Genomic DNA, 72,089 nt, shown 5'->3' with positions numbered 1-72,089 from the left:
TAACTGTTTACGGCCCCATCCATAATCATAACCTTATCCTGTGCGCTCTCTGAGTACCTACCAACCAGGTCTCAGATGGTTACAGAGCGTGGTTACGAGTATGATATTGCCATTATAGTAACTGTTCGTTTGAGTGATGCTGTGTATTCTCTTCTTATATACATTTCAAACACGATGCGCATCTTTGTCAAAACCATCTATTTGTGTTACAGGTTTCTTGCAATTTCGTTGATTTTCAGGCGAAGCGAAAACAAAGATTCCTGAGGTTCCTACTGCTTCGACACTTTTGTTTACTATTCTTTACACAGCTCGCCTCCCGACACGTGCTTTTGCGGCTCGTTCTTGATTCTTCAAAATGTCAAAAACAGAAGTATCACTTTCAGATTCACATTTGAAGAAGTTATAAATGCGGGACATAAATCACCTCGAGTGCTTGTGAAGCATCTATGTCTACATGATTACTCGGCAATTCACAATTAAGTGCCTGGAAGAACGTCCCCCTCTCGAACAGAGCTCAAGAAACTCGAACGCTTTGATCTTTACGTGCGAGCTCCAATTTTTCTTATTTTATTACGATGATACCTGCCTATGCAAGTGGGTGCTAACGAGGTACTTTCATACTTTAAGGAGAAAGCTGGAAATTGAAATTTCATGAGATAATCCTGCCGCAACGGAAAACGCCTTTGTTTTGATGATTACCACCCCAATCCGTTTATCATATTCGTGGCACTCTCTCCCCTATTTCATGAAAATACAAAATGAGCTGTCAATCTTTGATCTTTTTAGATCAATCATATCTGCTGTGGATACCACACCTGACAGCAATAATCCAGAAGAGGACGGAAGAAGATGGTGTAAGTAGTCTGGTAGACCTTTTGCATTTTCTGAGTGTTCTACCAATAAATCGCAGTCTTTGCTTTGCTTTCAGCACAACGTTATCCATGTGACAGTTGCACTTTACATTATTCATAATTGTAATCCCTAAGTATATAGCTGCATTTACTGCCTTTAGAATCCTATGTTTTGTCCTGTATACTAAATTCTGCAGATTGCTTTTAGTACTCATGTGGATAAGTTCAGAAATTTTATTATTTAGAATCAATTGCCTCTTTTCTCACCATACAGATATCTTGTCTAAGTCGTTTTATAATTTGTTTTCGTCTCTGATGACTTCATAAGACGGTAAATCACAGCTTCATCTGCAAACAGTCTAACGAGGCTGCTGCGATTGTCTCCTAAATCGTTTATTAGATAAGGAACAGAGGAGCGCCTATAACACTTCCTTGCAGAAACCAGATATCAATTCTGTTTTCCTCGATGATTTTCCGTCGACTACTACAAAAAGATGGTTCAAATGGCTCTGAGCACTATGCGACTTAACTTCTGAGGTCATCAGTTGCCTAGAACTTAGAACTAATTAAACCTAACTAACCTAAGGACATCACACACATCCATGCCCGAGGCAGGATTCGAACCTGCAACCGTAGCGTTCACGCGGTTCCAGACTGAAGCGCCTAGAACCGCACGGCCACACCGGCTGGCCGAATACTACATACAGTGTTCTTTCTGACAGGAAATCACGAACGCAGTCGCACAACTAAGACGGGATACTCGATAGGCACGCAATTTAATTAAAGTTGCTTGTGAGGAATTTCACGTTTATTGCCGTCACATGACATTTTCATTAGGAAATCACGCTAATGCGTTTACACAATCACAGCGGTACTGCTACAAGGAAGTAACATCGACATCTAAGCGAATAATTCGATCGCTCTGTGAAGGAAACTGCACTGTCGAAAACATGGCAACAGCGCAGCATGTGGGAGAGAGATTCTCGCACTCTAGTTTGTAACCTGTGGCTATTCGTTCGGAAAGAGAATGAATCTTATTGGTAAATAGCATTTAATAGTGGAGGATGTGCAGAACGCCTGAAAACAGATCAGACTTCCAATATGACGCGAACCATAGCCAGGCTGGATGCGCAGAACGGCTGAAAACAGACCCGATTTCCAACACGACGCGAACCATAGCCAGGATGGGACCAGACGGCCCACGCACTCGCAAAGTCACAGCTCCCAGCAGACACAGCCCCGCTGCGGCATGGTCAACAGGCATATCACAACGTGCGAATGAAATGGCATGTCCATTGGAAAAATACTTCAAAACTGAATCAAGAGGGACACCACGATTCTTGTGGGCAAAACGCCTAAATTTCAGACAGATTCACCGTAAGATTCTTTCGGTACATAGACCAAATGCAGCGTCATGTCAAGATGTTGTGAAATTATGCCAACAGCTTGTCCAAGACCACAGAGTCGTGGTGATGCTGCCTGGGAAAGGAGAACTTCGATATCGACTACAGACAACAAGGGGCAAGCAATCGGGGAACTGATTCACAGCAATCGCAAATTTTCCAGCCATGAGGATGTTCACACATCATTTCTCGAATGTCTCTGTGCCCGAGGAGTCAATTTCTATCGTCGAGGAATTGAACGGTTGGTAGAGCATGCCATGTATACCTGTCACTTTGAAGTGTAGTGCAGCATTCAATGCAAGTCAATTGAACGGTTGGTAGAGCATGCCATGTATACCTGTCACTTTGAAGTGTAGCGCAGCATTCAATGGAAGTCACTTGTCCTGCCATAAAAATACGTAACTTACTTTTCGAAGTTAGCTAGTATATGGTTTCATACATGGGTTCTATGATACTATTGTTAATTTGTGCTATTTTCTACCCCAAGAGGTAATTACACATATTTTCATACTACTGTAGCTCTCAAACCTACTTTCAAACTTATTCTCATAAATTATTTTTCTCTTCTAGAGGCGAGAAACACAGTGTCGTCAGCATATTGAAGGTGCTATACATATGTCCCCTTAAACACGCATTCCTTCTTCATTATCCCAGTTGCATTATCTGGAAATGTCTTCCAGAACTGCGGAAAATGACGTCAGGTTTCTACGTCTAATATGAACGTCCAATACCCTATGGCAATTGTTTTTAAAGTATGCTGGTTATTAAGAAAGGAACATAATGCACAGTCTTTGGTTTCACAAGCCGCTGATGCCGATGTCATTACAGACCTACCACTAACCAAAGAACACAAACTCAGTGCTATTAACTCGCTGGGGTTTATCAAAAATGATTTAAGCACAATACACACATTTTGTTGTATTCTGACGGTGATTAAGATAGGATGTCATGCTCCATATGAGTACAATAGTACTGTAGCATGGTGTATGAAATCACTTAATCGAGGCATCATCGATACCTGTTGAGTGCAATATCGACTGTAGTCAATTAATAAATTGAGCTTTTAGGTGTGGGAACAGCAAACAAACTGAATTAGTTATACGTATGGAATAGTAATCCATATTCATCAACACAAGTTTCTACGCCCTAATGCTAATTAGGTCATTTAATGAATTACGTAGTTACATACCAGTTTACTTACGGCTCTGAAGATCGACCGACCTTTTAAGAACGTTAAAACAAAACTGAAACTGTATTCTTTAAAAAACCTTACAGCTGTTTATACACTCCTGGATATTGAAATAAGAACACCGTGAATTCATTGTCCCAGGAAGGGGAAACTTTATTGACATATTCCTGGGGTCAGATACATCACATGATCACACTGACAGAACCACAGGCACATAGACACAGGCAACAGAGCATGCACAATGTCGGCACTAGTACAGTGTATATCCACCTTTCGCAGCAATGCAGGCTGCTATTCTCCCATGGAGACGATCGTAGAGATGCTGGATGTAGTCCTGTGGCACGGCTTGCCATGCCATTTCCACCTGGCGCCTCAGTTGGACCAGCGTTCGTGCTGGACGTGCAGACCGCGTGAGACGACGCTTCATCCAGTCCCAAACATGCTCAATGGGGGACAGATCCGGAGATCTTGCTGGCCAGGGTAGTTGACTTACACCTTCTAGAGCACGTTGGGTGGCACGGGATACATGCGGTCGTGCATTGTCCTGTTGGAACAGCAAGTTCCCTTGCCGGTCTAGGAATGGTAGAACGATGGGTTCGATGACGGTTTGGATGTACCGTGCACTATTCAGTGTCCCCTCGACGATCACCAGTGGTGTACGGCCAGTGTAGGAGATCGCTCCCCACACCATGATGCCGGGTGTTGGCCCTGTGTGCCTCGGTCGTATGCAGTCCTGATTGTGGCGCTCATCTGCACGGCGCCAAACACGCATACGACCATCATTGGCACCAAGGCAGAAGCGACTCTCATCGCTGAAGACGACACGTCTCCATTCGTCCCTCCATTCACGCCTGTCGCGACACCACTGGAGGCGGGCTGCACGATGTTGGGGCGTGAGCGGAAGACGGCCTAACGGTGTGCGGGACCGTAGCCCAGCTTCATGGAGACGGTTGCGAATGGTCCTCGCCGATACCCCAGGAGCAACAGTGTCCCTAATTTGCTGGGAAGTGGCGGTGCGGTCCCCTACGGCACTGCGTAGGATCCTACGGTCTTGGCGTGCATCCGTGCGTCGCTGCGGTCCGGTCCCAGGTCGACGGGCACGTGCACCTTCCGCCGACCACTGGCGACAACATCGATGTACTGTGGAGACCTCACGCCCCACGTGTTGAGCAATTCGGCGGTACGTCCATCCGGCCTCCCGCATGCCCACTATACGCCCTCGCTCAAAGTCCGTCAACTGCACATACGGTTCACGTCCACGCTGTCGCGGCATGCTACCAGTGTTAAAGACTGCGATGGAGCTCCGTATGCCACGGCAAACTGGCTGACACTGACGGCGGCGGTGCACAAATGCTGCGCAGCTAGCGCCATTCGACGGCCAACACCGCGGTTCCTGGTGTGTCCGCTGTGCCGTGCGTGTGATCATTGCTTGTACAGCCCTCTCGCAGTGTCCGGAGCAAGTATGGTGGGTGTGACACACCGGTGTCAATGTGTTCTTTTTTCCATTTCCAGGAGTGTAGTTCGATGATGATTCTTACGATTTACTTTAAGTACCTTTCAACGATCTACTATCTGCAATATTTTCGTATCTGAACTTGTCTTTTCAATTCCATCGTTCCACCAGAGTTTCAGCTACATTTTTCAGCAACTACTTATGTGTTAATATGTATCCACCTATCCACCCATTCCCTCTCCCATTCATTATATCCCATATTAATAAATTTTTCTGGTGGCCTCATTGTGGCACTTCTTTATTCATTACTCGATCACTCCATCTGATATTCGGAAGTCCTGTAATGTCACGTTTCAATGTTTTCTAAGATTTTCATCCCTTCTCCCCACTTTCCAAATTTCGCGCTCTGCACTCATAGAGAGCTTTTGGCGAAACATAAATTTTCATCGACTTTTCCCTAATACGATTCTCTCACTGCATCTATTACGGAGCCAAAGACATTCAGCCATTTCTTTTAGAATCTGTTGTAAAATTTAGCATTCAGCCAACCAGCATGACTATTTTCTGTATATGCTTTCGACTTAAGTTTTCGTTCCCTTATGTTTATGCTATTGCCGTCATATAGCAAACGTTCATTGACACTAAACTCCCGAGCACAGTCCTGATGACTTTCAACGAATACTGCTATATCATCAGTGACCTGTATAATGAGAAACAACTCTCAGACGTAATAAAAGTTTATTTCCTTTTCTGCCTCTTCCTACCTTATTGCCTCCAAAATATCAGGAGAGGCAATGAGCTAAGATGCTTCACACTTTTCTGATTTTGGCCTCTTACACTACTGTCCGTCTGCTTCGCATTAAGGGTTTGGTTTACCCGTTTATTCCTGGGGTAGACATGACATTGCTTAAGAATAGAAAATATGCTATTTTCACACCACCATATCAAAAGCTTTTTTCCAAATTTATTGTTACGATATCAGTTTTTCTTGTCTTACTAAAATTCGTTCTCTATTTGCAGCCACAATTCTGTAATTGTTGCTTGGGCGCCCCTGACTCCTAAAAAAACTAGTCTTCACCTAATCCTTGTTCAGTTTTCGCCTTTGTTTCTTCCGTAAAGCACTCTCGATAATGTTTGTGAGGTTAGAATAACTTTCCGTAAAATCACATCCGCATGCTTTTTCTTTCTGCAGAAGAAAATTAAGGTCTATTCAAAATCAGATACTTCCCCAGTACTATAAAATTTATTTACACTCTTGTATGATTGCATTCTGCCTTTCCTCCAGATACCTGTTAGAGTTACACTCGTTTTGCACCAATACCTTGCATGTAATTTTGAGATATTATCTAATCTTGAAAGGGTCACTTTGTATGGGTTTGTATATTCTGTTTGCCTTTAGACAAACTTCTGATACGCGGCATTGCAACTACACTAATATTAAGCAACCTTATCAAATCTGAAGCGACGGCAGCAGTGGCTGTTTCATGTGGAATCGATATAATGTATATACGCCCTACACATAGCTTCTTAGACACTGGCGGTGCCCATATTCCGTGTATTGTCCTACTGATACGATTGACATCAAAATATTTATCGTGTTGCAAACATATGAATGTTTCTGTTACGTAAGTCCTTACAAATTTAGTTCTTCAGAATCTCTAGTACAAAGTAAGTGCCATAACAGAAGCGATTTTGATACTGCCAAGGACTCCTCTCGTTTCTGTCAGCATTCAGAAATGTGAAAATGCCACATCCTCCCTCCACCTCATAACACACTATTAACTTTACGAGCGTAATTTAAATCGTTTTCCCACTCAGGTCACGACCAACCATATTACAGTTCGTCTACCCTTACGATCAACAGTAATTCAACGACATTTTCGCCTTGAATGAAGACTTCACCCATTTCTTCCCTGCCTATTTCCAGTCCTACCTGACACCCTACAACTAACCCCTACTCACTAATTCTTGCCCAGAAAGAATACGCCATTCATGTAACATCCTTTCTAATACTATAATCACACTTAGTCTCTCTTCTTAATATTACAAGAGGCCCCCATGTCTTCACGCTACAGATAGAGATCCCCAACATCTTAACATGTATTTCATCATCATTTATTTCATCATCATCATTTATGAATAGTGTGAATAATGTTCATCCTTAAATTACTTTTAAGGAACGCTGAGGAGCAATGACACGGCAGCTGTCAACTGATTCCCATCATGGGAAATAATAATGACGAATAACTAAGAAAAGAAAGGAGTACAGCAAACCTGTGTACTCTCTCTCGTTTTGTAAAGTCAGGCACATTGTTTATACAGAGCAGCAATAAATAAACCAGAAAAGTTACTGAAATCAATGCCTTCTGGAGGCTGTCTGCTGAAGGCACCGAACCGGCGACCACTTTGGAGCAGGTTTCGCCTGGAGAAGCACCGATTCTGTAGTTACTGCTTTATATTATTGATAAAGTTACGTAAAAATACTTGGTTTGTTATGAGGAGAAAATAGCACGAAATTGTTGAATATTACGTTCGCACAGCTTCAAACGGATATGTAATAGCCGTCAAATTCTTTTCAGTTAAATTCTAAGACATGGAAACAATTTGGTAATGAATAGACAACAACAAAATTTCATTAGCTGTGAATGGATACGAATATGCAAAATTCTTGACGTCATTCACTATAGATCTTACTGTCGATAGTTTTGTGCAAAAGCCAAATTCTGTCATTTCAACTGAACAGCGTAGTATTGGTTAGAGACATATTCAGTGACCATTTTCATGTAATTCACACTCATTTCATTTTGAAAGCTAAGTTTCTATTGCAAATCGTGTCAAAATTGGAGAAATGATTGTACTGTCTTGTTGATGTCAAATAACTTCAACTTACACTATTATTCATCAACAGTTACTGAAAATCGCTCTGTACACCATCATTTGGTCAAGACTTTACCAACAATTCTGACTAATTGCCCTTCCGTAATATGGAACCATTTATCATTGAAAAAATACACAAGAAAGTATTTGTTACTGAATTTTACTTTGGTAAGCACTGCTTTTATATTACTGTTCAAATTAATTGTCGTAAACACTTTCGTTAATTACCGTCTTGCAAATATTCCAAGGTTTGATACGTGTTAAGTCATTCAGCACAGCAAAAAGCTACTCAATGCTTTGTTATTGTATTTGATTTTATTCTTTTATAGAAAACATTGCAACTGCTTCTCATTCATTAGGATTTTCTCGGGTTAGTAATTGTCTTAGGTAGAAGTACTGATCAACACTTTAAAGTATCTTGCTATAATTCAGCCACAAGATTAAACCGAGTGTATCCGAGTGTAATCATATAATTGGTTAGACTTCGCTTACTGCTGAGACGTTGTCGGTGCACTTAAGACATTGTTCGTTGACAGTGTGTGGCACAGACTGTTCTTGCAACTCCACAATAAATAAATTTGGACCCACAGTAATGATCATGTTAATTGGTATCCTCTTGGAGCGGTTACATTGTGCCTGGCAACACCAAACTTCCGCAGAATCATCGCGTATTTTAGCAACGCTATCTTACGATCATGTCTCAACATACACGCCGCGTCGCTACTACCTCCTCCATTCTCTGTATGCTACACGACTCAACTGCCCTCATCTCAGCAACGTACTAAACTGAAGTGCCGGCACGTTGGCACGCCCAGCGATACTACAACAGCAGCTTCAATATTCTCTTTGACGACAACATATAACACTGACTAGGCCAGCGTGTCTACAGACAAATAGCTTACATTTCATATTCATTCAATTCTACGATAGAAAAATAGCATAACATTTCATAACAAAAATATTAGTACAATTATTTACAACATAAAAAACACATCGTAACAACAAAATTGAAAGGAAACAATCAGTAAGGCCGGTATTACACTATCGTATTTCTTTGACAAAGAAATATGATCAAATTTTTATCAAATTTCTTTGACAAAGATCTTTGATTTGGTGCTAAAAAGAGATATTACAATTGAGGTAAAAACAGAAAGGAGGTGGCATTATGTCACAAACTTGAAGCCGATGTCCGGCACCTTAACTAGCCCAAAACATTAGGTTCAACCGCATTCGTACCCCATAGTTCACCGCAGTGACACTTCCTCTTGACGTCACTCTCACTGTGTCGTATTACTAGAGCAAATACGCATTCAAAAACAGAAAAACGTTCGAAATTGCCTTTCCGACACTACGTTACTCATGTAATCTCTATAATTTTTAGTATTTAAACCAGTTATTGCGCGCTCTCGACATAAATAATGAATAAAAAGCACGTGTAAACAGAAGTCGGCTAATGTTTTGAGCTACTTAAAACTTCGCTCACTCTGGCTTCAAAACAACGTATTGCGTTAAGTCAGTACTGCCACCTCCCTTCTTCTTTTTTACCTCCATCATATTTTTCGTCAAAGTTCAAGATGGCGAACAACAACTTCGGACTGCGCGCAACTGTTGCATGTACAACAACTGCATTGTGTGTGCATTCGGAAGAGAAGCGGCGGGAAAATAATAAAGAAAACATGCTTGGATGAAGCTGTGGTTTTTACGTCAAGATAGTGAAAGCATTCAGCAAAATATTTTACGAGAACTGCAAGTGGAGGACGTCAAGTCTTATATAAATTACTTACGAATGGATGAGAGTGAGTTCCAGTATTTGCTCAGTAAAGTGGCTCCTCATATTACAAAACAGAATACAGCACTCCAATACCACAGAGTAAATTAACCAAAATAATTCAAGAAACGTGTAAACCGATTTATAAAGCAACGTAAGAGGATTATTTGAAGGTAAATAAATGTTTGGTACACACATCGTGGTCAATATGAGCCATTTTATTTTTGAATAATTTAATCAATTGAATTAGTGTTCGAACAACTACAAACTTAATAAAAAGTACGAAATGGGTGAAGCACTTTTTAACTTGTGCCATCCAGAGTTCAATAATAGACCAAGTAGAATGAAGAGCAAAGGCTCTTTTTTTTTTTTTTTTTTTTATTTTAAGAGTGTTCCTGTAGCTGGAAAGCTGCCTGGATGTTTGTGGATCTAGAGATGGATGTCTTAGATGTGATTGTGGATCTGACGCCGCTCCATCAGCATACGGTTAATAGCGTGCGTTGTGCCCCTTGCTCACCCTGCATCCGAGACAAAGCAAGGTTATTAAAAAGACTCGAAGCAACACACCAATTAAGTTCTGCAATTATCTTTACAAATGGTTCAAAAGGCTCTGAGCACTATGGGACTCAACATCTTAGGTCATAAGTCCTCTAGAACTTAGAACTACTTAAACCTAACTATCCTAAGGACATCACACACACCCATGCCCGAGGCAGGATTCGAACCTGCGACCGTAGCAGTCCCGCGGTTCCGGACTGCAGCGCCAGAACCGCTAGACCACCGCGGACGGCAATTATCTTTACAAACGCAGTACTCAAGTGAAATAACTGTAGCGATGCAAGTTGTCCAAGTGGTTACATTTCACATTACAGTGAACAGAGGACGAACGACTTTTATGACCATATCATATTTCTTTGACGAAAGGCGAGATTTAACAATGTTCCCTATTACGCTATCAAATTTCCTTAACAAAAATATTTGACATATCAACGTCGACACAGAAATACACTACTGGCCATCAAAATTTCTATAACACGAAGATGACGTGCTACAAACGAGAAATTTAACCGACAGGAAGAAGATGATATGCAAATGATTAGCTTTTCGGAGCATTCACACAAGGTTGCCGTCGGTGGAGACACCTACAACGTGCTAACATGAGGAAAGTTTCCAACCGATTTCTCATACACAAACAGCAGTTGACCGGCGTTGCCTGGTGAAACGTTGTTGTGATGCCTCGTGTAAGGAGGAGAAATGCGTACCATCACGTTTCCGACTTGGATAAAGGTCGGATTGTAGCCTGTCGTGATTGCGGTTTATCGTATCGCGACATTGTTGCTCGCGTTGGTCGAGATCTAATGACTGGTTGCAGAATATGGAATCGGTGGGTTCAGGAGGGTAGTACGGAACGCCGTGCTGGATCCCAACGGCCTGGTATCACTAGCATTGGAGAAGACAGGCATCTTATACGCATGGCTGTAACGGATCGTGCAACCACGTCTCGATTCCTTTGTCAGCAGATGGGGACGTTTGCAAGACAACAACCATCTGCACGAACAGTTTGACGACGTTTGTAGCAGCATGGACTGTTAGGTCGGAGACCTTGGTTGCCGTTACCTTTGACGCTGCATCACAGACAGGAGCGCCTGCGATGGTGTACTCAACGACGAACCTGGGTGCACGAATGACAAAACGTCATTTTTCCGGATGAATCCAGGTTCTGTTTACAGCAGGATGATTGTCGCATCCGTGTTCGGCGACATCGCGGTGAACGCACATTGGAAGCGTGTATTCGTCATCGCCATAATGGCGTATCATCTGGCATGGTGTTATCGGGTGCCACTGGTTACACGTCTCGGTCACCTCTTGTTCGCATCGACGGCACTTTGAACCGTGGACGTTACACTTCAGATGTGTTACGACCTGAGGCTCTACCCTTCATTCGATCTCTGCGAAACCCTACATTACATCAGGATAATGCACGACCGCATGTTGCAGGTCCTGTACGGGGTTTTCTGGATACAGAAAATGTTCGACTGCTGCCCTGGCCAGCACATTCTCCAGATCTCTCACCAATTGAAAACGTCTGGTCAATGGTGACCGAGCAACTGGCTCGTCACAATACGCCAGTCACTACTCTAGTTGAACTGTGGTATCGTGTTGAAGCTGCGTTGGCAGCTGTACCTGCACACGCCGTCCAAGCTCTGAGTGATACAATGCCCAGGCGTTTCAAAGCCGTTTATTCTTGGTGTTTCTTCTTGGTGTAGAAATTTTAATGGCCAGTAGTGTATGATCGTGTAATACTGGCCTAATCCAAAGAGGTGTTGTGTTACAAATGGTGATCCACAATCGTCCTTTCTTAGTTATTTATATCAAAAAGTAGAAGGCACTTCTGAAAGGTGGTAACGGGATACACTGATACAACCTACAAAGCTGGTTGGGGCGTCCGTTTCGGCCGGTTCGCTGCTGGGTACACCCCACACCTGGCAGACGTGACCTGTGGGGCAGTAGGAGCCACACATTCGCTGAAGCGTAATTCGGTTAGCTGACTCTGCGAGACGCGGGCACGTCGGCCGGCGAAACGCGAGCCCAGCGCGCGTCCGAGCCGCTTAGACGGCCGTAACTGTAGCGCGTCACGTCCGGCCGAGGCTAATTGGTCAGCCCGGGGAACACGAACCTGCCCGCGTCACTTGTTACGGGCGCCATCTGCACTGACAGCCGCTCCTTCTGCAATCGTCCGCAGCTCGCTGCTCCGCCTCTCATAACACTCACACACGGCTCCAGGTGAAACGAAGAGGCTGATTACCGAAATCTCGAAGACGCTGAAATTAGATAATAATGGGAAACCGTTTTTATTCCCCATTACTTATTTCTTAAGAGTTTATAACTTCTGTCTTATCTCCACTACTCAGAATAATGACTGAGCTATTTACAGCGATGGAAAAAAAAATTGCTACACCAACAAGGATTTGTGCAACATAAACGGAAATTGGTAGGCGTGTATCTACATCTGAGGAATGATCCAGTTCAATTTTCACGCCAGTCGCATGAGAATGGCGCTAGTAGTGTCATTATAAGGAAGCTAATCTGGTTTGTTTAAAATAATCGCTGTAACGGTCGTGATTCTTGGTTGCCTTTGAGACTCGAGGTGGTGGATTGATGTTAGTCAAGAATGCTTCGAAGGCGACATTGTCACCATTTTGAACACCTAGCTGAGTCTGAAGGAGGTCGCGTAATCGAAAAGCGAGAAACTGGATGTTCCTTCTGTGATATTGCAGAAAGACTTGCAGGAATGTTGTCACAGTACTAGAGATGGGCAAAACTGTTCTTTTCAGAGATCGGATCAGAACTGTTCACTCCCTGAAATGAATTAGCTCTTTTTCATGACTCACTACTCATTTACAATAGAAAATAAATGGAAGGCACATTGCCCTTTAAACTTGGTTTATTCCAGTAATATACCTGTATTTTGATCTTATTTGATCCTATTTTGAAGTAACACAGATAATGAGTAAGAATTTTGTATTGTTTATTGAAATTTCCACAATATGACAAAGTTTTTGATTATTGATTTATTTTGCACTATCGTGGTTTTTTGGGTGATCAGGAAATGTTGTAAGTTGAGATTTACATTAACAATATATTTGGCTATAATGTATTAAAATTTCATTAACCTCATACAAATACATTGCAAGCCATATATTTTTAAAATGAACGTTTCCTTCCGAAGACGCCTAAAATCGCCAAATCCGTACCAGAATAAGAAAAAAAATATAAATTTGACTGTAAAACGTAAGCCTTACGCAGAATAAAACAAGGAAAATATTGGTGTATCACATTTTGCGATACGTTTATCGGTTCGCTCGTAATTAAAGTGTAAATTCGAGTGTCCATAATAAAAATCCTATAGTAAGAGGAGTCGTCAGGAACCTAATCTGATCAGTTTAAACAAATAAAAATAAAATAAAAACAAATGATGTATACATAACATAATAATGTAATATACATAGCGGTATTACTACGAAGAACAATATCCAGTAGAGACGAACTCTGATGCAGAAGCACTGAGTCGAGCAGGTCGACCCACGAGCTGTATTACTGCGCGAGCTAAGACCACAGAGACCAGAGTGACACCTGAGTTGCTTTGCTCAACGCTCTGGCTAGAGTCGAGAACGGTGGGGTGAGCATTGAGCGGGCGAGTTCCAAGGGTGGGGGGAGCGGTGAACGGCCACCACTCACCCGCTCCGAGACAAATCGTCCGTTCCCTTGTGAGCAGGTTGTTGCAAGTATTTCCTATGTTATCCGCTAGGTGGCTCTCTGTCCTGTTGCTCGCATCAACTGCCCAGAGGGCAGGACATGTGACTGAAATGATCGCCGACAGAGTGCGATGCGAAGTTAAGCTGCGCCAGACACTGCACGCGGCAGACGACGCACAGAGACAGCACGGCATATGTGAAACACAAAATCCAATGGGGCACTGCACAATGCAGGCAGCCAAGGTAGGTAGAAGCAGGGCAGAGACCGGCGCTGGCTGTGTTGTGTGGCGTGCACTGTGCTGTGACCAGCAGAGGCGCTGCTTATATGCTCCGTCTCTCTCTCTCTCTCTCTCTCTCTCTCTCTCTCTCTGCCGTGGGAAACGTTTGGAGCTACTGTTCTTTTTTTCTGAATCACTGATTGTTCACTCCTTTGAAAGATTCAACTCTATGAATCAGTTCAAGAGCGGATCCCCCATCTCTACACTGTACACGATTCCTGGCGGCAGTAGTCACGAGAATGTACGGTCGCAAGAAGACCGGGCTGTGGACAGCCACGTGGTACTACTAAGAGGTGGGGCTATCGTGTTCGGCGAATGGGTCTGGCTCATTGTACTGCATCTGCAGTATGGGAAGCAATTGGCACCAGAGTGACACAACGAACTCTTACAAATCAATTACTTCAAGGACGGTGGCAGTACAGATGCCTTACAATGTGCTTTCCTCTTACCCCAAAAGACCACCAACTTCAGAAGTAATTGGAGCGGAGGGTGGCGGTCTGTTGTCTTTTCAGATGAAAGGTGGTTCTGCCTCGGTGCCAGTAATGGATGTGTTCGTCAGGAGGAGGCAAGCTGAAGGCCAGCAACCAACCCATCTGCATGCTAGACACACTGGACCTGCACCTGGAGTTGTCCTCAGGGTTGCGATTTCGTGTGACAGCAGGAGCAATGCAGTGGTTACCCCACTCACCCAAACTGCAAATTTGTACGTCAGTCTGCTGGTTTGATCTGTTGTGCTGCCATTCATGAACTGCATCCCTGGGATTGATTTCCAACAGGATAACGCTCGCTCACATATCGCTGTTGTAACCCAGCACGCTCTACAGAGTGTCAACACGTCGGTTTGGCCTGCTCGATCACCAAAACTATCTCCAATGGACCACAAATGGGGCGTCATAAGACGACAACTCCACGGTCATAGCCTTCCTTGTCCCAGTAGGGCCAAGTGCTACAGGCATGAAACTCCATGCCACAAACTGACATTCGGCATTTGAATAACACATTATATGCACGTTTATTCAACAGTCTGGGGAGTACGCCGGTTATTACTGTACCAGCATTGCACAAGTGCAGTTGCTTCTCTCACACTTACATCATCCTTTGCTCTCGCAGTGTTTATCACTTACAAATGATACCAAGACAAATGTATTTCGTAAATTTCATTACTCTATACTAATTATTTTTTGGTGTTGTAAATTTTTTACCGTCAGTGTCTTTGCAAATTTGACAATGATTATCTTTCTACTTATTGTTTATTGATTCTCTCAACCCTCCATATAAAAAAAATTGAAAATTATTGATTCTCTCAACCCTTCAAATGAAATTATATGAAAAACAAATTGTGTTAAAATATACATGAGGAGTAATTATTGTTTTTATTTATGTGATTTTGTGTGTCAATCAGACGTCATTCTCGTTGTTGGTACACTAATCTAACGGGGGAGGGTTTGGCGTGTGGGGATCCTACTTTTAATCAATGCTTAAAACGAAATTCTGTGTTGAAAATAAACACATACGTATTTTGGCTTTTTGCTAGACACTCCCCAGTTTTTGAAAACATCAAGGTCAAAGTTTATGACGGAAAATCTTATTTTCAAATTAAAGCGTAGGGAGATTGTCAAAAAACCAATATTTTATATTAATATAATATGGGGTGAAAGTAAATATTCTTCGAGTTATTAACGTTCCCGTCATTCCACGTGTCTAGCAGAGCGAGATCGGTGGGCGAGCTGTCAAGGCGAGAAAAAAAGCCAAAAACTAAAAAAACAAGGCTTCAGACCACAAAACTGCTGGTTCATCTTCGATTCATGCAATTTTTTTCATTTTATCTGATAATATTATGATAATCGCAATACTTTTCTCCTGTTTCTCTTTTTTTATCAGCATAACGTCGTGAGATGTGACTAATAATCTAATAAGAATATATACAACGCAGTGATAGTTATTTTAATTATGATACATAGTACAAAAGCATATAATGTATGTTGTTTCGCAATCCCAACAGATTGTCTATTCGTGATCATTCTCGCAATCAAAGGGATAAAACGTACCATACAAACAGGCAAAGCATTAATATATGTCGCACCATGCGCAACACAAGAAGGAAACCTCGCCACATTGACATGTTTCCCGGTACACTGTCCGTGGAATACATATCTGACTCACAATGTAAAAACAGATATGTCAGGACCAGCGTTTGAATTCCGGTAGCACGCTCCCCGTCTTGTCAGTCTCTGGTCTGTTGTGACGTCGCACGATTTTGAAGTCATGAGATGAAATTCTTTCTCTGTCGGAAGAATTAAACGTCGCATGGTTGCATGGTTGACAAAGAGAGGTAAATTTCGGTGGTATCACTTTCACGCAGCAGGTCGGTTGAGCTTCATCTACGAAAGGCTTATAGCAGCGCATCATGTATCACGATGAAACTAATTGTCAATACATTATATGAGGTGAGTCACCTAAGACATAACACCGCATTAATTCGCGTACAGCTACACAAATCGAAACGCAATTTTTGACAAATGTGAGAGTCGAGGGTCACGTATTTTTTGTTAGGTTAATGTTTGGAATCAATCGAGATACTGAAGCAAGAACGATTTTTTTAATGTAACCGTATACTTCGCATAACAGCATTATATAACTCTTTAGAAAACAATTACTGTGATATAGCATTTATTAATGTTGACATTGAAATATTCTCCTGGAAATTGAAATAAGAACACCGTGAATTCATTGTCCCAGGATGGGTAAACTTTATTGACACATTCCTGGGGTCAGATACATCACATGATCACACTGACAGAACCGCAGGCACATAGACACAGGCAACAGAGCATGCACAATGTCGGCACTAGTACAGTGTATATCCACCTTTCGCAGCAATGCAGGCTGCTATTCTCCCATGGAGACGATCGTAGAGATGCTGGATGTAGTCCTGTGTAACGGCTTGCCATGCCATTTCCACCTGGCGCCTCAGTTGGACCAGCGTTCGTGCTGGACGTGCAGACCGCGTAAGACGACGCTTCATCCAGTCCCAAACATGCTCAATAGAGGACAGATCCGGAGATCTTGCTGGCCAGGGTAGTTGACTTACACCTTCTAGAGCACGTTGGGTGGCACGGGATACATGCGGACGTGCATTGTCCTGTTGGAACAGCAAGTTCCCTTGCCGGTCTAGGAATGGTAGAACGATGGGTTCGATGACGGTTTGGATGTACCGTGCACTATTCAGTGTCCCCTCGGCGATCACCAGTGGTGTACGGCCAGTGTAGGAGATCGCTCCCCACACCATGATGCCGGGTGTTGGCCCTGTGTGCCTCGGTCGTATGCAGTCCTGATTGTGGCGCTCACCTGCACGGCGCCAAACACGCATACGACCATCATTGGCACCAAGGCAGAAGCGACTCTCATCGCTGAAGACGACACGTCTCCATTCGTCCCTCCATTCACGCCTGTCGCGACACCACTGGAGGCGGGCTGCACGATGTTGGGACGTGAGCGGAAGACGGCCTAACGGTGTGCGGGACCGTAGCCCAGCTTCATGGAGACGGTTGCGAATGGTCCTCGCCGATACCCCAGGAGCAACAATGTCCCTAATCTGCTGGGAAGTGGCGGTGCGGTCCCCTACGGCACTGCGTAGGATCCTACGGTCTTGGCGTGCATCCGTGCGTCGCTGTGGTCCGGTCCCAGGTCGACGGGCACGTGCACCTTCCGCCGACCACTGGCGACAACATCGATGTACTGTGGAGACCTCACGCCACACGTGTTGAGCAATTCGGCGGTACGTCCACCCGGCCTCCCGCATGCCCACTATACGCCCTCGCTCAAAGTCCGTCAACTGCACATACGGTTCACGTCCACGCTGTCGCGGCATGCTACCAGTGTTAAAGACTGCGATGGAGCTCCGTATGCCACGGCAAACGGGCTGACACTGACGGCGGCGGTGCACAAATGCTGCACAGCTAGCGCCATTCGACGGCCAACACCGCGGTTCCTGGTGTGTCCGCTGTGCCGTGCGTGTGATCATTGCTTGTACAGCCCTCTCGCAGTGTCCGGAGCAAGTATGGTGGGTCTGACACACCGGTGTCAATGTGTTCTTTTTTCCATTTCCAGGAGTGTATGTTGTTGTGTCTAGGAATTTTGCATAATCGGTTCCCTAGACAAACAATCAAACAACTCGTATTAACGACTTTGGTTACAACAAGACAAGTACAAATAGTTAATGTTAATCTGAGAATTCTCGTAGTTCTCTATACATGAACATCTACAAGAGCAATTGCGAAATGTTTCTTTTCGAATAATTACTAGAATATTTCCCAATCGTTTAATTAAGCTGAAAAACGTTAAGAATAAATTCTCTCTGTGTAAATAAATTTTTAATTTGCGGAGAAAATATCATCGCATTATGTGAGGAATGTATTTTTTTGCTGTTCCGATAAAGAATGTTCCAGAGAAATGATTATATATTAAAACTTTACACTCTCTAAAGCAAATTGAAGGCAGTCGTCGTAATTTGTTTTTTGGAATATGTAAAAGCAGGAGCTGTGAGCTCCCTCCGTCTCTCTCGTTTGTTTTCGATGGCTGTTTCACAAAAAGTATGTGTCGCTCTCATACCTAAGACTTTTCGTTAAATAATTACGATAATTTAATTACAATATCGATGTTTGAATTAAGAACCTACTTTCCTCTTCCATTAGTGTCAACTCTCGATTTATTACGTTGCATTTTACAACTATTTAAGGCGAAGGAGAGTTGCTGACGAATTGTTTGGTGGCCGCAGTCGAACTCTTGCTAGCGATCAATCGGTTTTTACTTTATCAAGCATTTATTTCAGCGTCCCTGTGATCGATTTTACCGATCATTTCTATCAGTATCCGGGCAAGGTAACTACACTAACTGCGTAATTTTGAGATCGGTCACTGGCCTCTAAACAATGACATCGGTCAACGTTCTCGTAGGTCTGATGGGAATCATCATTAATTGTCGACAAAAAATTTTTTGTATGCACCATTTTATCATTTCAGGAGTTTTACCACCAGCAAAAGTGATTATTAAGTTTTACAATACTATCGTATATTATTTTTAAATATCACTAACATTATAATTGTCAACTGAACTCCAGTGACTGCTGATCTCTGTGCTACATAGAGATTGCTAATGATTCGAGGCTACGATGCGTCGCCTAAAGAAGTGGCTAACGTTGAAGCTGCTAACGAAGTGGGCTGCCACCAGTCGTACCCTGCGATTACGTCGTCTTCTCCAAGGGGCTGCTGTTGGCGCGTTGTCATCCAGGAAGGAGGTCGGTCAGCGTACGATTGGCTGACCTCTTCTCACTACCTTCTATTCTCTGTCGTTCCCGACTGGCAATGCCACCGCTGATTTCACGCCGTAACACCTGTCGCAAAAGAACTCGAGGAACTACCTAGAATTTGAGATCACGGTCGCCGCAATCGGCATTGTCGGTGCAAACACCGCCAAGCAGACATCTCGTACTAAGCTGTGTCAGAATGTCAACGCATTTGGCTATTTAATTGTCTGCGCTGCAGGCCGCTTATTTCTGCTTCAACATCCGTTGCTTGCAGAAATGTACACCAATGAGGAGAAGTTGGAAGTATTACTTTCTATTTTTTTTTATCACTCTACTGACTGGTTTGATGCGGCCCGCAACGAATTCCTTTCCTGTGCTAACCTCTTCATCTCAGAGTAGCATTTGCAACCTACGTCCTCAATTATTTGCTTGACGTATTCCAATCTCTGTCTTCCTCTACAGTTTTTGCCCTCTACAGCTCCCTCTAGTACCATGGAAGTCATTCCCTCATGTCTTAGCAGATGTCATATCATCCTGACCCTTCTCCTTATCAGTGTTTTCCACATATTCCTTTCCTCTCCGATCCTGCGTAGAACCTCCTCATTCCATACCTTATCAGTCCACCTAGTTTTCAACATTCGTCTATAGCATCACATCTCAAATGCTTCGATTCTCTTCTGTTCCGGTTTTCCCACAGTCCATGTTTCACTCCAGACGTACATCCTCAGAAATTTCTTCCTCAAATTAAGGCCGGTATTTGATATTAGTAGACTTCTCTTGGCCAGAAATGCCTTTTTTGCCATAGCAAGTCTGCTTTTGATGTCCTCCTTGCTCCGTCCCTCATTGGTTATTTTACTGCCTAGGTAGCAGAATTCCTTGACTTCGTGACCATCAATCCTGACGTTAAATTTCTCGCTGTTCTCATTTCTACTACTTCTCATTACCTTCGTCTTTCTCCGATTTACTTTCAAACCATACTGTGTACTCATTAGACTGTTGTATAGTATTAGACTTAGTATAGTATTAGACTTTTGTATAGTAAATATAAAATAAATCCCGTAAAAATAGCACAGAGGCAAAAGGCTATCTATCCGGATCACCAATGGCCGACGTGCCAGGCATTTGCACGAATTATTAAGACGCCATTACGGACATCCTTTCGGACGTCAAAAAATGGAGAAGAACAAATACTCTAACTGAGAGAGAACACCAAGAAATTGTTCTGGTTACGACGCTAAAGGATCCTCACAGTCGTACGAAACACAGTTCCAAAGAATGTGGAATCAGCCAGATGAACGTCATGCGGATCCTGCATCAACAGAATTTCCATCATCTGTCACTACATCAGCATTCGACGACGTAAAGAATTTTGTCGGTTTGTCCTTCAGTAATTGAGAGACGACCCTTTGCTTTTCCAACGTGTGTTTTTTCCTATGAATCAACGTTTACTTACCACGCTAATGTAAATTTGCATAACATGCACTACTGGTCAGCCGAAAATCCACACTGGCTTCGTCAGGTACAACATCAACGGCCACGGAGAGTAAACGTATGGTGTGCCATGATAGGAAATTACAATGTGGGTCCTTACTTCATCTCAGGTTTCCTAAACGCGCACTTTCTGACGAACATTGTGTCGGTTCTTCTAGAAGAGGTACCACTGGTCATTCAATAGTTTATGGGGCTGAAAAACAATGGTTGTCCATCTCATTCGTCCCGTGTTGCAACGCAAATACTGAATGAGAACTTTCCCTGACACAGGATAGGACGAATTTCTCTTGTCAAATGGCCTGCGAGGTCTTCCGATGTGACTCCTCTTGATTTCTTTCTTTTTGGAGTACTCGAGGTTGCAGTCTATGACGAAACCATACTTATGGCAGACGATATGTGTCGTCGAATCGACAATGCATGCTGTACAGTATCATCCGAAACGAGATCTGTTCATCGTTCTTTCGAACAGCGATAGCAAATGTGCCTTTCAGTCCATGGTTAACAGTACGAACACATGCTTAAATAAAGGATAACTTATTTCTTTGCAAGACAAAATTATGTTATGTGATTTGAGTGGTTACCAATTCATTGTTAGCAAACTCTTTAATCACTTAAGTGTGTACGAAATTGCATTGAAATGTCAAATAAGTCGACACCGTGTTTCGCACGTAGCTGGTAACACTCTCATTACGCGCTTACATTCGGCCTGAAACGACATTTCGCTAGGAAGAATATTTATTTTTCGGTGTACACGTGGTCACCAAAGTATTTTTAATAAAATGTTTAGTTCATCGAATTTATCCCATACGTTATAACTGAGAGCTGCGTACGTAGAGACAGTTGTCCAGCAGAGTGTATTTTGCCTCTAAGAACTACGCAGCCACGTACAGAAAAAGATAGGTCAAATCTTCCTTCTAACATTCAGATATTTAATACGGTAGTTGCTTTTTGCAGCGTATAAGACTTTTTATGTTTGAAGAACGAACAGTTGATTTCCCTGTTTCAGGGATACACAAATGTGAAATAGTTTACCCAATCGCGTTGTGATATGCTAGATTCTTGCCTATGTCATATTTCCATGTATATCATTCGTAAGCGAACCTGCATCTAGGTCGTAAGTTGGTTCATGGAGAAATAAGGCTTTTTTCTCGTAACTCAGGCCTGTCTTACGGTATACAACTACTTAGCCTTCTCCGAGTTGCCTGCTTGGCAGTTTTTGCACCGCAAATGCCGTTTCCGGCCACCGTGCTCTAACATTCTACGACATTTCTCGAATTTTTTTTACGACAGGATGTTTCACTGTCAACATTGACAAACGCTATGTCACTGTAATCGTATTTTCAAGAGCTGTCGAATGAATTTATAAAAAGTATACAGATTCATTTAAAAAAGTACTTGCTTCAATATCTCCATTGATACCACAGCTAAAAACATTAATCAAACAAAAAAATACGTGCCCCTCGACTGTCTAATATTTGCCGAAAACCACGTTTCGGTGTGTGTAACCGTTCACTAAATAAAAGGGATGTTATGTGTTATGTGGATCACCCTGCATACACTTATTTCATTATTAATCACAAGTCCCCATATTTTATTTCAAAAAAATAAGTTAAGTTATTCCTTTCATCATAAAGTAATAAGATACACTGCGAAAACATCGAATGGAAAAAAGCCACAACTAAGAATGGAACATGCGCCAGCAGTTCGGTAATCTAATATCTTGATTTGTCATTCACCGTCGTCACTTTCTTAGCTGTGCATATTAGAATGGTAAAAAAGGTTTGTTTTTAGATAGTGTTTCGAAGTATAGCATTGAAAAAACGATTTGCCACCATCAGCTTTGACCTGAAGCTAGGGAGTGTCCAGCAAAAAGCCGAAACAAGTGTCTCATTATTTTCCAAATGGAATGTTCTTGCAAACCTTGATCAAAATTGTTTGTACTGTTGTCGGGCGCCCAGCCGGGTGCAGACGTTTTCGTAACACGATACTTCGACAGCGTACCTTGCCGTCATCTTCAGGTGATACATGCTGAATGAGCGTCTTTCCTACATACTGCCTCCTTTATACACTTATTGCCCCTCACCCCTTCATGTACTGCCAGCCGCAAGCCGTGACGGGTTGAGTGGGTGGTGGTGGGGGGGGGGGGGGGGGGGGGAGGTACGCTGCTGGAAGTAGATGCGCGATCTCTGGTCCCTCAGTACTTCTGCGGAGTGCATTGGGCGAGGAAGTCGCTCTCGGCCGACACTGTCATTTCAGTTGGCTAAGTGGTGGGTCCCAAGCTTTGCTGAGAGTGATCTTCGTTGAACAGCCCGTCAGCTACTCGTATTTATATAGCCTCATTTTGATTTGCAGCTCCTTGTGTTGGCCGTGTTTGCAGTTAAAATTGTGGGATGTGAGGTCCGTCAGTTATGCAAAACACCGTTTTCTCTCAGTACCCAAACATGTTTCGACACCACTGTGTGATCATCAGTGGCTCTGAGCACTATGGGAATTAACATCTATGGTCATCAGTCCCCTAGAACTTAGAACTACTTAAACCTAAGGACATCACACATCACAAGGCAGAGAAAATCCCTGACCCCGCCGGGAATCGAAACCCGGGAACCCGGGCACGGGAAGCGAGAACGCTACCGCACGACCACAAGCTGCGGACCATCATCAGTGGATTTTGATTTTATTTATTCTGTAATGTGAACATTTTTGTTAAATGATTATCAAATTGTTTGCATCTCTAATCAACACTGACTGGGCTGGGACACACAACAAACCGCAATCACTCTGTGTTTTGGTGAAGTGAAAAGTGTTTTACTACGTTATTTGTGGAAAATATGTGTTATAGTTAAGTGTGAATCACAACACCTCAGAATGATGCGTAGAATGGAGGTGCTTGCCACATGAAAACGTAAGTAAAAACGAATATAGGCGCGAAAACATCTCGACAAACTTAATTACATTCTAGATGATAGGTTAACTCCCAGCAAGAAACTTTCTCATCATCATCGTTTGGTTGCAAATGACAAGCTACCTGTAGTAATTAACACACAAGTGATCAAGAAAATTCATGCACACCAAACGTAAAGGTATTTACAAAAAGAAACGATCTGTTGTTTGAACTAAAGGTGCACATAATTTTATAATCATTTAACAAAAATGTTAACATTACAGCACAAATAACAAACGAAAACCCACTGATGATGGCACAGTGGTGCCGAAACATATTTGGGTACTGAGAAAAAACGGTGTTTTGCATAACTGGCGGACCTCACATCCAACAATTATATAGCCCCCTTCACAACACTGTCCCAAAATGACGATGTCCGTCTTAGAACTTCCGTTTCTACATACTCCGTGGAGTCCCCTAGCCAAGCAGTATTTTGAAACCGCAGATTTTGTTGATAGCTTAAGTTCGGTGTGTCTTCTGTATTCCTTGCATCCTTCTTCGAGTCCCCGAACAGTCTCCCAAATATATGCCTTATCGCATTTACATGCAATACTGTAAACACTTGGTTTACGGAGCCCATGTCATTTTCCATTATGGGGCATACGTTTTCGGAGCTGGACGGAAAACGCATTTAATGTTGTATCGAGCTATGATTCTGCCGATTTTGTTCGATACCTCGCTGGCGGACGCCATTGTCCTCTCCACATCCTCGTTTCCTCACTGCTTGTGCTTTCTACCTGAAAGCACGTCGAATTTGTCCCCCGTCGTATCCGGTCTTGAAAAACGTGATTTACGTGCTTAATATCCCTTAATAGACTTGCTTCGTCTGATATAGCGCAGGCTCTGTGTACCAGTGTACGTAGCATCATCTCGCGTTGTGAAGGATAATGGCAGCTGACAGCGTAGACGTAGCCTACATAACAGTGTGTGCAGCCTTCCTGTACACATTCTGTCCTATATTTCTGTGCTTGACTAAGACGTCCAAAAACGAAAGTTCGCCATTCCCTTCCACCTCCGTGGTGAATTTATACTAGACGTTGGACGAACTCCTGATGTCTTCCACTCCCATGTCGCCACACCAAAACCTTGTCATCAACACATCGGAAAAGCATGTGGGCTTCACTGCAGGTGTTTCCAGAGCTCTTTCCATAAACAGGTTTGCCACAACAGGCGGTATAGGTCACCCCACGGCGTCACCATCCGTTTGTTCATAATAGTCGCCATTGAAGAGAAACAATGTTGACGAAAGAATAGATTAGTCACTGTTGGGTTGAATATCACCCTGATCAATTTGAGGGTATCAGCAAGAGGCACTCTAGTGAAGAGGGATACACATCAAAGCTGACTGTCAGGTACTGGTCACGGGGGCGTAGTTCTTGCACCTGTTGAGTGAAACGTACCGACTTCCTGATATGGTGCTGACATTTACCGACGTACTGGATTAATACCGCAGTTATATGTTAGGCCAGCTAGTTCACTTGGTGTGCTTATGTGGCTTACAATAGGACGTACAGGAACATCCAGTTTGTGAACCTTTGGTAAGCCATTGAGCCGTGACGGTGCAGCAGCTCGCGGCTGAAGCTTCGATTTCCTTCGAAGCTCAATAGTCAAATGGTTAAAATGGCTCTGAGCACTATGGGACTTAACATCTGAGGTCATCAGTCCCCTAGAGCTTAGAACTACTTAAACCTAACTAACCTAAGGACATCACACACATCCATGCCCGAGGCAGGATTCGAACCTGCGACCGTAGCGGTCGCGCGGTTCCAGACTGAAGCGCCTAGAACCGCTCGGCCACACCGGCCGGCTGCTCAATAGTCATCTCCTTTACTCTGTTGGTCGGGTCTCCGTTCAATGTTCGAGGAGGTCATACATTTTGCGACTGTACTCCAACAGCGCTAGTAGCACTGTAGCATTTCCTTTGCCCGCAGCTAGAATTACTATTTCAGAATTATTCCGCAATTCTCGAATGGCAGCTCTTTCAGCCTTCCTCATATTCGTCATCGGTGAAACGCCTCTAGTGACTGCGCAGCACGTTTCCCGACGTATCTCTTCCGCATCGTCGCTAATGGAAGGTGGAAATTACTTGTCCCGCATCACTGATGAAATCTGCAACAGGTACAGCAGTCAGTGTGGGTGCGGAGGTGAGTCCCTTTACCAAAACTGATTTTGTCTCGTCGCCAGTCCTTTTCCCTGTAAGTTTGATTACGATTTGTCGTTGCAGCTCTTGCAGCTGTTGCTCTTGCTGCCAGATGTGCAAACGAATAAGAGACTCTCTTTCCATACTATCTAATTACAAATAATATTTCATTAGTTGTAAAATACTTATTAACTTGATAATTTGTACACAACATCCTCATAGTTAATAATCGTGACCATCGCAGTAGTCCATTATCTCTCTAATGTATATGCTTTCTGAAATGACTGACATATATGTCATTGTCGCCTAGAATTGTGACTTACCTATTACTACAACGGCCTATCGTACTTACTTGTAGCAGGATATGCAATTAAAATCTCAAAATACATTTGCAGGTTACTGTGGCCTTAATGATACGCCAGGTAGGAAACGAACACTGACCTACACATTTCGCATTTATTTGCTTCTTGGTATTTCATTTTCGTATTTCTCATTAACTTCTGCTCAGCAATAGGTAAATTTAAATATTACGGCCTAAAATTAGAAATTACAAGCAAGACTATAAAAGGCCGAAAGTTTCGTATGGGTCACGTAGTTCTAAGATTATAAGTTAAACTTTGAACTTTAAATTCTCAGTCGGCAACAGATTTGCTGTAGTTAGAACTTCGACTTTGCTCCAGACACCAGCGTCCAACATGACTGCCACCTCTGGTTCCAGCTGTTGACAACGGACCGGCTGCCATTCCTCAGCAGACATTCAGACACATTACTGAAAGCGTCCACAGAAGAGTTAAAGCCGTCATAAAGGCTAAAGATGGGCACACCCTCTCTTAACGCTCGCTAACAGATGTCTGGATATTTTTGATCGCATTGTGTTTATGTCATTGTGTCGGTTATGTAAGATAATGGCAGACAGAGTTCATTATGAAGAAAGTGAGTAAAGCTTTAGGACCAGATTTGCGTCATCAGATTATTCGCTTCAATAGGTCGAACATACAGAACAACACACTAGTCTGTGAGTAATTTTTAAGGGAGGACACACAGGGTTATAAAATCAACAATCACATTAATTTTTCCGTATTTTTTTCCATGCTTTGCGAGACTACAAGGTTGTTGTTGTTGTTGTTGTTGTTGTGGTCTTCAGTCCAGAGACTGGTTTGATGCAGATCTCCATGCTACTCTATCCTGTGCAAGCATCTTCATCTCCCAGTACTTACTGCAACCTACATCCTTCTGAATCTGCTTTGTGTATTCATGTCTTGGTCTCTCTCTACGATTTTTACCCTCCACGCTGCCCTCCAATGTTAAATTTGTGATCCCTTGATGCCTCAGAACATGTCCTACCAACCGGTCCCTTCTTCTTGTCAAGTTGTGCCACAAACTCCTCTTCTCCCCAATTCTATTCAATACCTCCTCATTAGTTATGTAATCTACCCATCTAATCACCACATTTCGAAATCTTCTATTCTCTTCTTGTCCAAACTATTTATCGTCCATGTTTCACTTCCATACATGGCTACACTCCATACAAATACTTTCAGAAATGACTTCCTGACACTTAAATCTATACTCGATGTTAACGAATTTCTCTTCTTCAGAAACGCTTTCCTTGCCATTGCCAGTCTACATTTTATATCCTCTGTACTTCGACCATCATCAGTTTTTTGCTCCCCAAATAGCAAAACTCCTTTACTACTTTAAGTGTCTCATTTCCTAATCTAATTCCCTCAGCGTCACCCGACTTAATTAGACTACATTCCATTATCCTCGTTTCCCTTTTGTTGATCTTCATCTTATATCCTCCTTTCAAGACACTGTCGACGACAAGGTAACAGATTGTGTTATGACATTCTTGTTTAACAAAACATACATCGCGTCTAAAACCTACATCAACTAAGCTTCGGAGCATCCAGTTGGTTCCCTTGTGTTTCATTCAGTTTACATTATGTGTAAAGGTTAATAATCGGTTTAACATTTGCAAAATGAACGAGAATATTTTAAAGGCTTCTGACCCGCGTTACCGGAAGCCAAACTCCCACACGATGGGCGCCCTTCCATTTTTTTTTTTTATATTCACAGGCTATTAACTGCAGCCATAATTAAACGCGTAACTACATAAATGGTCGTTCGTGGCACAAATTATTCTGTGCAAACCATTTTTTCCCGGCCGCTCTTCATTAACAAAACGACAGTTTGTACAAGCCATCAGCGTGCGGTGCAGGGCTGCGCTTCGAAAGTTCTCCCCCCCCCCCCACCCCCTCTGGCGCCAGAGGCCTGTATATTTGTGCTCATTGACAAGCGCGCCATAATTAAGACCATTTATCACAGATCATTTCGTCGCAGCAATCTGCACACAGCGCGGCAAAATATCGGCCGCGTGTCCGTGACCAAGACAAATTGCCGAAAATATTAATATAGCGTGTCCGTAATGCGTCCATGTGTGAATAGATTTCCGTTGCCGGCGCTGGGTGGAAAAATCGCGCAACCAAACTCCACAATTCTGCTTTGATGACGGTTTAATGGAAGTGTGAAAGCTAGCATTAGCGCTGCTGGTGCACTGATTTAAATATTAACAAACTGTTCGCAGTAGTGGAGCGTACTCGATGGAACACGCACATTTGAACAACGTGACGAAGACTGAGAGAATATCAGATAGTGTGCATATCGCACAGTACAGCAGAGAATTTTGTTTTTGTTCGTAAACAAATCATTACGGACGAAAATTACATCAGCCAAACAGAATCCTTGCAGAAATGCATGGTACACACTGTGCTGTCTTATAATATATTTATCGACAACCGGTTTCGATCAGTGTTCATCGTCACAGTGAATGAATGATTGAAACCGACTGTGAATAAATATATTGTGAAACAGAGCAGTGTCCCCCATGCATTTCTCCAAGTATATAGATGCCTTTGACGGTCGCATGAAAAATAAAAGATGATTTGTTACCTTACGGAGTCATTTAAAAAATGTTTGATGTGCAGTTGTAACTGTCAGACTAATACAGTGGTATGTCTTGGGAGCATCTACTCGGTCTTCCTCTGGATCGACGTTATGCCAAGTGATATTATAAAAGCACTTGAAGAATTATATTGTCAATTTACTATTAAAATAGTTACATAGCCACTTTAATTTACAATCCAAGGTACCACGGAATTCGTCAGTAAATAGGACAAGCAACGTGAGTATTAAATTTTTTCTTTATTTTCTGCTAATATCCACCACACCTGCGAGAACAGTCATTTCCCTGTGTTGACTAAACAGCGCTGTTTCTTTACAGTCTAATGTACCAGAGAAACATCGGTGTACAGACCAGCAAAGTTCGAATTTTGTGTGTATGTAACAATTACTAGTGAGGAATAATGAATATTTCATTACATGTACATTGCTACGACTGTGTGATTACACTTACGTCTAAGGTCATGTTATGAAAAAAGACCCCATGGTCTCAAACTACTCACCACACAGAAATGAGTGCATCGCAACTGTGACGGGTACTGGGAGAAATTTTTAAAATATTAGTAAATATTGTTCCTTCTGCGAAAGGGTTGCCGTTAAAATAATCGATATCAATGTGTAGATTTGCAGCAACATCTTTATTTGAACCCACGTGTTATGTAAGTGAGGAAATACTGTCTATTTAATGGTGTAGTAATGCAGTAAATCAAGCAGGCAAAAAGGAATACAAACGTCTCAAAAACGAGATCGACAGGAAGTGCAAAATAGCTAAGCAGGGATGGCTAGAGGACAAATGTAAGGATGTAGAGGGTTATCTCACGAGGGGTAAGATAGATGCTGCCTACAGGAAAATTAGAGAGACCTGTGGAGAAAAGAGAACCACTTGTATGAATATCAAGAGCTCAGATGGAAACCCAGTTCTAAGCAAAGAAGGGAAAGCAGAAAGGTGGAGGGAGTATATAGAGGGCCTATACAATGCACTTGAGGACAATATTATGGAAATGGGAGAGGATGTAGATGAAGATGAAATTGAAGATACGATACTGCGTAAAGAGTTTGACAGTGCACTGAAAGACTTGAGTCGGAACAAGGCCACGGGAGTAGACAACACTCCATTAGAACTACTGACGGCCTTGGGAGAGCCAGTCCTGACAAAACTCTACCATCTGGTGAGCAAGATGTATGAGACAAGCGAAATACCCTCAGACTTCAAGAAGAATATAATAATTCGGATCCCAAAGAAAGCAGGTGTCGACAGATGTGAAAATTACCAAACGATCAGTTTAATACGTCACGGCTCCAAAATACTAATGGGAATTCGTTAGACGAATGGAAAAACTGATAGAGGCCTCCCTCGGGGAAGATCAGTTTGGATTACGTAGAAATATTGGAACACGTGACGCAATACAGACCCTATCACTTATCTTAGAAGCTAGATTAAGGAAAGGAAAACATACGTGTCTAGCATTTGTAGACGTAGAGAAAGCTTTTGACAATGTTGACTGGAATACTCTCTTTCAAATTCTACAGGTGGCAGGGGTAAAATACAGGGAGCGAAACGCTATTTACAATTTGTACAGAAACCAGATGGCAGTTATAAGAGTTGAGGGGTATGAAAGGGAATCAGTGGTTGGGAAGGGAGTGAGACAGGGTTGTAGCCTATCCCCGATGTTATTCAATCGGTATATTGAGCAAGCAGTGAAGGAAACAAAAGAAAAATTCGGAGTAGGTATTAAAATCAATGGAGAAGAAATAAAATCTTTGAGGTTGGCCGATGACATTGTAATTCTGTCAGAGACAGCAAAGGACTTGGAAGAGCAGTTGAATGGAATGGACAGTGTCTTGAAAGGAGGATATAAGATGAACATCAACAAAAGCAAAACGAGGATAATGGAAGTAGTCGAATTAAGTCGGGTGATGCTGAGGGAATTAGATTAGGAAATGAGACACTTAAAGTAGTAAAGGAGTTTTGCTATTTGGGGAGCAAAATAACTGATGATGGTCGAAGTAGAGAGGATATAAAATGTAGACTGGCAATGGCAAGGAAAGCGTTTCTGAAGAAGAGATATTTGTTAACATCGAGTATAGATTTAAGTGTCAGGAAGTCGTTCCTGAAAGTATTTGTATGGAGTGTAGCCATGTATGGAAGTGAAACATGGACGATAAATAGTTTGGACAAGAAGAGAATAGAAGCTTTCGAAATGAGGTGCTACAGAAGAATGCTGAAGATCAGATGGGTAGATCACATAACTAATGAGGAAGTATTGAATAGGATTGGGGAGAAGTTTGTGGCACAACTTGACCAGAAGAATGGATCGGTTGGTAGGACATGTTCTGAGGCATCAAGGGATCACCAATTTAGTATGGCTCAAATGGTTCAAATGGCTCTGAGCACTATGGGACTTAACAGCTGTGGTCATCAGTCCCCTAGAACTTAGAACTACTTAAACCCAACTAACCCAAGGACATCACACACATCCATGCCCGGGGCAGGATTCGAACCTGCGACCGTAGCTCACCAATTTAGTATTGGAGGGCAGCGTGGAGGGTAAAAATCGTAGAGGGAGACCAAGAGATGAATACACTAAGCAGATTCAGGTACTGGGAGATGAAGAAGCTTGCACAGGATAGAGTAGCATGGAGAGCTGCATCAAACCAGTCTCAGGACTGAAGACCACAACAACAACAGATGTGTCATTGACTATAACATACGACCTCGTCTCCTAATTATTGAGGGCCATCTGAGCAACAAGCTCTACATCAGAGTCTTGTTTGAGACCGAGGCAATGCCGCTCCTGCCCACTCCTCCATAGCCCCTATATCAGGAGGACAATGCTCAGGCACATATGGAGAGGAAATGCAAGCCTTCGTTGAAGAACGATACGTGCCGCTACCTCTCTGGTCTGCACATTCGCCTGACAAATCACCCGTGGATTGCGTCTGGGTGGTTGGCTGACAACTTGTTCTGTTCTGATCCTCCTGCAACCGCTTCCGATGCTTTGTGGACGGTCTACCAACTAGGTGGCATTTTTCCTCAGCAGCATATCCAAACCGCCTTTGATTTCACGCCACGGCATCTAGAAGTCTGAATTTAGCATGTGGTTTTTCCACACTGTACTGAATTCTCACAGTCAAAGTGCCTTTACAATTATTTAACCAAATCATTTGTATATTGTTACGTCCTTAATCTGTGCAGCTGTTTCTTGGTGATGATTTTTTCACAAATAGTACTACATTGCCGGTTACACGACAACAATGTCATTAGGTTTTAGTAGTGATGCAGCTAGTGAAGTTTCAGAGAAGTACATAGAGATGAAGCCGTGGATTCACCATTGTTGTTGTTGTGGTCTTCAGTCCTGAGTCTGGTTTGATGCAGCTCTCCATGCTACTCTATCCTGTGCAAGCTTTTTCATCTCCCAGTACCTACTGCAACCTACACCCTTCTGAATCTGCCTAGCGTATGCAACTCTTGGTCTCCCTCTACGATTTTTACCCTCCACGCTGACCTCCAGTACTAAATTGGTGATCTCTTGATGCCTCAGAACATGTCCTACCAACCGATCCTTTCTTATTGTCAAGTTGTGCCACAAACTTCTTTTGTTTCCTTTACTGCTTGCTCAATATACAGATTGAATAACATCGGGGAGAGGCTACAACCCTGTCTTACTCCCTTCCCAACCACTGCTTCCCTTTCATGTCCCTCGACTCTTATAACTGCCATCTGGTTTCTGTACAAATTGTAAATAGCCTTTCTCTCCCTCTCCCTGTATTTTACCCCTGCCACCTTCAGAATTTGAAAGAGAGTATTCCAGTCAACATTGTCAAAAGCTTTCTCTAAGTCTACAAATGCTAGAAACGTAGGTTTGCCTTTCCTTAATCTTTCTTCTAAGGTAAGTCGTAAGGTCAGTATTGCGTCACGTGTTCCAATATTTCTACGGAATCCAAACTGATCTTCCCCGAGGTCGGCTTCTACTAGTTTTTCCATTCGTCTGTAAAGAATTCGTGTTAGTATTTTACAGCTGTGGCTTATTAAACTGATTGTTCGGTAATTTTCACATCTGTCAGCACTTGTTTTCTTTGGGATTGGAATTATTATATTCTTCTTGACATCTAACCATCACATTTGGCTTTTTTCAGCTATGCCGCTCAAAAATGCAGTCTGCCCGATAGCTGTCACCATGGTAGTGTCTGACACAAACGCTGCCATCACTGAAGGACCGGTTGAAGCGAGACTCGTCCGAAAACACTAAATTTGGCCATTCAGCATGCCGTTGACGGCATTAACGTGCCCATAGCTGCCTGAGACGTTGTTGCTTTCTGGTCAGTGGAAGCAGATGCAATGCCATCCATGCATGCCGCCAGTCCAGACTCCAGCAGAAGGTACCTAACCGTCGACACAGACGTCACACCATTCACAGTGTTCAAACATCAGTTCAACGCTGTGAACGAGCTTGTTCTATGGGGAACGGCTACGCGGACTAGACGGCGCTCACCTCGTGCTGAGGTCCACACTATGTGGTTCCGTATCCGGTTGTCGCTATGCAGGACACACACATCACTGCCACACCAGCGTGCCCTGTAATAGCCGCAGTGTCACGGTACGACAAACTCGCTTGCCGGAGACCGTCATTCTGCCACTTTCGAACACACTGACATGCTGATTTTGCGCCCTTTGTCATCGATGAGGCAGGCCAGCACTTGCTTGCACGTTTACACTTCGTTTGACTGCTCTGCGGCGCCTGAGGGTGGTGTAACTATGACCTTTGTGGGCACACAAGAGAGGTGGCTGTTGGGCCTACGTTCACGGCATCTCTCTGCTATACTAATAACTTATTATGGTTCCACTGTTCCAACGCCCAGATATGGATTCATCCATACCGTTGCTTCTGGGCGTTGCAATTTTCACAAACACTAGAGTACATGTATAACTCATCATCATCATCATCATCATTTAAGACTGATTATGCCTTTCAGCGTTCAGTCTGGAGCATAGCCCCCCTTATACAGTTCCTCCATGATCACCTATTCAGTGCTAACATTGGTGCCTCTTCTGATGTTAAACCTACTACTTCAAAATCATTCTTCACCGAATCCAGGTACCTTCTCCTCGGTCTGCCCCGACTCCTCCTACCCTCTACTGCTGAATCCATGAGTCTCTTGGGTAACCTTGTTTCTCCCATGCGTGTAACATGACCCCACCATCTAAGCCTGTTCGCCCTGACTGCTACATCTATAGAGTTCATTCCCAGTTTTTCTTTGATTTCCTCATTGTGGACACCCTCCTGCCATTGTTCCCATCTACTAGTACCTGCAATCATCCTAGCTACTTTCATATCAGTAGCCTCAACCTTGTTGATAAGGTAACCTAAATCCACCCAGCTTTCGCTCCCATACAACAAAGTTGGTCGAAAGATTGAACGGTGCACAGATAACTTAGTCTTGGTACTGACTTCCTTCTTGCAGAAGAGATTATATCGTAGCTGAGCGCTCACTGCATTAGCTTTGCTACACCTCGCTTCCAGTTCTTTCACTATGTTGCCATCCTGTGAGAATATGCATCCTAAATACTTGAAACCTTCCACCTGTTCTAACTTTGTTCCTCCTATTTGGCATCCAATCCGTTTATATTTCTTTCCCACTGACATTACTTTCGTTTTGGAGATGCTAATCTTCATACCATAGTCCTTACATTTCTGATCTAGCTCTGAAATATTACTTTGTAAACTTTCAATCGAATCTGCCATCACAACTAAGTCATCCGCATATGCAGGACTGCTTATTTTGTGTTCACATACCTTAATCTCACCCAGCCAGTCTATTGTTTTCAACATATGATCCATAAATAATATGAACAACAGTGGAGACAGGTTGCAGCCTCGTCTTACCCCTGAAACTACTCTGAACCATGAACTCAATTTACCGTCAACTCTAACTGCTGCCTGACTATCCATGTAAAGACCTTTAATTGCTTGCAAAAGTTTGCCTCCTATTCCATAATCTTGTAGAACAGACAATAACTTCCTCCTAGGAACCCGGTCATATGCCTTTTCTAGATCTATAAAGCATAGATACAATTCCCTGTTCCACTCATAACACTTCTCCATTATTTGCCGTAAGCTAAAGATCTGGTCCTGACAACCTCTAAGAGGCCTAAACCCACACTGATTTTCATCCAGTTGGTCGTCAACTAATACTCGCACTTTCCTTTCAACAATACCTGAGAAGATTTTACCCACAACGCTGATTAAAGAGATACCTCTGTAGTTGTTACAATCTTTTCTGTTTCCATGTTTAAAGATTGGTGTGATTACTGCTTTTGTCCAGTCTGATGGAACCTCTCCCGACTCCCAGGCCATTTCAATTATCCTGTGTAGCCATTTAAGACCTGACATTCCACTGTATTTGATGAGTTCTGACTTAATTTCATCCTCCCCAGCCGCTTTATTGCACTGCAATCTACTGATCATTTTTTCCACTTCCTAAAATGTGATCCTATTTCCATCATCACTCCTATCCCATTCTACCTCGAAATCTGAAACATTACTGATCGCATTTTCACCTACATTGAGCAACTCTTCAAAATATTCCCTCCATCTGCCCAAGGCATCCACAGGATTCACAAGCAGTTATCCTGACCTGTCCAAAATACTCGTCATTTCCTTCTTACCTCCCGAAGACTGCTAATTACCCTCCAGAATGGTTTTCCAGCACCTTGACCCATAGTCTCCAACCTTTTTCCAAAGTCTTCCCACGATTTCATCTTGGATGCTGCAAATATCTGTTTGGCTTTGTTACTTTCTTCAACATAACTTTCTCTACCTGCCTGGGTTCTGGTATGTAGCCATTTTTGATACGCCTTCTTTTTCCTTTTACAGGCTGCCTTGACTGTATCATTCCACCAAGCTGTTTGCTTCATCCTACTTTTACACACTACTGTTCCAAGACATTCTTTAGCCACTTCTAGTACTGCGTCCCTGTACATTGTCCATTCCTTTTCCAATGACCGTAACTGACTACATTAAACTAACTGGTACCTTTTTGAGATCGCTGTTATGTACTTGTGCCTGATTTCCTTATCCTGAAGTTTCTCCACTCTTATCCTCCTACATATGGACCTGACCTCCTGCACTTTCGCCCTCACATTCCCAATTGCACTGCAGATTAATTAATGATCAGTGTCATCAAAGAATCCCCTGAATACACGTGTGTCCCTCACAGCCTTCCTGAATTCCTGATCTGTTATTATATAGTCAATGACAGATCTGGTTCCCCTGCCTTCCCAAGTATACTGGTGAATGTTCTTATGTTTAAAAAAGGAGTTTGTGATTACTAAGCCCATACTGGCACAGAAATCCAAGACTTGTTTCCCGTTCCTGTTGGCCTCCATATCCTCTCCAAATTTACCCATAACCTTTTCATACCCTTCTGTTCGATTTCCAATCCTGGCGTTAAAATCGCCCATGAGCAGAACACTGTCCTTGTCCTTTATTCTAACAACTACATCACTGAATGCCTTATAAAAACTATCCATCTTATCTTGATCTGTCCCTTCGCAATGCGAATATACTGACACAATCCTAATTTTCTTGCTATACACTGTCAAATCTATCCACATCAGTCGTTCGTTTACATACCTTATTGCAACTACGCTGGGTTCCATTTCTTTCCTGATGTAAAGCCCTACACCCCATTGTGCTATTCCTGCTTTGACTCCTGACAGGTAGACCTTGTATTCTCCCACTTCCCCTTCTTTCTCACCCCTTACCCGAATGTCACTAACAGCTAAAACGTCCAGCCCCATCTTACTTGCAGCCTCTGCCAGCTCTACCTTCTTCCCATAGTAGCCCCCATTGATATTAATAGCTCCCCATCTCATTACCATTTGTTTGCCAAGTCGTATCTTAGGAGTCCCTGGTTTGTCAGTTAGAGGTGGGACTCCGTCACCTCCAAAGGTCCGAGGCATTTTGCTCTGATTGTTGCCAGCATCATATTTAACGTACCAGGGAAGCAGGTTGCTAGCCTTACTTGCCCCGAGTCCCATTGGGTTTTACCTCTAACGGCTGAGGGACTAACCGGTGGATTTGGTAGTCTTTGCCGTATGAGCACAAAGGTGACCACGACTCAGAATATGTCCGAGATGCCCAGCCTTATTCCAAAGTAACTGGTATCCCGACTGTCGGGACCACTTACTTGGCCACTCGCCACTCATACGTTGCCCGTGGTTCATGAACTACGACATGACTACAGGAACCCACACCATGAACCACCACATGTATGACTACACTCAATAAATAACAATGAATTATGCGGCAGCGTGTTCTTTTTGTTGTAATATTTGGACCATATATTAATGCCTCTTCCAGTTCCATCGAAGAACTGAGCCTAGAAAGACTACTTGTACGCACCTATGTGAACTATTAATTTGCCAGACTTTATCTGTGCGATTGCCATGGTCACATACGTAGGTGATGAAGTAAATATTCGTAATTTTCTGCCGCAAAAGACGGTTCTTAAAACTTTCTAAGATGGTTGTCACGAGACGTACGGCACCTTTCCTCTAGTGTCCCCATTTAAGATGTTTTAACGTTTCTCTTCCTCTAACACCGCAATCAAAAAATTCTGTGACTGTTCGCTTCGCCTTTCTTTGCAAACGCTCGATGTTATTTCGAAATTATGGAGCACCCATATACTTGATCAGTATCTAAGAATGGGTACAATTGTTTTGCATTCACTCCCTATTGTAAACGAATATAAATTTCCCAATAACATCCTCTTCCTTTCTGGTCACGGCTTCTGTTGGACCACAGCTACCTCTCAACGGATTGCTGTTTTCTTCTTCTCCCAGAATCTTTTCATCTTACCTGTTCTTCTCTCTCTCTCTCTGTCTCTCTCTCTCCTTCCGAGATCTTCAGCGTCCTTTTGTCTTATCTGCCCCACTATGCTTTATCTGAACCACCCTCTGCCATTGATCTGTTGCACATTGGTACATGTGAATTAACTTCCCAGTAATGTAGCAATGGATCGTAGTGTCCCATCTACTTCACCTGCAGCTTAGTCTTGTGGCCGTTATATTTACGTATTATTACAACCAATACTATGCACTAAATCATTAACGTATAACACGAATAGCAATTGCTTTCCACTGGTGCTCAGATTTTACTTCAGTTACTGTAAATCATTTTATCCAGCATAACGTTGAATTTCCCATCTATGTCGAAATTTTAGATAGTTTAACAAACCTGATTACAAATACCAAAGAATCATATTTCTTGTAGAAGGAGTCGATGTGGCACTGAACCAAAAGCTTTGAATGCCTCGAAAGCCAATCACCCTGATTTCCTCTTTGTGCGACGGTGTGCCTATTTTTGACTCAAGTTGTAACTTCTGTTAGTTGTGAACTAAACTGCAATGGCTTGGTTTCCTATTCTCAACTTCGTGTGAGTCCGTACTGTGTTTCTGAACGAGACATGTGGCGTGATTACTTAAACATTATCTGTTAGAAAGAATCAGCAAATCAATCAGAAACTGTATCGTAAGTATCTTTTACCAATGCAATCAGAAAACATGGAACTGTAAAGTAATTAAACTGACCTGTTAAATTATGTATCTTGCAGTCCAGTGAATAGCGCTACAATGCGTGAAGTCACTGTACTTGCATTTCCAGTACGCAGTAGTAACAGAGTAAGAATTCTACGAAAAATTACAAACCGAATTATGAAAAATTAAATGTCCAAAATGCTTCCATAATAGCGCCCTGTAAAGTTACGTACCAAAACTGACTAAATTAAATTCCAAACAGTAGATGACACATGCGCGAATGTGTCCCTCACTTTGAAAATAAGTCAGTCAAACAAAGTAAACGAATTTTGAACTGAGATTTACAGAAAATATCATGGTAATAATTTAAAACTCAAAGTTTGGATGCTAATGTTCTTATTGTTGTTGCGATAGCATTAAAATCTGTTCCTTACAAAAAATTAATTTTGTATGTTTGAGTGGCAACTACTGATTTGATCCACTTTCTAGGAAAGGTAAACTATTTTTTTCCACTAGTTAAAATAATTTACAGGAACAAATTTTAAATTTTTCATCTGATATTTTACATACTCTGCAAGCCACATTATAGTGTGTGGTGGAGAGGACCTCTGGTACGATTATCATCTTATGCCTTTCCTGTTCCATCTGTGACTGATTCATAGGAACATCGACTTTCATTGAGCTACCATGTATGCTCTAATTTCTCTGATTTTCTCATCGTGGTCATTACGCAAGACATAATTGAGAGGAAGTATTATAAGGGTAGGTGGAGAGCGTTGCTACAACATATATGCAACGTAGTGCAATTTCGGTGCTGGTATATAAGCACTAACATGTAGGCAAGGAATTAGTCTGGCACTCGTGTCTTTCTGATGTGCGTGGAGTAAATGCAGAAACATGAACCATGGCGATGCTGTTACCAAACGGGTCCAAACAGGACCAGTGCTCTATTATTATTTTCTTGACTGCTGAGGGAAAAACACTGGAAAATATCCATCGGAGAATGAAGAATGTGTGTTTTTGGCAGCATGTCCGTCGAAAACCACCGTTGTGGAATGGTGCTCCAACTTCACCATTGTGGAATGGCGCTTCAAGTTCACCATTGTGGAATGGTGCCCCAAATTCACTGTTGTGGAATGGTGCTCCAAATTCCGTGTTCGCTGCGATTCGACACAAGACACTGGTCTATCTGGAAGCCAACGTCATCCTCTATGCCAGCTGATGTGAGAACCACTCGAGCAATCGCCGTATAGTTTTGATCTCTTTTCATGCGATTACCAAGCCTTCAGACCCATAGAAAAAAACCTTGACGGGTCGACGATGCCTGTCGGATGAGCATGTGCAGTGGGCAGTTACGGACTTCTTCTCACAACAGGACACGGTGTCTTATGAAATGGGTGTCTTCAATCTGGTGCGTCGGCGGGGTGATTACTCCAGGGATCATGGTGATTTTGCAGAACTGGAAAACCGAATCTGTAGAACACAACCTTCAATCAGAAATGTTTTGGTGACGTCTGATATAATGTTCGACTGTTCTTCGAACGTATCCTCCCATAATTTCAACATAAAATCCCTCTGCATAACACACAACATCTCTTTTGCAGCAACTACCTCTATAGTTTTTTAGTATCTCTGTGATGCTCTCGCTCTTCCTATATGATCCCATGACGAAACACACCGCCCCTACATGGTAATGGTCGCAGGTCGATGAAAGTAAGGAAGAACCTTAATTTTAATTTTAATTAATAACAGCCTAAGTTGCACTGTTTGCCTAGAATTTACCTAGGTTTCAGTCGGGATAACCCAACCTTCTTCAGCATAACATAGTGGACATCGTCAAGCTAAAACTACAAATTCATAAATTATCAGCAGACTATAAAACTTATCTGGCACTGCCTGAGCCCCACTTCGCGACCGCGATGCGGCAGCTTCGAGTGCTGTACTGGAACTGACCATAGCGTCATGAGGCCCACCTAGGCGGATACAATACCTTGCAATTGCGCATAAACTGTATGACAGTTACTTGTTGGGACAAGACGTGAACTTAACTCACTAATCACACTTTAGCTTTAAGCATATTTCCGCTGTCATTCCCTAAGTTCAATGACAGTGGTCACCAGGCCCGAATTATGATGGCAGTGGTCCACACACAGTTTTTACAGTACGTGTGTATCACCTCCACGTGTAAGTAGGCTGTTTAGATTCTTATATTGGTAATGCCACGTAGCGCTCTGTATGAAAATCCATAGTTGTCTGCCATTGTAGTGTTGGGCAGCGGCAGCTGGATGTGAACAGCGCGTAGCGTTGCGCAGTTGGAGGTGAGCCGCCAGCAGTGGTGGATGTGGGGAGAGAGATGGCGGAGTTTTGTAATTTGTCATGAACTGCTATATATATTATGACTATTAAGGTAAATACATTGTTTGTTCTCTATTAATATCTTTCATTTGCTAACTATCCCTATCAGTAGTTAGTGCCTTCTGTAGTTTGAATCTTTTATTTAGCTGGCAGTAGTGGCGCTCGCTGTATTGCAGTAGTTCGAGTAATGAAGATTTTTGTGAGGTAAGTGATTTCTGAAAGGTATAGTTTAATGTTACTCAGGACCATTCTTTTGCAGGGATCTTTGATAGTCAGATTGCGTTGCGCTAAAAATATTGTGTGGCAGTTTAAGCACAGTCTTGTATAAATTGTTCTAAGGGGACGTTTCACACGGAGGGAAATTGAATACCCCATTGCCGCCACATTTCCCCTACTTTAGTATTTTCTGCAACTCATAACCATAAATTCGCCAAGAAGCTCAATCAGGCACGTGTATTAGTTTTTGACTTGATTCTAGACCATTTCAGGTCAAATATAATAATCTTGAATAATGACAATCTATTTTATATGGCCCGTATTGCTGGATGTTACAGATTAGATATACACTTGTTTCTAAGTTCAGTAATGACCATTTGTGTGCTAAGTCAATAAGATGTTCCTGCGTTGTAACCATAGCTAAGCAAGTGCTTAACAATTACGTCTTAATAACTTCTAAACCTAGTCGTAATAATGGCGATGTTGGCTTTATATTATTATTCCCACTCCTAAACTCTTCTTAGGTGATTAAACTTCGTGCTTAAGCACAAAAATTTTCCTAGATAGGCCATACCTTGTAAGCACATGTCTTCCTCATATCATGACCAATGAATACTTCATAAACGTTAAGACAGTCGATCTAAGTACGTTCTGCACAGGTTAACATATACGCCCTTTTCCTCAGCTATACCTTTTATTTTCACTTTACTAGTAAATTCAAGGTCAGGAGTTAAGTTCACGTCTTGTCCCAACAAGTAACTATCATACAGTTTATGCGCAGGCGCAAGGTATTGTGTGCGCCTAGGTGTGCCTCGTGACGCTTCGGTCAGTTCCAGTACAGCACTCGTGGCTGCCGCATCGCGGTCGCAAAGTGGGACCGAGGCCGTTACAGATAAGTTTCGGCAGTCTGACGATAATTTATGGATTTGTAGTTTTAGCTTGACGATGTCCACTATGGAGAGACGGTAGTTACCGTTATTATGAAGAAGATTGGGTTATCCCGACTGGAACCTAGGTAAATTCTAGGCAAACAGTGCAACTGAGGCTGTTAATTTTTAAAATTAAAATTAATATTTACACAGTTGCTAACAGGGCCGCGAAATATTGAAGATATTTAACACAATACTCTGCCGAACAAGTGTTCTGCAAGTCACTTTTTTCATTGATGAATTGTATTTCGTTAATGTTTCAATGAATATCAGTCTGGTATCTGATCTTCCTACTGATAGTTTTATGTGATCACTACGCTTTAGCTTCTTCAGGATTGTTATATCCACGTATTGTACGGTTGTTACTGTTTCCAGTGGTCTCTCACCAAAAGCGTAATTTAATAGTAATGGATGTCATACGCCACGTTGATTCACGTTCGGAATCAGTAAGAATCATCTATCATCTACACGTCTTCCTGCGTTCGCTATAGTCTTCTGGGGTTGCAGCCTTTCCGCAGACACCAGCATCGCCTGCAGAAAGCTTCGTGGAGTTCTCGGCGCTATCTTGCAGATGATTTATACATGTATACTGTAAACAATATAGCCCTACAACGCTCAGTGGGGAACCTCCAGAAACTACCTTTTGCATCTGTCGATTTTGTTCCGTTAAGAGAGACATGTTGAGTTCTATCTGTAAGGAAGGAAGTCTTGAACGAATCACAGATCTCGTCAGATGCTTGGTGATCTTGTATTTCTTTAGACAGATGACAGTGCGACAGTGTATTTCAGTACCTTCCGGAAGTCAAGGAACACGGAATCAAACTGGACGCATTTGTCTACGGCGCTTTTAGATTACATGGACGAACCCTGTGTGCTGTATTTCGAAAGTTATCTGTTCATAGAGTCCATGATAGTCTCTATAGACGAGGTTTTCGCTTTCCTAAAACATCTTAATGCTTGAGCACAGAATATTTTTCATAATTTACAACAGATTGACATCATCAATATAGTCATTCATTTAATTGAAGCACTTTTCGGAAGAAGGGTCCATATATGTGTGTGGCGTTTTTCTGTAAATTGTTTAAAATTAATCAGCAGGTTACGTAGACCATTCTACCATTCTTTTGTTTCATTATATCAATGCTAGAGACCTGGGAAGCGTTTTCTTTACGCGTGTGCGCGAAGCTCTTCTCGTTTAGTTTAATGTACTGTAAGGAGGCTGTTTAGGTTTTCTTATTGGTAACGCCACGTAGCGCTCTGTATGAAAAATCACTGGCTGTGCTGTGTGCAGTCTGTGGCTGGTTTGCATTGTTGTCTGCCATTGTAGTGTTGGGCGGCTGGATGTTAACAGCACGTAGCGTTGCGCAGTTGGAGGTGAGCCGCCAGCAGTGGTGGATGTGGGGAAGTGAGATGGCGGATTTTTGAGAGCAGATGATCTGGAAATGTGTCCATCAGAAACAGTGCAGTTGTAAGACTGGATGTCATGAACTGCTATATATACACTCCTGGAAATGGAAAAAAGAACACATTGACACCGGTGTGTCAGACCCACCATACTTGCTCCGGACACTGCGAGAGGGCTGTACAAGCAATGATCACACGCACGGCACAGCGGACACACCAGGAACCGCGGTGTTGGCCGTCGAATGGCGCTAGCTGCGCAGCATTTGTGCACCGCCGCCGTCAGTGTCAGCCAGTTTGCCGTGGCATACGGAGCTCCATCGCAGTCTTTAACACTGGTAGCATGCCGCGACAGCGTGGACGTGAACCGTATGTGCAGTTGACGGACTTTAAGCGAGGGCATATAGTGGGCATGCGGGAGGCCGGGTGGACGTACCGCCGAATTGCTCAACACGTGGGGCGTGAGGTCTCCACAGTACATCGATGTTGTCGCCAGTGGTCGGCGGAAGGTGCACGTGCCCGTCGACCTGGGACCGGACCGCAGCGACGCACGGATGCACGCCAAGACCGTAGGATCCTACGCAGTGCCGTAGGGGACCGCACCGCCACTTCCCAGCAAATTACGGACACTGTTGCTCCTGGGGTATCGGCGAGGACCATTCGCAACCGTCTCCATGAAGCTGGGCTACGGTCCCGCACACCGTTAGGCCGTCTTCCGCTCACGCCCCAACATCGTGCAGCCCGCCTCCAGTGGTGTCGCGACAGGCGTGAATGGAGGGACGAATGGAGACGTGTCGTCTTCAGCGATGAGAGTCGCTTCTGCCTTGGTGCCAATGATGGTCGTATGCGTGTTTGGCGCCGTGCAGGTGAGCGCCACAATCAGGACTGCATACGACCGAGGCACACAGGGCCAACACCCGGCATCATTGTGTGGGGAGCGATCTCCTACACTGGCCGTACACCACTGGTGATCGTCGAGGGGACACTGAATAGTGCACGGTACATCCAAACCGTCATCGAACCCATCGTTCTACCATTCCTAGACCGGCAAGGGAATTTGCTGTTCCAACAGGACAATGCACGTCCGCATGTATCCCGTGCCACCCAACGTGCTCTAGAAGGTGTAAGTCAACTACCCTGGCCTGCAAGATCTCCGGATCTGTCCCCCATTGAGCATGTTTGGGACTGGATGAAGCGTCGTCTCACGCGGTCTGCACGTCCAGCACGAACGCTGGTCCAACTGAGGCGCCAGGTGGAAATGGCATGGCAAGCCGTTCCACAGGACTACATCCAGCATCTCTACGATCGTCTCCATGGGAGAATAGCAGCCTGCATTGCTGCGAAAGGTGGATATACACTGTACTAGTGCCGACATTGTGCATGCTCTGTTGCCTGTGTCTATGTGCCTGTGGTTCTGTCAGTGTGATCATGTGATGTATCTGACCCCAGGAATGTGTCAATAAAGTTTCCCATTCCTGGGACAATGAATTCACGGTGTTCTTATTTCAATTTCCAGGTGTGTATTATGACTATTAAGGTAAATACATAGTTTGTTTTCTATTAAAATCTTTCATTTGCTAACTATGCCTATCAGTAGTTAGTGCCTTCCGTAGTTTGAATCTTTTATTTAGCTGGCAGTAGTGGCGCTCGCTGTATTGCTGTAGCTTGAGTAACGAAGATTTTTGTGAGGTAAGTGATTTGTGAAAGGTATAGGTTAATGTTAGTCAGGGCCATTCTTTTGTAGGGATTTTTGAAAGTCAGATTGCGTCGCGCTAAAAATATTGTGTGTCAGTTGAAGCACAGTCATGTATAATTGTTCTAGGGGGACGTTTCAGTACTGAGTGCTTATGTTTAAAATTCAGAAGTATTTTGTTCCGAACAACGAAGCGAATGGTTCATTCCTAAGCTCACTAACATACGAAGGTCCAAATCTTTCAGAGATTGGAAACAAAAATACAGTAATGGAGTACTGAAAACATGCGACTGCAATGATGCCTTTTAATCCTGTGAAGCCAGAAAAAGAAAAAGAAGTCAGGAACTTAGATAGGTACATGGATGACGTAAGTGGCTCGTGGTTACACAGTATGCCAAACTAACAGCTACAGAGGTGGCATGTGCGAGTGGTCATATCCGACTGTCCAATTCAAAGTTAATTCCCCATGTAAACGAAGTTCTTTCGGAAACGAGACACTTGATGTTTACTTATTGTGACAGGATTTGGCATATTCGCAGCAGTCACTGTGGAATCTGCGAAACGTGTTCGTGTACATGGCCTTCAAATCAGGTAGAGGCCGAATGTGCCCCTGGTGAACGCGTTCCTTTAGATACCCCCGGAGCCAAAACTCACATGGAGATTGCCGAGGCCGGCCGCGGTGGTCTAGCGGTTCTGGCGCTGCAGTCCGGAACCGCGGGACTGCTACGGTCGCAGGTTCGAATCCTGCCTCGGGCATGGGTGTGTGTGATGTCCTTAGGTTAGTTAGGTCTAAGTAGTTCTAAGTTCTATGGGACTTATGACCTAAGATGTTGAGTCCCATAGTGCTCAGAGCCATTTGAACCATTTATTAGACTGCCGAGGCGATCCTGACGGCACTGCATCTGGAAAACGTCTGGAGGTAACACGTTCGTGGGAGACTGCATTAAGCAGATCTTTCACTGGGCGAATGACAATAGGAGTTTCCCAGTCTTGTATCGTTTCCACTCAGCTGCGCTCTCCATAAGCAGGAGTCATATGTTGTACAAGGAGGTCTCGATAATGTGCAGGCGTCACTGTAGACATGGTGTATTCTCTTCAAAATATAAAGGACCGAGAATAAAGCTGCTTGTGAAGCCGTACCACACAGTCACACAACGGCGAGTAAAATGGCCTTTCATGCACAACATTTGGTTCATCAGTACCCCAAATTCAGTGGTTCTGTGTATCGGCCGCACCCTGTAGTGTCAAATATCTCTCGACACCCCACAGAATAAAGCCCGGTGACATAACATCGGCATCCATTCGCGTCAGAAACCGAGGAGCAAATTTTGAACTTTACTGGGAACATGAGGTTTCCACAGTTGCACTGTCTGAATCTTGTACGGGTATCAGTGGAAAATAGACCTCACAACTTTCCGTACCGTTGGCCATAGGGCGGACCGGTCTCTTGACTCTTCTCAGACATTTCAGTCGGCGATAATCTCTCAAGGCAGCAGTGTAATAGCCGCCGTTCGCATAATAAGGTTTCACTGATATCGCACGGTCTCTCTTCACTACAGTCATACTGTTCACTCACACTACGGTTTGTAAAAAGTAAGCGTGGACGTCGTACCTTCATACAAACAGTGTACAATCACAGATTTGTACCTGGTGGTTACAGCTGGAACTATGTTTCCAGAATGAGATTTTCACTCTGCAGCGGAGTGTGCGCTGATATGAAACTTCCTGGCAGATTAAAACTGTGTGCCCGACCGAGTCTCGAACTCGGGACCTTTGCCTTTCGCGGGAAAGTGCTCTACCAACTGAGCTACCGAAGCACGACTCACGCCCGGTACTCACAGCTTTACCTCTGCCAGTATCTCGTCTCCTTGCAGAACTAGTTCTGCAAGGTTCGCAGGAGAGCTTCTGTAAAGTTTGGAAGGTCGGAGACGAGATACTGGCAGAAGTAAAGCTGTGAGTACCGGGCGTGAGTCGTGCTTCGGTAGCTCAGATGGTAGAGCACTTGCCCGCGAAAGGCAAAGGTCCCGAGTTCGAGTCTCGGTCGGGCACACAGTTTTAATCTGCCAGGAAGTTTCATATCAGCGCACACTCCGCTGCAGAGTGAAAATCTCATTCTGGAAACATCCCCCAGGCTGTGGCTAAGCCATGTCTCCGCTATATCCTTTCTTTCAGGAGTGCTAGTTCTGCAAGGTTCGCAGGAGAGCTTCTGTAAAGTTTGGAAGGTCGGAGACGAGATACTGGCAGAGGTAAAGCTGTGAGTACCGGGCGTGAGTCGTGCTTCGGTAGCTCAGATGGTAGAGCACTTGCCCGCGAAAGGCAAAGTCCCGAGTTCGAGTCTCGGTCGGGCACACAGTTTTAATCTGCCAGGAAGTTTCATATCAGCGCACACTCCGCTGCAGAGTGAAAATCTCAGTCTGGAAACATCCCCCAGGCTGTGGCTAAGCCATGTCTCCGCTATATCCATTCTTTCAGGAGTGCTAGTTCTGCAAGGTTCACAGGAGAGCTTCTGTAAAGTTTGGAAGGTCGGAGACGAGATACTGGCAGACGTAAAGCTGTGAGTATCGGGCGTGAGTCGTGCTTCTGTAGCTCAGATGGTAGAACACTTGCCCGCGAAAGGCAAAGGTCCCGAGTTCGAGTCTCGGTCGGGCACACAGTTTTAATCTGCCAGGAAGTTTGGAACTATGTTGTTTTCCAACGTAAATCGGTTCCGGATAAACCCATTACCATATCTAGCAAGTCTTGCTGTCGTACGATAATTACGGCCGACACTGGGCGGCCGTGAGTAAATGTACTTTAAACAGCCGATAGTGGTATCTCAATTTCTGTGTTGTATGTAAGGAAGATTACGCAGCTTGTTTTTCAATTTGAAACCTTATTTCATCGTTAGTTCTTGCTGAGACGCCTCTCATATAACAAGAACAAACATCTGCCTGCCTTTGTCGAAATTTGTTTGGAGCCTGTGGTTCATCGTTATCTGATATTGCTGGTCGCTCCGGTTGGGATCCCACGACTGCCACGCGAATATGGAGTCTATGAGTTCTGGAAATTCCTACTGAATACAACGCAGGGTATCAGTGGCTCCATGCTACTACAGTCCGAGTGAACAGATTTAGCGTTCGCTTAACCCGCAGGGAATGGGTTTGTTTATAGCAAGAAAATTATCCACACCCTGCACAACTGACTGACCAAGGTGACCATTATTGTGGCATTGTCGCTTTCCTTGATGTACGCGGAATTTGCATGTTGAATGCCGCCTAACGGAAGCTCAGCAATGAGGAGTTCTTTATGTCCATGAGAACCAGGGGCACAGTATAATTAGCTTTGTTCTAGATGATGTCGTTGAAGTCGAAAATAGCTCCATGTTATAAGTAGCAGTTCAGCAGAAATATTACACAACTGGCCATTAAAATAACTACACCACGAAGATGACGTCCTACAGCCGCGAAATTAAATCGACAGGAAGAAGACGTTGTGATATGCAAATGATTAGCTTTTAAAAGCAATCACACAAGATTGGCGCCGGTGGCGACACCTACAACGTGCTGACATGAGGAAAGTTTCCAACCGATTTCCCATACATAAACAGCAGTTGACCGGCGTTGCCTGGTGAAACGTTGTTGTGATGCCACCTGTAAGGAGGGGAAATGCGTACCATCACGTTTCCGACTTTGATAAAGGTCGGATTGTAGCTATCGCGATTGCGGTTTATCGTATCGTGACATTTCTGCTCGCGTTGGTCGAGATCGAATGACTGTTAGCAGCATATGGCTCGGTGGGCTCAGGAGGGTAATACGGAACGCCGTGCTGGATCCCAACGGCCTCGTATCACTAGCAGTCGAGATGACAGACATCTTATCCGCATGGCTGTAACGGATCGCGCAGCCACGTCTCGATCCCTGAGTCAACAGATGGGGACGTTTGCAAGACAACAACCATCTGCACGAACAGACGAACAGATCGACGACGTTTGCAGCAACATGGACCATCAGCTCGGAGACCATGGCTCCGGTTACCCATGACGCTGCATCACAGACAGGAGCGCCTGCAATGGTGTACTCAACGACGAACCTGGGTGCACGAATGGTAAAACGTCATTTTTTCGAATGAATCCAGGTGCCCGCATCTCGTGGTCGTGCGGTAGCGTTCTCGCTTCCCACGCCCGGGTTCCCGGGTTCGATTCCCGGCGGGGTCAGGGATTTTCTCTGCCTCGTGATGGCTGGGTGTTGTGTGCTGTCCTTAGGTTAGTTAGGTTTAAGTAGTTCTAAGTTCTAGGGGACTTATGACCACAGCAGTTGAGTCCCATAGTGCTCAGAGCCATTTGAACCATTTGAATCCAGGTTCTGTTTACAGCGTCATGATGGTCGCATCCCTGTTTGGCGACATCGCGGTGAACGCACATTGGAAGCATGTATTCTTCATTGCCATACTGGCGTATCACCCGGCGTGATGGTATGGGGTACAATTGGTTACACGTCTCGGTCACCTCTTGTTCGCATTGACGGCACTTTCGACAGTGAACTTTACACTTCAGATGTGTTACGACCCGTGACTCTACCCTTCACTCGATCCCTGTGAAACCCTACAGTTCAGCAGGATAATGCACGACCGCATGTTGCAGGTCCTGTACGGGCCTTTCTGGATACAGAAAATGTTCGACTTCTGCCCTCGCCAGCACATCCCCAGATCTCTCACCAATTGAAAACGTCTGGTCAATGGTGGCCTAGCAACTGGTTCGTCACAATATGCCAGTCACTACTCTTGATGAACTGTGGTATCGTGTTGAAGCTGCATGGCAACGCAATCCAAGCTCTGTTTGACTCAATGTCCAGGCATATCAAGGCCGTTATTACAGCCAGAGTTGATTGTTCTGGGTACTGATTCCTCAGGATCTATGCACGCAAATTATGGGAAAATGTAATCACATGTCAGTTGTAGTATAATATATTAGTCCAATGAATACTTGTTTATCATCTGCATTTCTTCTTGGTGTAGCAGTCTTAATGGCCAGCAGTGTAAGTAATGCATTTTATAAAATTATCCGAAGCATATTAGGATAAGGCCGTCAGTTCCAGCGATCTTCATGGTATATGATTACTTCTGGCTCCCCTTTTGTATTAAACCTGTAAAAGTTTATTAACATGGGCGTTAATAAGGAAGTAAAAATCATATACACTGTTTCCCAACATCATAACTGACAAGTAACTGCGAACTTACTTCTTCGATGGCAAACATAACACACCTTGTTAAGATTCATAGACTTGAGTGATAACATTGCACAATACTTTAACGCACTTAAAAATTGCAGACGCGTCTCTCCCACAACACATCTGGCAAGCAACAAAAAAAATGGTTCAAATGGCTCTGAGCGCTATGGGACTTAACTTCTGGGGTCATCAGTCCCCTACAACTTCGAACTACTTAAACCTAACTAATCTAAGGACATCACACACATCCATGCCCGAGGCAGGATTCGAACTTGCGACCGTTGCGGTTGCGCGGTTCCAGACTGTAGCGCCTAGAACCGCTCGGCCACCTCGGCCGGCGGCAAGCATCACCCAAGTCAGTTCTTTCATGTCAAATATGACACACCATTCCATAGTCAGCAAGGTTTTTACAAATGGATTTATTCCTGAAGTCCAACGATAACTGTTCAAATGTAGATTAACTTTTCTAGACTATGGGTCATCTTGTGAGCTCCAAGGCGACCGCATTGGCAACCTATGCATCAAGCCAGCGTTCCGGACTGTGAGTGATGTACGGCATTCTTCAGGTCTCAGGATGTTGCCTCATGTTCAACGGAAGTGAAATTAATGTCCCATGATGCACGAAGGTGAGTATGTGTTACGTTAATATGATGATACACAGATGCAAATTACAAAATGTTTCAAGCAAATGTTCTATATTGGTTATCACTGTTAGCATTCAACCGCGATTCTTATACATATATTTTAACAACGCGTTTCAAGAGACAATGCTACCATCATCAGGTTGTAGAATCTATGTCATGAAATTAAACGGACTAAAAAGACAAAATACCATCACAAATAGCTGGGAAGTCCATAGAGTAAAACAGAATTAAAAGTATATTGGACTGTGGGTCCTCGTCTTACAATGAAGTTGTTGACACAAGTCGATGGCCGTCCCATAGCTACCAAATATGCTGTCGCACTGTGCCGGCTCGGGAGCTGTTGTGGACTGACGTGCCTAGGTGTTGTGGCGTGGTTACAGCCGTGTGCTTGACGGTAACGCAATGCTATTGGGCGCCTGATTTCCTTATTGCATTGGTCTGCTATCGTTAGCCTCTCGCAACTCCGTCAGTGACATGCTACAAGTTTAAAGTCGCATACCTACCCTAAAATAATTCTAAAAACCCGCTAAAAAATCTCATTTCTTTAAAATTATCTTGTGCATTTAGAATATTGCTTTGTTTCTTTTCATGGATAGCTATCTCGAATTCCTCTAGTAAATCAAGTTTCCTCCCTTTCTTTTCTACATGTAATATTTCTACGTTGTCTTCTATGCTATTAGGGGGATGGCCTGTTTCATATATATGGTTCGCAAAAGCTGATTTGTCGTAATTTCCTAACCTGAGCGCATCTTTATGTTCTTTATACCGGATCGCGAATGATCTTCCTGTCTGCCCTATATATTTTGTATCACAAGTTCTGCACTGAATCTTATAAACTCCCGATCTTTCAAACTTATTTCTCTTCTCGCCAATGTCGTGCTTAAGACTATACCTCACTAGGTTATTAGTCTGAAAAGCTATTTTACTTTTCCGTAACAGTTTTTTAACCATATCTATTCTGTAACCGTTATTCATCGCTATTCTCTTAACGGTATTAATTTCAGTCTCCATATCTTTTTCTTTCATAGGTATATTGATTGCCCTATGCACGAGACTACGGAAAGCAGCTTCTTTATAAGCCTGCGGATGGCATGAATCATTCGGGATCACGGCATCAGTCGTAGTTTGTTTTCTATAAGCGGAGAACGCATGTTGTTGCCCTGCTTTTTCATATTCAGGTCCAGGAACTGTAAACAATTGTCAGTTTCATACTCCACGGTAAATTCTATTTTATTATGTGCGTCGTTGAACTTTTTTACTATTTAGTCCGTTTAATTTCATGACATAGATTTTACAACCTGATGATTGGAGCATTGTCTCTTGAAACGCGTTGTTAAAAAGTATGTAAAAGAATCGCGGTTGAATCCTAATAGTGATAACCAGTATAACAACTGCTACCTCGACTCCATAACGGATTATATTTAATGTTCTATAGCTGTTAGGTGGCCATCAATCAGAAGGATTGCCTTCGTTGTAGCTTTGTTTTTTACAAAGATATGAACAGCGGTATGACTCTTTTATATGGCATCCTGTATTTTTTATATGGTACTTCATTTCCTCTCCTAAAGACCTATTGAAAATTGTATCACAATGTATCATTCACTGAAACACAACGATATTAATTACATAACACATTCCGTCAACCATCGTCAGTTGAAGAGTTGTGTGAGTAGAATGTACGCCAACGAAGAGAAGGTAGAAATGCGACTCATCTATGTGGAATGTAAGTTAGCAGAACAGTAATTGCAATACTGTTTTCTTATGTACGGGTACATTTAGTACAGTAGTTTAGTCCTTTTGAATACTGTTGTGTTGAGTAGGCATACGGTAAAGGCTGTCCTTCCTACAAACTGGATCGAAATAACGTTTCTTTTATTGTTGTTATTGTTGAAGGTAGGCGAAATGCCACGCAGGCAGCGGAACAGTACGATATCCTGACAAGAACCCCCCCCCCCCCCCACGATGTATGTTTTCTCGTCTTGTTGCGACGCTTCAGGGAAGGGAAAGTTTAAACCCACGGCAACACAATCGTCGTAACACTCACACAGACGAAGCTGCTAAAGTTACTGTTCTCGCTTCCGTTGCTAAGAATCCACATGTGAGCACGTGATAGTTTGAACACGAGATTGGCATTCCTAAAACCAGTGCACATCGTATTCTTACACGTCACCGGTTCCATCCTTACCATGTAGACCTACATCAAGAATTGCATGGGAATGATTTACAGAATTGTGTACAGTTATGTTAGTGAGCACAGCAGCAAATCCACGCCAACCCGAACTTCTCCTCCAATATTCTATTTACCGATGAATGAGACTTCTCAAACAAAGGACAGGTAAATACAAGTACCATGCATTATTAGTCCAGCGACAACCCACGATGGTTTAGACAGGTGGAGCATCAGCGTCAATGGAGAGTTATCGTCTGGTGTGGGATGCTTGGTACTACAGTTATTGGCCATTATTTCATCAATGGTAGTCTAAACGGCACAGCGGGGTATGCCAACTTCCTCAGACGAATTATTCCTCCTCTTCTGGATGAAGTGCCGCTAAGAAACAGAATGCTTGTGTGGTATCAACACAATGGATGTTCAGCACATAAAGCCTTGCGTGCACGTCGTGTTCTGAACTGAAGGTATCCTGCCAGATGGATTGGTCGAGGAGGAACAGTTACTTGGCCTGCTAGGTCTCTTGATTTATATCCGCTGGACTTTTTTCTTTGGGGACGCGTTAAGACGTTGTCTATCGCGATATTCCAACAACACCAAGGGACATGCAGGTACGTATCGTGCTTGCTTGTAATTCTCTTTAGCAGGCAACACTGGAAGCAGTAAATAGTTCTTTCATTCAACGAGTGCTCCAGTGTATCGGTGTCCAGGGTCACCACTTTGAGCACCTTTGAATGTTCTTCACCTGGGCAATGGTACAGGAGAGTCAAAGAAAATTTTGTGTTATGTTTTAAGTTGGTTTTCATTTGTTTTCTGACAACTCCAGCAAGTGTACGAGTTTGTCACCCTGGGTTCAAAGTCAATGTTGTATTATGTAATTAATAACGTGTTTCAGTGAATGGTACACTGTGATATATTTTTGAATAAGTCTTTAGGAGAGGAAATGAATTACCGAATAAAAAATACAGGGTGTCATTTACAAAAGTCATACCACTGTTCATGTGTTTGTAAAAAACAAAGATACAACGAAGGGAATCATCTGATTGATGCCCCCCCTGACGGCTAAAGAACGTTTGCGAAACATTTTGTAATTTTCATCTGAACAAACAGTTATTTAGGGCGGTCAAGATAAATGGGACACCCGGTGTATTATGTACACTGAGGATAATATGATTAATAATGTGAAGATGTTGGTAACTTTAACGTAATACCTCTCCTTCTGTATATTGATTACAGTCTATTTGTATACCGGATGGTTATAATTCAAGTGACGGTGCTCCGAGCTCTGTAGTGCGGACTGTATACATTACAGGACGCTGAAATATCATAGGTATCTTCATCAATCGATGTGCTCGTGGACTATGCTGAAAAAAAAAAAATAGCTCCACTTTCTGCCACCATATCAAAATATGGCGCTGTAAGCTGTCAGAAAGTGGGATGTTTCCCGTTTTGAAGTCAGTAATGCTGTTTGTTGCTTGGTGACGCGTGTTGATTTCTTTTGTGAGATGACTGGTATAAACTGCTAAGAACGTTAAAGTTTTCCGTAGGAAATGCAAAGGCTATTGTGGAGAAAGACGGTGCACTGCTGGTAAAGGTATTTTATTGGAACGATAGCAACAGCAGCGCTGCAATGCGGGAATATCGCAGAAAGAAACAGCTGAGTATCGGCCCCATGTCAATAAATGGGCTAAATAATGTGACAAAGAAATCTAAAGAAACGGGTGAATTAGGTGGTGTAGCAAAGAGGGGGTGGCGGCCCATAACCATGACAGTAGTTCGTAAGGTTGCTGTAGCAGTAGTCGAATATGCATCATATGCTTCAAATTCTTTAACCAGTGCTTAAACTCTCTCCCCTGGACAGCAGATCCAAAGATTTTGTGGCTGATTTTCAGTTGGTATCCCTACAAGATTCAGAATGTGCACCAAACAAAGCCGAAGGATACGCCGTGACGTTGCCCTTAGATTTAGGTACTCATGCAAATGGATGACATGTGACTGGTGAATATTCTTAGCATGGACGAGTCTCATTTTACTCTGCATGGTGCCGTGAACGTACTGAACTGTCTTATGTGGGGTTCTGCTACACCACATGTTATGCAGAAACGTACACTGCTCTCAGCTTGTCTGACTGCATGGTGTGGTTTCACAAGCTCCTTCATTCTCGGTCCATTTTTCTTCTGAGAGATGACAGCTCGCAGGCCTGTTAAATGTACAGCGACATCTGCACGTTATAAGGAACTCCTTGTGCAATAAGTGATTCCAGCTTTGTGAGAACGTAACTGTCTCCAACACCCTGTTCTTATGCAAGATGAGTGAACACAACATGTCACTTGACAGGCGAAAGGTTTTCTTCTAAAAGCCTTCGACAACGACCGCATCATCTGGAGGTGATTTCAAGGAGTTTGGCCTTCCAGATCCTCTGACCTAAATCCATATGACTTCTTGTTGCGCGGATATCTGAAAGATCGTGTCTATCGAGAGTACATACGGACTCTTCCTGGTCTGAAACAAGACATATGGCTCTGAGTACACCAGATACGCTGCGAGCAACTGTCGACCATGACGTGTTAGGTATGTAGCATGTTGCTGAGATGGCAGATCACATTGAACATCTGTTGTAAGTTTGTGAGCTTTTCGTAAGAAACGTGAAACCAACACCCTTATCATGTGTTTGATCGTTCCTCCCGTTTTTACGCACCCACATCACATTGCGACTGCTTACAGCGTCATATTTTCACCTAGTAGCAGAAAGTGAAACTATTACTTTTCACCATTCTCCGTGAGCGCACCGATTAATGACCATACCTACGATGTTTCAGCGTCCTGCGATGTATACAGCCCGCACTGCAACACTCGGAACACCATCAGTTTAAGCATAATCTCTCAGCACACCATATCATTAGTATTTCTCATAGCCTAATTAATTTGATTAGGAATGTTGTTGTTGGTACCCTTAAAGACAACATTAAAGTTTAAACTTTCGAATTAAAACACCTTCACGTGTCTAAATTTCCAGTTGTTGTTTTATTGAGCAACCAGTTTCATCACTAATTAGTCGATCTTCAGGCCTCCTGATGGATGTATAGAAACAATCCTAACTCTGTTCCAGTCAAATTAGGGGTCAGCATTCAGTGACTGCTATCTGTAGATTTTTGATCTTTTCGATTATCATTTGCTGACCCGCTACGTCAATGCAGGATTTTCAACCACAAATGTTTCAGCTGTGGGTTTTCCGACCGTCAAAGGAAGCGATGGGGAAGGCTCTGCAGACCGTTTTGATATAAGAACATCTCTTCATATTTTATCAAGGCTTATGAATGTTTAAACATTTTTTTTATTTTTTATTAGTCTTATCTTTTTTCCTTTTCTAGAAACCTGCTACAGCAAATGCTTAAAATTCTGTCTTAGTTTAAAAATTTTAATTCCTCACTCAATTATTCATAAGAGAGCCAGGAATTTTAAATGTCATCTCAAATTCCCAGATTCGTTATACACTCCTGGAAATTGAAATAAGAACACCGTGAATTCATTGTCCCAGGAAGGGGAAACTGTATTGACACATTCCTGGGGTCAGATACATCACATGATCACACTGACAGAACCACAGGCACATAGACACAGGCAACAGAGCATGCACAATGTCGGCACTAGTACAGTGTATATCCACCTTTCGCAGCAATGCAGGCTGCTATTCTCCCATGGAGACGATCGTAGAGATGCTGGATGTAGTCCTCTGGAACGGCTTGCCATGCCATTTCCACCTGGCGCCTCAGTTGGACCAGCGTTCGTGCTGGACGTGCAGACCGCGTGAGACGACGCTTCATCCAGTCCCAAACATGCTCAATGGGGGACAGATCCGGAGATCTTGCTGGCCAGGGTAGTTGACTTACACCTTCTAGAGCACGTTGGGTGGCACGGGATACATGCGGACGTGCATTGTCCTGTTGGAACAGCAAGTTCCCTTGCCGGTCTAGGAATGGTAGAACGATGGGTTCGATGACGGTTTGGATGTACCGTGCACTATTCAGTGTCCCCTCGACGATCACCAGTGGTGTACGGCCAGTGTAGGAGATCGCTCCCCACACCATGATGCCGGGTGTTGGCCCTGTGTGCCTCGGTCGTATGCAGTCCTGATTGTGGCGCTCACCTGCACGGCGCCAAACACGCATACGACCATCATTGGCACCAAGGCAGAAGCGACTCTCATCGCTGAAGACGACACGTCTCCATTCGTCCCGCCATTCACGCCAGTCGCGACACCACTGGAGACGGGCTGCACGATGTTGGGGCGTGAGCGGAAGACGGCCTAACGGTGTGCGGGACCGTAGCCCAGTTTCATGGAGACGGTTGCGAATGGACCTCGCCGATACCCCAGGAGCAACAGTGTCCCTAATTTGCTGGGAAGTGGCGGTGCGGTCCCCTGCGGCACTGCGTAGGATCCTACGGTCTTGGCGTGCATCCGTGCGTCGCTGCGGTCCGGTCCCAGGTCGACGGGCACGTGCACCCTCCGCCGACCACTGGCGACAACATCGATGTACTGTGGAGACCTCACGCCCCACGTGTTGAGGAATTCGGCGGTACGTCCACCCGGCCTCCCGCATGCCCACTATACGCCCTCGCTCAAAGTCCGTCAACTGCACATACGGTTCACGTCCACGCTGTCGCGGCATGCTACCAGTGTTAAAGACTGCGATGGAGCTCCGTATGCCACGGCAAACTGGCTGACACTGACGGCGGCGGTGCACAAATGCTGCGCAGCTAGCGCCATTCGACGGCCAACACCGCGGTTCCTGGTGTGTCCGCTGTGCCGTGCGTGTGATCATTGCTTGTACAGCCCTCTCGCAGTGTCCGGAGCAAGTATGGTGGGTCTGACACACCGGTGTCAATGTTTTCTTTTTTCCATTTCCAGGAGTGTATATTCCTATAATGTCTTTTAATCTTCTGTCAAGATCTATGTATCTTTTCCCACTTCTTTTTGTAAAGGCAGGCTTATGGAAATATTGTACAACCTGCTACCTCCTTCAGCTTATTTATATGTTCGGATGTTTGTGATTTGTTGAAGATTTTAGTTTGCTATGTCAGCCTTCGACAGTGTTTGTGGTCCTATGCCGCTGCTGAAAAACATTCTACATTTCAATTGGCACCTATGATTTTCCATCCCTTGATCGACCAAATACTACGTGAATTTTTTATCTTCTCCACTGGGCACTTCCCCCATTATTAGCAACATCGCATCATCAACAGAGTATGTGGCACTCACCCGGCAAAACAGTCGGACTTCGTCTGTGTCCCTGTATTCCTCCATTTTCAACAGTCAGTACATTACGTCAGAGAGACTGTAAGTACAAGCAGTGTGAGCTTTGGTTGCCAGTAGCATTGTCTTTGCTATGACATTCTCAGAGGAGCAAGTGAGTGAGACAGGTGTTGGCCACGCTACTGAGTGGTCTGGAAATACCTTGGAGACACAGAGATAAACTTAGAGAAGAATTTTTGAAATATGATTTCGAAAAGATTAATTTGAGAAGGAAGTTTTCCACGTACTGTTGTTGCTGCACTGCATTCTTGAGCGTAGTTGGATAACAGGGAGTTTTAGTAGGATTTTTCTTTATTCGTATGGGTCAGTTACTTCATCACTGAGACGTAATTAAGCAAGTTACCTATTGAGGTGATTTGCACTCAGCGGTTCTAGATTTACCATTCGTATACCAATTCAATACCTAATTTTATGGCAGAGTAATATTTGACATGAAAAGTACTCTTTGTGAATATCATTGTAACTATCAAAAATGAGTTTCAGTTTTCACAATAGAGTGACTTAAAAGTCAGATTCCTTTCAATCGTTTAGCAAGTTGAAATTCGACCTGTTTCCATACGAGAGAATTTCATTTTCCTGTCGCCGCATTGCACTCTGCGGAATACAGTGGCTAAAGTCAAAGCATAGTCTTCTTAGAACAAAGGCACGTCCTTGCACTGCACTATCCAAGGCTCTCTTTCCGTTTGGCCAGCTTGCTGCTTTGTTGTATTCTTATGTTCATCACTCCGAGCAGTACGGAGTTTCCGTTGCCACAGTAAGTCATGGAAACGTGTTGGGGCCAGTTTAATAACAGTCAGGAGAGTGAGATCATTTGAAATTAGGTGTATCTTTTCACAGTTAGTATCAGGTACAGCTGAGGGACACTTGGAGTGCAGTGGTACATTTGTCTGAATATTATTCAGTGTTGGGACTTTTTCAGTCAGGTCGCCTATGTAAATTCACAGAGCACTTTTCAGAGAACAATTTTGATTATTTATTCTTTCAAAACACAATCTGTAATTTCATGAAGCACTTTTATTCTGTTAGTTTTGTGTGCTGAAACTGCAAATCATGGTCTTGGACATCACGTGCTGTAGTACTCATCACTGCACTGCACAGTACAGAATTTCGGGACAGCCTTCTTATTATACAGTTTTATGTTTTGACAGAAGTTAATAAAATACAGTTATACACATTCAGATAGTTCTAGCTGCTCATTTAATCAGATAGCGTTTCCGTAATGACACGATTTGCATCGTTCAGGACGAGAACACAGACAGACGAGGTATAAGATAAGAAACCAGTCCAAGTTAAGTTCACAACAAATTTTTATTCTGAAAATCTGCAACAAACCGGTATAATCTTGAAATAACTTACTGTAATGCAGCCGTGTGACGTCGTCGACAACTGTAGACATTTCGACAGGAGCACACCAGCTATTTTGAAGGCAAAACTGCAGCAAGTAAGCGCTGTGCTAGCCCACTTAAAACCTCACTTTCCAGAGAGACTCCGTTACGATAACACACACATACACACACACACACACACACACACACACATACATTCACACACCCTGTAAACACTAGCATCATCACAAACCAAAGATAAGCGACGTCAAAAGTCATCGATAGTGAAATTAATAAATAACGAGTGAGGTAGAATAAACTCTGTCCGCCGGCCGTGGTGGCCGTGCGGTTCTAGGCACTTCAGTCCGGAACCGCGGAACTGCTACGGTCGCAGGTTCGAATCCTGCCTCGGGCATGGTTGTGTGTGATGTCCTTAGGTTAGTTAGGTTTAAGTAGTTCTAAGTTCTAGGGGACTGATGACCTAAGATGTTAAGTCCCATAGTGCTCAGAGCCATTTTTTGAAACTCTGTCCCTCTGTTTTTTTGACAAATGGGAGAGCAGGATTCCATTCAGAATTTAAACAAAAATCACCATCTCTATTTGTAATGTAACCTAATAAATAAGAGTGCACGACTTCATGCAGAATTTTAACAAAACCCACCACCGCTGTATACAAGGCAGTCTTATAACAAAAAAAAAAAAAAAAAAAAAAAAGAGGGACAGAGTTTATGCTACCTCAGCAGTTAATTATTACTGTCACTACCGATCATTTCAAATGCCGGCCATCGTTGGTTTGTGATGGCATTAGTGCTTACAGTGTGCGTGTGCACGCACGCGCACGCTTGTGTGTGTGTCTGTGTGTGTGTGTGTCTGTGTGTGTGTGTGTGTGTGTGTGTGTGTGTGTGTCTGTTCCTGTGTTATCGTTACTGAGTTTCTCCAAAAATGACGTTTTCAGTTCGCTTGTATAACGTTTAAGTAGGCTGTTTAGGTTTTTATGTTGGTAATGCCACGTAGCGCTCTGTATGAAAATCACTGACTGTGCTGTGTGCAGTCTGTGGCTGGTTTGCATTGTTGGAATATTCGCTATTGTAGTGTTGGGCAGTTGGATGTGAACAGCGCGTAGCGTTGTGCAATTGGAGGTGAGCCGCCAGCAGTGGTGGATGTGGGAAGAGAGATGGCAGAGTTTTGAGAGCGGACGATCTGGACGTGTGTCGTTCAGAAAAAGGAAATTTGTAAGAGTGGATGTCATGCACTGCTATATATGACTTTTGAACACTATTAAGATAAATACATTTTTTGTTTTCCATCTAAATCTTTCATTTGCTAACTATGCCTATCATTAGTTAGTGCCGTAAGTTGTTAGAATCTTTTATTTAGCTGGCCGTATTGGCGCTCGCTGTATTGCAGTAGTTCGTGTAACGAAGATTTTTGTGAGGTAAGTGATTCATGAAAGGTATAGGTTACTGTTAGTCAGGGCCATTCTTTTGTAGGGATTATTGAAAGTCACCTGTTGTAAAATCAAATAACGTAGAGGTTTACCAGCACTGTCATTTATAAAAAAATTTCGCAAGGGATGTTACAAACGCTTATTTGCTGCAGTTTTCCCTTGAAAATGGCTGGTTGTACTCCTGTCGAAATGCTGGCTGATGTCGAAGACGTCACTCGGCTGCATTTCTGCAAGTTATTTGAACACTGTATACGCAGGGAGAAACTAAGCTCTCTAAATTAAAATTTTGTTTGCTACCATTTCTGTTGTCGCTAATTTGACGACTAGCAGTGTATTTTGGCTGTCACTCCGTGACTGCGGTTTTCTTCACTACCGCCGCTGTACCGAGTTGTTGGCCGTTCACAGCCTTCCTAGGCGACATCCCCAGCGTAAACGGGTAAGCGAAAAGTTTCATTAAAAACAGTTTCCGAGTCAGCAGCCGCAGCGGTGCATTCTATTTAATTTATGGTAATTGATAGTCGGGAGAGGTATGGATAAGGGCAGAAGACTGCGGGCGACGGCGGACGGCGTGACGAAGCGGTAAAATAAGTAAAGTGAGTTATCTGCGGGATTCGCGCACTCGAGCCGTCGTAAAGGGCAGCGGGGGGTAATTTAGAGGGTTACGGGACCATTGGAGCGCGAGTGAATTGCGGACCGTTTCGGTGCGACCCCCACAGAAGAAGAGGAGGGGGGAGTGGAGCGGGAGGGGAGGAAGAGAGAAGAAAGAAATGGGATCGGCGGCTGCGGGGCCCCTTTACGCCCCCCATTTATGTCTTATCTTTTCTCCGGTCATTACACCACCCCCGCGCCACCGCCGCCGGCTGCTCTTTTACGATTGCCTGTGGGCATTGGCACTTGAAACTAATGGCTCCGTTTAAACAAGTTAACTTTTCCGGACGCTCCGCAGCGAACTAGTTCTCACTTCGTCCCAAGCGAAGGCGCAGCGACAGCAAACAATTAGCGGAGGTGTGACGTTTCGCACCACTCCCAAGAACTCGCTGAGTCTGACCACTAACTACAAATAATCTGAGGTAAACGCAGGGATAGTGTGTTCAAATCGTGTGATCAAAGAAATTCCACGACTTGGTGGCAGCAAAACTACAGTCGCCCAGTAACAAAGAAAGGGACGGGTCTATTTCCGGGCTCATGTGTGAGATAGCTGTGTCTCTTCACTTTTAGTATCTGTGAACTGTAGTGACATCGTCAGGCCAAAAGGTTACTAGACTGTACAAAATGTACTAGAAACAACTGTTACTAAGTTGAAGACAATGTTATGGAGAGTCAAAGCAAGTAGATCAAGAGAAAGTACGATATACGAGCACTGAAAGCACATTAGTCGAAACAAGGCTACTGGAGTAGACAACACTTATTCACAATTATTGAGTTTCTTGAGACAGTATACCACAACTAAGCTAATCCATCTGATATGAAACAAATCTGAGACAGCTGAAGTACGCTCATACTTCAATAATAACGCAATAAGGCCTACCCCCAGACAAGTCAGATGCGGGAAGGTGCGAAAACGAGGCACGCTCAGAAAATAAGTGTGCTGTGACCATAAAGATCTATGGTATTTGGTTATTTGAGGGTTGGCGGTTCCCTGATCAGAATGAGCATCACAAGAATACGGTAGTACGTAAACTCACTTTGTACTGTCAAGGTTCGTGAACGATGTCGGTAAGAAATCCCTCCCAATTCGAGCGAAGTGTTGTGATCCGCTTCCTACCCGCGGAAGGGATAACACCTGACGACCTTTTTTTCTTTCCTTTTGCGAATCAAAACGGTTTACGGTGAAGGCGCTATGAACAGAACGAGTATGTTTAAGCGGTGCAAGGAGAGTAGCGGAGAGAGGCAGAACAAATACTCATGGAGAACAGACGAGTGGAACACGTTCCACTTTGACGAGCTGGTGCAAACAATCGAGGGAACTTTTCGCGAAAACCACCAATTGACGGTGGATGAAATTTCTGCGATGTTTCCAAAACTATCCAGAACCCTCTTACACGAGACATTCCCAGAAACGCTGAGAAACAGGAAAGTGTGCGCAAGATGGGTTCCAAAACAGCTGACATAGCAGCACACGAAAATCGGGTAAGTAGCGCCCTGAGAATTTTTTGAGTAACTTGAATCAGAAGGTGAGGGTTTTATGAGCTCTATTGCGACTGCAGATGAGTGGCCTATTACAGACCTGAGACAAAACGACAGTCGTCTCCACACTATCCACTATCGTGGTATCCGTTTGACCAAGGGCGCCTTTTACACCAGCGCGGTTGAAAGTCTGTATGCCGAAGCTGCTGAGCAACAACTGTCCTATCACCGCGTCTTTCTACTCAGCAGGTATGTATGCCATTTGTGTGACATGCGTGGCCACCCCTCCTATGCCTCCTCCTTTGATGATTCCTGTGATCGCCAGTAAGCGGGCGTCCTCTTCTCTGTTACCTCCTGGAGTCCGCTTTCGGCACTTGCTACGGCGGTTTAACTTCACGCAACCTGCAACTTTCCCGGTGGGTCTGAACCCTTCACGACCTTGGATTCGTGAAGCGGCCCATGTTAACCTTGCGCTTCATTCGCTTCCTAAGGACACTACTTCAGCCTCGATCTATCACCTTCAGTTTGACGACCTTCGCATGGAACTTCGCGGTAGTACCTTCGTACTGATGGCTCGCGGACTGACCGTGTGGCCGGGTGTGCCTTCGTCATTGGCACCCATTTCTTTCGATATCGGGTTCAGGAACACTGCTCCGTATTTACATCCGAGCTCTTCGCCCTGTATCAGGCCACGGAGTGCAACCGGCGAAATAGCCTTTTCAATTGTGTCTGAAACGCACGCAAAATCACGCAGGGTTAACAGGTAATTAGGGTTGTGGAAGGGGCCAAGGGAGTCCCGGTCGGATTCATTTCACAATTGTAATTTATCATTATTTAGTTCACAAGTACACTTTTGAAAGAATTAAATTTGCTTCGCAGCTGAAGGTTTCCAAACAGATGCTTTAGAGTAAGTTCAATTTTGAAAAGACATGGCACACAGTTAAATTTACGAATCAGATAAATCGTATACAAATATGAGATCGGCGTGCAGAGCTGCTGAAGGTCACCGGATTAAATCTTCAAAATTACAAATATACTATGATGATTACTGAAGGCAGTAGGCCACAGTGTTCTAAGATGCTAAAATGGCTGATGGTCCGCAAGGTGCACAGAAAGAGACAACCAAACGCAATAACATGGCTGAAGGCCGCATAGTGAAATTCTGAAAATTAAGGAAATATATATATTGCAACAATCGGAAAAACAATACATTAAGTGTACAAATTTCCTTTTGCAACACCAACGGCGGAAGGCCCACAATAACTTGTAAAATCTTTCAGAGGAAATTACAGTAACCTTTCAAGAGCAGAAGGCAATAATGTTTGGACTTGAAGGAAACTCTGAGAACATGTTTCCACGGCTGAAGGCCCTTAATTTTGCCCAATCGAAAATATAAAATGCAGTAAAGGTGCAAAAAACTTTTAAAATAAGTTACAACAACATTAATACTACCAAAGAATAATTAAGGGAACAGCACTCAGGAGCCTCCAGGGGATCGGTCTGCCCTCCTTCACTTAGGCGAGACAGGCGGTGAGCCCAGTTACACTCGATACGTCCGAACCCAACCAAGGGAGAGTCGCGATCCGACCGACCAACCGCTTGCTTGCCACGACTGAGTACTCGAGAATTCAAGGCCCCAAAAGTTTACAAGTATCACTATCCCCAAACAAACGCGTATGTGAACTGAGCTGCCAAAACTGCACACCATGTTGGTCAGCAACAACCGGTGACGAAAAGACACTGACTAAAAATTACGTTACCGGCCAGGGCAGGTAACCAGAACACTAACGGCCACAATGGCAGAAAATTCCATTGGTTCACTTAGCTACGAAAGAAGATAATACAGTTAACATCACCCAAAATAAACACTGCCTGAATTTACGTTATTGGCCAGGGCAGGTAACCAGAAAACTAACGGCCACAAGGCAGAAAATTCCGCTGGTGCACTTAACTATGGATAAATTAATTTAATCAATTCCACCTGATGGCGGCTACCTCGAATACTTCAATCGCTGTTGCTCACAGGAAAACCTCCACAACATCAACGCCGCAACCGACAATGTACGAGGTGCATTCAAGTTAAAAGGCCTCCGATTTTTTTTCTAATTAACTACTCACCCGAAATCGATGAAACTGGCGTTACTTCTCGACGTAATCGCCTTGCAGACGTACACATTTTTCACAATGCTGACGCAATGATTCCATGGCAGCGGCGAAGGCTTCTTTAGGAGTCTGTTTAGACCACTGGAAAATCACTGAGGCAATAGCAGCACGGCTGGTGAATGTGCGGCCACGGAGAGTGTCTTTCATTGTTGGAAAAAGCCAAAAGTCACTAGGAGCCAGGTCAGCTGAGTAGGGAGCGTGAGGAATCACTTGAAAGTTGTTATCACGAAGAAAGTGTTGCGTAACGTTAGCTCGATGCGCGGGTGCGTTGTCTTGGGGAAACAGCACACGCGCAGCACTTCCCGGACGTTTTTGTTGCAGTGCAGGAAGGAATTTGTTCTTCAAAACATTTTCTTAGGATGCACCTGTTACCGTAGTGCCCTTTGGAACGCAATGGGTAAGGATTACGCCCTCGCTGTCCCAGAACATGGACACCATCATTTTTTCAGCACTGGCGGTTACCCGAAATTTTTTTGGTGGTGGTGAATTTGTGTGCTTCCATTGAGCTGACTGGCGCTTTGTTTCTGGATTGAAAAATGGCATCCACGTCTCATCCATTGTCACAACCGACGAAAAGAAAGTCCCATTCATGCTGTCGTTGCGCGTCAACATTGCTTGGCAACATGCCACAAGGGCAGCCATGTGGCCGTCCATCAGCATTCGTGGCACCCACCTGGATGACACTTTTCGCATTTGCCGGTCGTCATGCAGGATTGTGCGCACAGAACCCACAGAAATGCCAACTCTGGAGGCTATCTGTTCAACTGTCATTCGGCGATCCCGCAAAACAATTTTCTCCACTTCCTCGATCATGTCGTCAGACCGGCTTGTGCGAGCCTGAGGTTGTTTCGGTTTGTTGTCACACGATGTTCTGCCTTCATTAAACTGTCGCACCCACGAACGAACTTTCGACACATCCATAACTCCATCACCACATGTCTCCTTCAACTGTCGATGAATTTCAATTGGTTTCACACCACGCAAATTCAGAAAACGAATGATTGCACGCTGTTCAAGTAAGGAAAACGTCGCCATTTTAAGTATTTAAAACAGTTCTCATTCTCGCCTCTGGCGGTAAAATTCCATCTGCCGTACGCTGCTGCCATCTCTGGGACGTATTGACAATGAACGCGGCCTCATTTTAAAACAATGCACATGTTTCTATCTCTTTCCAGTCCGGAGAAAAAAAATCTGAGGCCTTAGAACTTGAATGCACCTCGTAATGCTCAAAACCACTTAACCTTCACGTCCTGGGTCGGCGAGCGACGATGCTCGTACCGATCGGATAGCTCCAGACAGACTCCGACACTGCCAGAGACCGCCAGCGGGCCCAGTCGACCACGCCGCATGGAGATGTCCTCGGACCAACCGGCCGACCAACAGTCCACCAAGGGTCAGACGCAGCTTAAGTGATGCGTGGCGGCAACGGTTGAGTGGGCGATGTCCACGCATGGCTCACAGCTGCTGCAAGAAGTCGACCGGCTGGCCCGGGCTACGCTCCAGAGGCGTTGCAACTCCCTGGCAGCGCCCAACTCACGACCGGAACTGCCGCCGTGAACTCCCCTCCTCGCATGTTGCGACTCAACCCACGACAGATGACAACCGGGAAGTCATAGCAGCCGAGCAAAGATAGCAAGAGGGGCTATATCGATACGTGCTCCACAGCCGATGACGCTCGAACAAAACAGCAAGTCAGTAACGCGAGTAATTTAAATCAACGTGGTGAGATGGAAATACGTTAAAACAGGGTGTAGAATACCAAATGGTGGGACGGCGAGCCATGCACGGCTAAGTGTCCACTGCTCAGACTCTCTTCTCGTCCCTCAAAGTATATGTGCGCTGTACACTGCCCATCCATTAGCGGGTCCAGGAAAACTGTCACTTGCTCACTCTTGGTGGAACCATTGTGATGTTTCTGTTGGTTCTTGGTCATGTCGGTCTGCCAGGAAACGAGTTTGCTGACGCTGCTGCCAAGGCTGCAGTCCTCGTACCTCAGCCCGCGATTTCCTATATTCCCTCCAATCTCTGTGTTACCGTCTATCAGGAGGTGGTGTCCCTTTGGCAGCGCCAATCGTCCTCCGTTCACGGGAATAACCTCCGACTTATTAAGCTTCTCCTAGTGGCTTGGACGACCTCCTCTCGGGCCTCCCGCCTGGAGGAGGTCATTTTAACTAGACTGCATATTGGGCACTGGCTTGTTAGCCATCGTCATTTTATATCTGGCGCTACTCCACCACTTTGTACACAGTGCGCCCAAGTTTTAACTGTCCGCCACTTCCTGATGGAACGTCCATTTTTTTAAGAACTTTTAACATTGCAGCGCGTCAGCAATTGTGAATAATTTAATGATTATACAGAATCCGCCTCGATTGCAAATAGAAACCGGATGTTGGCCTAGGTTTCGTCGCGGAAACCACGCCTTCTTCGGAACACACTAAAACTACAAACTGCCTATAGAGGCATGGTCCAACATTAATACAGAACGCCCAAAAGTGCAAAAGACTCTCATAAAATGTAACATTTTTTAATCTTCTACGTTCCCTTGGGTTTGCCGTCTGAGTTAATGGCCGTTTTAGCAAATGACGCGTGGGTCGTCGACCGCGCATTACTTTTTATCCGCCAAAGCATTATGGAGAAGACCATTTAATTTTTAGTTTTGGACCTCCGTTTTTGTATGGAGTCTTTTTTAACCCTTTTTCTGTGTGCCTGTTCCTAAATGTCTTCTGTTATGCGAATTTTGACTGACGTATAGTCGTCTTCTGTCTGTCTTCATGTTCTATAATTTTGAATGAGCGCGTATGATCCCAGTTGTTTCTTGCACCCTAAAGCAAAACAAAACAAACACCAATTCGCCACCTACCAAACAATTCAAAATCACAGTTTTGGGCAAAAATGTCAGGACGTCAGTATTTTTGGCTTCTTTCTGATCGACTTTCTGCCTCAGGGGAAGAAAAAAATGTTGTGAGACCCTAAGAAAAGTACCGTTCAAAACTGAAGGAGGGGAATGCTGACGAGCGGAGGGTGCTTGTTGCATGGCAACACGCATCCTCAAACAGCCTGAAGGTGTCCTCCCCCTTCCTCCCTCCCCCCTCTCTCCTCTGCCCATTCCCCTCCTCCTCCTCCTCCTCCTCCTCCACTCTTGGCAGGTCCCCGGACTCGTACACGCTCAGTGGACTTCCGCGCGACGGAGATCATCGCCATCTGTGTGTCGTGTGTGTGCCTCGATTTGTGTTTAGTGTTCTGTCACCGTCACGCCTCCACTGTTCACGTGTGCCGTCGCAGTCATCCGTGTTCTGTGCGCCGTGTCACTAAGTGTTACTGTTTTTTCGCGTCCAGCGTGAACGGCTTCATGTTTATTGTTTTTTTGTATCTCCATTTTTTGTCCGCCGTTTTTATTGTATTGTCTGTGTCACCTATATGTCATATTATTGTACCACTTAAGGCTGAAGAGCAGCGTAGTATGCTGCTGACAGCCCGCCTGTATGAGGTGATTAAAATTACAACAAAGGAAAAAAAAGGTCTACCGTCTAACCCCAGTTTGCGTATGCATGATGATATATCGATGTTGCATTTACTACGAACACTCGGAAATAACGTACATTTCAGAATCTAGATTCTTTTCGTAATTTCACTCGAATGGAAGTGGAGATTGTATTGAAGCTTCTCATCAGCACCAAAACAGATATTTATCCGCAAGATACAACCATGAGCCAGTCCATAGACCCAGAGTCGTGTATATATATTTTACAGAAAGTTTCATAATAACAAATACTTTCACTGCGTAACTTGTGTTTATTTTCAGACACAGACTGGCAGTCTCGATAAGATGTATGGCCACTGGGGAAACGTTTCAGTAGTTGGTTTTTGCAAGAAGAATTTCGGCACGTACATTATTTATAATAAATAACGTCGATTTTTGAATATATAATACTTCTATTAAATGAATAAGAAATATTCATAATCTCTTAGAAATGAATCTCTTAGAAATGAAAAGATGGGGAAAAATTTTTCTTTTTAAATCTGCAGACCCAAACCTCCCAAGACGCTAACAACTCCAATGTGTAAAGACTGTATTTAAAATGCCATTATTTGATATTTAATACCGAAATTGTACCAGAAAGGTGCGCTTTTCAGAGAGTATCATTGTGTCGTAATATTGAAGTGGTATACCTTCCTAGCACACAAATTGTTACACTAAACACGTCAACTACAGGAAATCTTTACCTAGTGATATGTAGTTTCCTGTCATTTTATTATAACATTTTTGAGAGATCATCAGTTTCCTGATACTTTCTAACTGCTTACATTCATATCTCGAACTCTATGAGAAAGAAAACTTAAATACGATGATTGACGCCTTACAACTTGCCAGCTCCTGTCTTCTGCTTGTGACATAACGCAACGGTGCACTTCGTTGGCCACGTTCGTCCCCAAGATGCAAACACCTGACTTGCCACATTCTTTACTTCATACTTCGCTGTTAGGTGGAACGTGGAATTTTCCGCTGAGACATCAGTAGCACCTCGTTCACGTGCTTTAGCACGTCCAGAGAGGTTAGCTTTAGCCACGAAGGAGCTCTTGGAAGCCTTTACTTGGTATGTTTTGAACACTCCCGATTTATCTGACTTCGCGCCTTCAGATTATCAACCTTCCACCAACCTGCAGGTACACACGAGCAGAATTAAACTTTCAACCGACGAGCAGGTGCAGAAAAACGTTCTCAAGTGGGGGAAGAAGCTGGCGGGCGAGTTCTTCGTAAAAGGCATAAAGAAGCTTGTGCCACGGCTCACCACATGCAATTAATGGGTTCAAAAGGCTCTGAGCACTATGGGACTTCTGAGTTCATCAGTCCCTTGGAACTTAGAACTACTTAAACGTAACTAACCTAGGGACATCACACACATCCATGCCCGAGGCAAGATTCGAAGCTGCGACCGTAGCGGTCGCGCGGTTCCAGACTGTTGCGCCTAGAACCGCTTGGCCACCCTGGCCGGTTTCAGCAGTTTCCTGCCAGGATTCCGTCATCCATGCTTTACTGTGGATGTCACCCTTGAATAGCGGAACTTCTCTCTCACCAACTTGTAGGGCACTCTCCATGGGTCAGTAGTTAGTTGATTAATAACATACTGTGATGTACAGACGGTAGCAGAGCCAGGATGGGGAAGGTGAAGGCTCATTTATTTGGTCGAAGCCTTGTTGACACAAATTTATTGTTTAACAGTAATTGATTGTACATCCAAGTTAATACAATTAACAGTTTAAAAGGAAATTCCAGCAATAAATTTTTTTAAAAAAAACATTCTCTAGAAGAACATGCCGCTCCACTCTGTAACATTCCATAAAGGTACTGTTAGTAAAGGATAATATATCGTACAATCGTGCAACATGTACAAATATTAACACTTACACCAGAAAATATTGAACTTGTCATTTGTACAGCATGTAAATCAAACCCTAAAAAAACCAATTTGGCACGAGTGCAACAAATTTCCTACTGCCTGCTTATAAAAGGTGGCAATGATAATCATTTTTTTTCCTCCTGATTTCACTTGGACTCACGTAAACCCTACACAAATGTCACTTATTTATCTCTCATCTGACATCAGTTCACCTTTCGTAACAAATGCACAAAATTTCTAAATTATTTTATATCAGTTAAGCTAGCTACAAGACAGAAATAACATTAACGACTGGTGACATGAGTAAACACTGTCAAGTTTTCAGTTTCACGACGGTTGTGTTATCTAGCAAATTTTCATTTAAATACTTGCCCCACGAGTTCCAAACTCAATTCAGTCAGTCTCGAGAAGAAACACAACTTAATACACAAATATGGTAATATCAAGAAAAAGATGGGTTTATCCCAAGCAACATTAGTAGAATTAAAAAATTTGCAATTTAAACGCGCTAGTTTTAACGAAGTCTAATGTAATAACTTGGACCGAACTTTCATAAAATGATCGTTGATAGTGGATACCGTGCCATACACTATGAAACAAATTAAGTATTATTCACAGGAGTCACATGGCACATGATTATATTCTCTGAAGTACTTCAAATCACACAATGTTGGCTACAAGTACCAACCACATAATAAAGTGATGATCATTAAATACACTACTGGCTATTAATATTGCTACACCACGAAGTTGACGTAATACTGACGCGAAATTTAACCAACAGGGAGAAGATGCTGTGATGTGCAAATGATTACCTTTTCAGAGCATTGGCTGGCTCTGAGCACTATGGGACTTAACATCTTAGGTCATCAGTCCCCTAGAACTTAGAACTACTTAAACCTAACTAATCTAAGGACATCACACACATCCATGCCCGCGGCAGGATTCTAACCTGCGACCGTAGCAGTCCCGCGGTTCCGGACTGCAGCACCTAGAACCGCCCGGCCGGCGTATTCAGAGCATTCACATAAGGTTAACGCCGGTGGCGACACCTACAACTTACTGACATGAGGAAAGTTTCCAACCGATTTCTCATACACAAACAGCAGTTGACCGGCGTTGCCTGGTGAAACGTTATGGTGATGCCTCGTGTAAGGAGGAGAAATGCGTACCATCACGTTGCCGACTTTGATAAAAGGTCGGATTGTAGCCTATCGCAATTGCGGTTTATCGTATCGCGACATTGCTGCTCGCG

Source organism: Schistocerca cancellata, chromosome 8, assembly GCF_023864275.1.
Source record: "Schistocerca cancellata isolate TAMUIC-IGC-003103 chromosome 8, iqSchCanc2.1, whole genome shotgun sequence".
Classification (NCBI taxonomy): Eukaryota; Metazoa; Arthropoda; class Insecta; order Orthoptera; family Acrididae; genus Schistocerca; species Schistocerca cancellata.
Note: the sequence above shows the minus strand (reverse complement) of the source record.